The 72,089-nt window shown below is 41.3% G+C and overlaps 1 pseudogene; it reads left to right on the forward strand.

Annotated features, from left to right (window-relative positions):
• Window positions 1–2,286: 2,286 nt before the first annotated feature.
• Window positions 2,287–34,024, forward strand: LOC118650489 (annotated as a pseudogene).
• The last annotated feature ends 38,065 nt before the right edge of the window (window positions 34,025–72,089 follow it).

The following is a 72,089-nucleotide window of genomic DNA, read 5'->3' on the forward strand; positions in this document are numbered from 1 at the left end:
TTCAGTCTTGTACAACTGCAGTCCAAATACCACCTTGATTAGGTGGCTTCCATGAAAAACTTAAGAGAAATGCCAATTCAGAAAACTCATCTGGAGAGGAAAACAGTTACTCAAACAAAAATCTGGTTTGAGCAGCCGTGATGCTATCACTTTATACAGAGGTGATGAGAGAACTTAAAATTGTGTAACTTAAAGTATGTAAGTGATAAATATTTGGTTAGTTTGTCAGCAAAACATATATGTAAAAAAAGCCCCCAAACACCTTAAATAATTCTTTAGAATATAGATTTGATTATAATAATGAGTATTTTGATAGTATTCATTTAAAAATACATCAACACAATAAGAGAAAGAACCATACAAATAAATTGGCAAAAAGTCATTTTATTATTGTAAATATGTGTTATCATTATAAAACTCCTGATTCAGGAAGGTCTCCTAACCACTTTGTTTTCTTTCTAATAGTAGAGGAAAATAATGGCCTGTGTGTATATCTTTAGGAACCAAGGTGAGCTAAGCACAGAACTGGAAGAAAAAAAAAAAAAAAAAAAAAAGCAGTGCATTTCTGGGAAAGGGAAAGCACAATAAACCCATATCATTGAAAAGTGAAAGTACCTACCTTCAAAATTTTGCTTTTCCATGCCATCATCACTAGGCAATGATTCCTTGCCCATTCTCCATCTCACATTATCAGTTTGTACTCTTTTGACTGGTAGTGTTTATTTTCACTTTAGTACTTGAAAAATAAAGGAACATATGCCTGCCCTGTGGGTGAACTAAATAAGGGCAGCAAAATGCACTCACTGTAATTGGTTAAGCATTTGCCAGTTCTAGACCAGTGGCAGAGCCAAAGCTTATGTCCTCAACTGTGTGGTTACTCAAACAGCCATGTCACAGCTAATTGGGTTCACCAAAATTTTCAGTCAGTTGATTCAGCTGCAGTTGTTTAGACATGGTTTTTTCCCAGAGCAGGGACCAGCCTAGCTCTTTCTAAATGGCTGAAATGGTCAGTAGCAAAGCTACTCATTCAGACCACTCCTCTCATATAGAAAGAGCTGTGATTACAGGCTTAAAATTATGGGTTGAATTGATACAGTTTTTCTTTTTTCCAAAGTGGAAAAACTGAATAACCTATGTTTGTTTTGCTTTTTTAGGTACAAGAGAATGTATAATGCTAAGTTGATATCATAACTTTTTGAACATGTTTAGACAATAGAACAGTGAAATGGTGTGCCACAAGACTATTTAAAAGCAATACCTGACTACTTAATCAAGGGCACTGACCTCTGTTCCCTTAGATCAGTGGTCAGCACACTGAGGCTTGGCAAACTGCAGCTCGTGAGCCACATGAGGCTCTTTGGCCCCTTGAGTGTGGCTCTTCCACAAAATACCGACTTCTGCACATGGGCCACAAAGTTTCAATCGCACTGCACTGTATGTGCACGCCCACAAATGGTATTTTGTGGAAGAGCCACACTCAAGGGGCCAAAGAGCCGCATGTGGCTCGCGAGCTGTGGTTTCCCGACCACGGCCTTAGATTGTCAAATAAATAAAAAAATGACAATAGCCAACACAACTATAGCCATCCAGTATGAGTGAATCAAAATTATACCTTATTTTTTGGTCAGATAAGTAAAAATATATTTTTTGGTGTGCCACAGAATTTTAGTACTTAGTTTATGTGTGGTGCCATGAGATGAAAAAAGTTGAAAATCACTACAAAAGAAGCATTTACATGAAGAGTCTTTTTCTTACTAAAATATTTACTCTTAATATTGATGACTGATAGCTGGAACTTTCTCACATTTTTTCAGCTGAATGTCTCACCCTAACATCACCAGCATGTTACACATGGTTTTTCCAAACCTTCCTGCTGAAAAATCCCCAGGCCCAAGACTTGTTTCTGAGAGGCCTTACTCAGAACACTCTCTAGCTGAGCCATTTACAAGTCCACCTGACATCTTTAGGCTCTCAGGCCTCCAGGAGTTGTGCAGGAAACCACAGGCTAGTATAGTCTGACCTGAGATCTCTAGCTAAGCAAACTGACCCTCAGATGAAGGGGAACAATATTCACTTGGCTTCCTCCTTTAGCAGCTCATCTACCTTTTTCCCTCTCTGCAACCTCCAACAGACTCCTCTGCTTCTGCTGTGTGAACTAGTCAGACTGTGACAATATTTGACTGAACCCTTGCAATGTGCTCATCCATTCCAGACACACAGTTCTGGCTTAGCCTCTTTATATTCCCCACCAGTGCAATTCTACTATTTACTTTCTGGTCTATAATCATGAGTAAGTGTTATGAATGAAATATGCCTTGAGCCTTTGGAAAAAGCACCAAAAATTAATATCACCTTAGAATGTAAGTATATAATTAATCAAGAAAATAATGCCAAATGAAATTTAAAAAAATAGATATTATAATTGATGCTTCCTTATAGTGATTATGAACTTGCTGTCCCAGAAAGAGATTATCATCTCTTCAAAGAGCAATGTGGGCTGTTTCCTAGGATGAAATGTTCTATACATTTTTTGTGTTTATCTGATTATATTTTCCTGTATCTTTGATTAAAAAACAGTGAAAGAGATGTCACAGGTTATAACCTGAGTTACTGACAAACAAGCAGTGTATAGAATTGCTATGTCTTCAGAGAAAATAGAAAAGGAACAAATATATTTTAATCTTTACTGAGTACTAGGCTAAAAGAGTAGATAGAGGCTTAAATTGATTGGGAATTATCTATTTTTGGCTCCTCCCCATCCTTCACACCTTATATCCAATCCAACATTGTCAGTTCTCTCCATTTTCACTGCTACCCTCTCATCCATCACTTTTCTTTCAGACTACTTTTACGGTCACCTACTGGTCTCTCCACTTAATTTTCTGTCCTTCTCCCATCTGTTGTCCACAGGTAGCTTTCTAAAGTGTACATCAAATCACATCATATGCTGTTCTGTCTGCCAGATATTCTGTCCCTACTCTCTCTACCAAAGTACACATGACTTCTTTTCAATGTTCATGTCTTAGCTTAAATGTCACCACCCTCTCTAAGTAAGTTCTACCTATTATTCTTCTCATTGTTCAGTCTTTGTTTCTTATTTGGTTGTATTCCAGTTAATTGTTTGACTTCCTCAATAGGCTATAAGTTCCACAGGGCAGAGAGCATGCTTGTTTATTCATCAGTAGGTACCTAAACTCTAGCATGTCAATTGAATATTTATTAAATGAATGAGGAAGAGGAATTTGAATTGGGTGTTGATGGTAGAAAGAAGCAGGCATTTGGAAGTTATGGTATTATAAAGCACTAGAGGCCCAGTGCACAAAAATTTGTGCACTCGGGGCGGGAGGGGGGGGGGCAGTCACTCAGCCCGGCCTGTACCCTCTCGCAGTCTGGGACCACTTGGGGAATAACCACCTGCTGGCTTAGGCCCGCTCCCCGGGGAATTGGGCCTAAGCTGGCAGTCAGACATTCCCCTGGCAGCTTGGGAGCCCTTGGGAGATGTCCTCTTGCCAGCACAGAGCAGGCCTAAGCTACAGTCAGACATCCTTAGCACTGCTGAGGTGGGAGAGGCTCCCAACACTGCTGTACTGGCAGCCATCAGCTTGGATTGTGGCTGAGCAGAGGTCCCCCTGTGGAAGTGCACTGACTACCAGGAGGCAGCTCCTACATTGAGCATCTGCCCCCTGGTTGTCAGTATGTGTCATAGTGACCAGTCATTCCCAGTAGTTCTGCTGTTAGGGTCAATTTGCATATTACCCTTTAATTATATAGGATAGAGGCCTGGTGCATGGGTAGGGGCTGGCTGGTTTGCCCTGAAGGGTGTCCCGGATCAGGGTGGGGGTCCCGCTGGGATGCCTCGATAGTCGGGGTGAGGGGCTGAGGGCCGTCTTTAGACTGGCCACACTCCATTCAGGGTGGGGGTCCCCACTGAAGTGCCTGGCCAGCCTGGGTGAAGGGCTGATGGCAGTTTACAGGCTGGCCACAGCCCCTTCAGGGTGGAGGATCCCACTGGGGTGGCTGGCCAGCCTGAGTGAGGGGCTGAGGGCTGTTTTCAGGCTTGACACACCTGCTTCAGGGTGAGGGGTCCTGCTGGGGTACCTGGCCAGTCTGGGTTAGGGGCTGATGGCTGTTTGCAGGCTGCCCAAGCCCCCCAGCGGGGACCCTCACCCCATGAGGGTGTGGCCAGCCTGGGTGAGGGGCTGATGGCTGTTTGCAGGCTGGCCACAGCCCCTTTAGGGCGGAAGTCTCCACTGGGGTGCCTGGCCAGCCTGGGTGAGAGGCTGATGGCCTTTTTCAGGTTGACCACAGCCCCTTCAGGGTGGGGGTTCCCCCTGGGTTGCCTGGACAGCCTGGGTGAGGGGCTGATGGCTGTTTTCAGGCTGGCCACAGCCCCTTCAATGTGGGGGTCCGCACTGGGGTACCTGGCCAGCCTGGGTGAGGGGCTAAGGGCTGTTCTCAGGCTGGCCAAACCCCCTTCAGGGTGCGGGGTCCTGCTGGGGTGCCTGGCCAGTATGGGTGAGGGGCTGATGACTGTTTGCAAGGTGGCCAAGCCCCCCAGCGACCCAAGCTCCCAGTGGAGGCTGGCTGGAAGCTGGTATCTGGGATTTATTTATCTTCTATAATTGAAACTTTGTTGCCTTGAGCGGAGTTCCACAGCCCGCCAGGGCAGGTGGGAAGCTTGGCTTCCTCCATCACCAGGGCAACCAAGCCACCTGCTTGCTTCAGCTCCATGGCGGCCAGCTGCCATCTTGGTTGGGTTAATTTGCATATAGTCACTCTGATTGGCTGGTGGGCGTGGCTCGGGGCATAGCGAAGGTGCGGTCAATTAGCATCTTTGTATTTTATTAGTGTAGATGTTAGCAAATGGACAATTTTGAAGATGAAATAATATAAGAGAAGATAAGTGGGACAGTGCTATATGTGTGAGGTCATTGGGAGCAGACTGACACAAAAAATATTTGGTGAAGGACAGTATGGTGGTAGTCTGAGAGAAGTAGGCCAGGTGTAGTGGGCCTTGCTGTTGCCTAGTGTCCACCCTCTCTGGTCAGTTACTGTAAGCCCTACATAGGTTGCATCAACTTGGACCTCTTATAAACTAGATTGACAAGTCCCAGAGAGAATTCCATGATCAATTTTCAAAAGCATGTGCCCTCAAGTGCATACTATTACACATACTATTAAACATTTCACACCTAAAAGATGATATTCTATACATTCAAAAGAGGTATTTTTTATACCCTTGACAGGGCTATTCTATAATGGATATACAACTCTCTGAAAACAACAACAACAATGACACACATTTGGAAAGCTCTACAGAATGCAAGTACCTATAATCAGGAAATGACATGAAAAAAGTAGCTCCTGGCAACTGTGGTGATATATAAACCAGCCATTTACTAGAAAATGGAGTTAGATGTGGGGAACTAGCTAGGGACTTGAGGTGTCACTGAAAACCTATTTAATTCTCTGCCTCTGTTACTGACATGGAATTAAAACACCAGAGCAACAGAATAATTGGTCTGGTCTATTAAACATCCCCAGGGAGGAATAAATTGTGGTGTTTATGGTTTATCTGATCTTTGTCACAGAATCTCCCTTCTTATTTCAACACATTAATCCTATAGTATCCAGGTGGATGAGACACAATCCTTGTATTCATATGTGTTTCAGATCACAGCCAAGTTTTTACTGATTTAATTAAATGTTATCTCACATCCAAGGCACTTGGTACAGATGTTGGGTGAGATTGGGGTGATGGTGTTGGGTTGAGCTTCTTAGGCCAAGGGAAAGTCCCTGACCCAGGAAAAGAAAAGCTAACATTAAGACTATAGAAGGACAGTGTTGGCCTTTATCCTTTTGATATGAAAGGGCAGGTATGAGAGAGTTAGGTTGGCTTAGATCCCAAAAGGTTTACTAAACTCCTGAACACAATGGTATTGGAATTTTAAGTACAGTATTGTATGAATTGCTCACCTGTAGGAAATTGTAGGCATATCCAGCAATAACCTAAATTCTTTACACCTTTCAGCTGGCTGACTAATGGTTCGGCATTCCACTCTAGTGTGTTATGACATGGGCATGCCAATGTGTAGTGTACATAAAGTACATGCCCCAAAGATCTGAAAGGTCTGATCCACAGAATTAAATGAAGAAACACTAAAAATCTGCCAGTCATTAAAGATTAGATCTTAATATGTGAAATGCTGGATTCTTGTAGTCTTTCAGACCAGACCAGTGATTTGGTTTAAATAAGGGTAATAAGGAGGTATAGGAAAGGGTTTAGAATAGGATGGGGGTTGACAGTGAGAAGATCCTCACCAAATAAGTCATATCTCTTTCCATGAAGTGTGGATTTAATATCAAGGATTTAACCACAGAGACAATTGCTCTCTAAAATGCCCTTTATCCAAGCCCAGTATTCACTGGGAGAAAACTGTTTCCTCCCCACCCTGTGAGGACCAGAAAGCAGAACTGAGACACCTCCCCAGTTGTATATTAATGGGGCCTGCTGATGGGCTGTAGATTGCTCACTCCCATTCATGCAACTCCCATTCCATTTGAGTTACACAATAGACTTAGATTATCTTCCCAAAGTCATGCACTTCTGCTCCCCCCCCCAAATAGTCAATTTTTCTCAATAGCTCAATAAAATAGCAACAGCTCCCTTCTCAAGAACTTTGACTATAACATATTTAAAGAAAATCCTATATAACAAAAGAGAAACATGCAAATTAACAGTCCCTCCGCTATGCTGAAGCCACCCACAAGCCAATCAGGAGCGAGTATGCAAATTAATCCAACTAAGATGGCGGCGGCCACAGAGCTGGAACAAGCAGGAGACTTGATTGCCTCCGGCGATGGAGGAAGCCAAGCTTCCCACATGCCCTGATGAGCACTGAGCTCCGCTCAAGGCTACAAAGTTTCAATTATAGAAGATAAATCCTGGGGGGGGCGGGGGGGAGGAGAGGCTGGGAGCTTCGGTCACTGGGGGTGTGTGGCCAGCCTAAAAACAGACCTCAGCCTTGCACCCAGGCTGGCCACACCCCCATGGGGTGAGGGTCCACGCTGGGGGGCTTGACTAGTCTGAAAACAGCCATCAGCCGCTCACCCAGGCTCACTAGGCACCCCAGTGGGGACCCCCCCCCCCGATCCAAGACACCCTTCAGGGAAAACAAGCCAGCCCCCATCCATGCACCAGGCCTCTATCCTATATAATAAAAGGGTAATATGCAAATTGACCCTAACAGCAGAACAACTGGAATGGCTGGTCACTATGACACACACTGACCACCAGAGGGCAGATGCTCAATGCAGGAGCTGCCCCCAGTAGTCAGTGCACTCCCACAGGGGGAGCTCTGCTCAGCCACAAGCCAGGCTGATGGCTGCCAGCACAGCGGTGGTGGCGGGAGCCTCTCTTGCTTCCTCAGCAGTGCTAAGGATGTCCAATTGCAGCTTAGGCCTGCTCCCCATTGGCAAGTAGACATCCCCCGAGGGCTCCTGGGCTGCCAGAGGGATCTCTGACTGCCAGCTTAGACCCAATCCCCTGGGGAGCAGGCCTAATCCAGCAGTTGGTCATCCCCTGAGGGGTCCCAGACTGTAAGAAGGCACAGGCCAGGCTGAGTGCCTTCTTGCAATTTTTTGTGCACTGGGCCTCTAGTGTTATTAATAAAAAGAACATTAACAAATATTACATACCCTGAGGCTGGTACATTACAGTAGATTGTGGTCCAGAATCCATTAAATTCCGACAATGAATATTATCTACTGTCACTTAATTTCTTAATAGATATTGCTGGCAGAAGTCTTAATTTCTCTCCATAGATGGTCAGTGACTACAGCTATACTTGCAGAGACCATGGTTCTAGGGAAATGATGCCAGAGAAGGGTGTCCCTTTATTAAGTGATGGGCATCTGGTGGGAATAGGGGAGCATCTCTTGTAGCTCCACCTGGCTGCCTTTCCAATGGAGGGATATAGGCAGGAGCAGGGACTAATAAGACCTATTCCCTCTACCCTTAGGAACATTGGGCAAATGCGGCCTAAGGTGGGTAATACGATAGGTAATCCCACCACACCGGGTTTTCTGATGAAGTTTCAAATATCAGCTGGATCTTAGACCTCTCTAGTGTTAAGATAAATGAGCAGCAATCAGGAAAGTAACAATTAGCATGTATCTGGTTATTATCAATATTCAAACTTGTGTAGAAATATGGTACACTGTCCTTTCATCTAATTTTAATTGCCTATTTATCTTAATTTACCCCAATCAGGGTTTTTTTTTTTTATCATTAACTTTGTGGATAGGACACAGGTCCTGCTTTTTAGGGGAAGTTTCCAAATTAACTGAAATGAGTTAGTGTCAGCTCATAAATCATAGGGTTCTCACTTTATTCATACAACACCTATTTTATGTCAGCAGGCACAATAGACCCACATTATCTTTTAACGGACATTTCTATTGGCTCCCACCCAAGTACTCTAAAATTTTTCACTCATAAAATTTCAAGTTACCTTCGTCATTATATCAATTCTCCTCTCCAGCTCTTGTATCTGGCTATTTTGGTTTTCTCACCTATTTGGCATCTTAAAATGGAGGTTCTCATTATACCCTGACTCTCACAGCTATAAGTAGAGCCTTCAAATAATCATGCACAATAACATAAGTACATTGCACATTCAGAGCAGAACCCTGAGCATCTGGTTCTTTAATCAATGTGTCCCTTTAATATCCACACTTATTACCTCTGCCTTGCTAGGGTTCTCCTTCAAGCAACAGCTCCCCTCTACCACCTGCTAGGGAGAACCTCAAAACAGCCATCTTTCTAGTAGGTTAATTCAGACATGAATTGTCAACCTGATAATTTTGTATACCCAATATCTCATGTTTCTCCATTCTTACTCAGTTTTTCCCTAGTCTTATTCATAACTCCATCTGAAGACTATGTGGGGAGGGATTATCTATTCTTCTACTGTCATCTTGGTAAGTTGGACCTATGTGCTTCTTGAAATTTCATGTAAACTAAAAATACCACATGAAAACTGTTTTGAGAAAAGCAGCAAATCATATAATATAGTGATTTCTAAACCTCGTTGATAATAAATCACTTGGAAAGTTTTTAAAGGAGGGGATTCCTGGCCTTTATTCTATCAAATTCTAATCACTTGTGTTAGAGATGGAGGTCAGGGAACCTGTATTCTTACAATTTCCCCAAATAATTCTGATGACCAGATGGGTTTGGAATCCAACCAAAGGTATTATTATATTTTTACAATAGTAAGTATGACTTTCTGAGTTTTTTTGTTTTATTTTGTTTTTTAAACTTCCTATTTCCAGATGATCATAGATTAACTTGCAGTTGTAAGAAATAGAGATTACATTTACCTTTTACCTAGTTTCCCTTAATAAAAAATAACATCTCACTAACCATAGTTCAAGTATCAAAACCAGGATATTAACATTGATACAATTCACTTAACTTGTTCGAATTTGTCCAGTTTGACTTATGCTCACGTGTGTGTGTGTGTGTGTGTGTTTGTGCGTGTGTGTGTACACACCACCACAATCAAGATACAGAGCAGTTTCAACACCACATAGGGCCCTTATGTTGCCCTTTTATAGCTACACCTACCCATTCTCCCTCACCCTGGCAACCACTACTCTGTTCTCCAGTACTATAATGTTGAGATTTCAACGATATTATATAAATTGAATCAAGCAGCCTAGGTGACAGACTGAAAAATGGCCTCCCAAAGATGTTCACATCCTAATCCCTTGAACCTGTAAACACATTACCTTCCATAGTAGAAGATACTTTACAGATTTGATTATGCTAAGGATCTTGAGATAATCTCCCGATTATCTGGATGGGGCCAATCTATAATCCTATCTAATAATAGGCAAAGAGGTAATTGACCATAACTTCGCTATGCCTCCCATTGGCTAATCAGCATGATATGCAAATTAACCCAACCAAGATGGTGGCCGGCAGCCACGCAGCTGAAGCGAGCAGGAGGCTTGCTTGCTCCAGTGATGGAGGAAGCCAAGGTTCCCTGCCTGCCGTGGCCCAGCTCTAAGCTCCGAAAGCAACAGCTCCAAAAGTAACAAAGTTGCAATTATAGAAGCTAAACAAACCCCAGATACCTGCTTTCAGCAGGCCATGGCTTCAGAGCTGGAGCGAGTAGGAGCCAGCTCTCAGCTCCAGTGATGGCAACAAAGTTTCAATTATAGAAGGTAAATAAATCCCAGAATAAAAAAAAAAAGAAAAAAAGGCGAGGCTGGGAGCTTCAGTCACCGGCCAGCCTGAAAACTGCCCTCAGCCCCTCATCCAGGCTGACCAGGCACCCCAGTGGAAACCCCAACCCTGAAGGGGTGTGACCGGCTGCAAACAGCCATCATTCCCTCACCCAGGCTGGCCAGGCACCCAAGGGGGACACCCACCCTGATCCAGGACACCCTTCAGGGCAAACCAGCTGGCCCCCACCCGTGCACCAGGTCTCTATCCTATATAGTAAAATGGTAATATGCAAACTGACCCTAACAGCAGAAAGACTGGGAATGACTGGTCACTAGACACATACTGACCACCAGGGGGCAGACGCTCAATGCAGGAGCTGCCCTCTGGTGGTCAGTGCACTCCCACATGGGGGAGCTCTGCTCAGCCACAAACCAGGCTGATGGCTGCCAGTATAGCAGTGGTGGTGGGAGCCTCTCCTGCCTCCTCAGCAGCGCTAAGGATGTCCGATTGCAGCTTAGGTCTGCTCCCCGCTAGCAAGTGGACATCCCCTGAGGACTGCCTGGCTGCCAGAGGGATGTCTGATTGTCAGCTTAGGCCCAATCCCCCGGGGAGCAGGCCTAAGCCAGCAGATGGTCATCCCCTGAGGGGTCCCAGACTGCAAGAAGGCACAGGCCAGGCTGAGGGACACCCCTCCTAAGTGCACAAATTTTTGTGCACCGGGCCTCTAGTATAATCATAAAAGACATGATAAGACTGAGACAAGAGATCAGAGTTATGAAAGCAGGGATGCAGTGACAGAGACAGAGGTTGGAGGGATACCAGGAAGAGGTCACAAGGCAAAGAATGTCAACATTCTTAGAAGCTAAAAATATCAAGGAAATTGAGTTTCTCAGAGTCTCCAAGAGGGAAGCAACCCTGTACACATCATGAATTTTTAAGGCTTTAGAGACTGATTTTGGATTTCTGACATCCAGACTGTAAGATAATAAATTTGTGTTATTTAAGCCACTAGGTTTGTGGTAATTCATCACTGGAGTAACAGAAAATTAATACAGTATGTAACCCTTTCTGATATTGTTGTTTCTCCCTCAGTATAATTCACTTGATATTTATCCAAGCTATTGTGTGAATTAACAGTCTATTCCTTTTTATTGTCTAACTCAGTGATTCTCAACCTTGGTTGCACATTAGAATCACCTGGGAATCTTTTTAAAATCCTGATTTCTAGGCCTCATCCTCCAGAAATTCTGTTTCTTTGTTATGAAGTGAGGCCACAACATTAGTAACAAAGAAACAGAATTTCTGGAGGATGAGGCCCAGAAATCAGGATTTTTAAAAGATTCCCAGGTGATTCTAATGTGCAGCGAAGGTTGAGAACCACTAGTCTAACTAGAGGCCCAATGCACAAAATTAGTGCAAGAGTAGGCTTTTCTTACCCCGACACCAGCTTCCCTCTGGCACCTGGAATCTGGGCTTCCCTCTGGCCACCAGCAGGCACTCAAGACCTGGGCTTCCCTTGCAGCCCCGGCTTCATCTGGAAGGTCATCTGGAAGGATGTCCAGAAGGACATCTGGTCTAATTAGCATATTACGCTTTTATTATTATAGATAATATTCCATGGTATGGATATACCACAATTTGTTTAACCATTTACCTATTAAAGAACATTTGATTCTTCCCACTTTGGATCTATTACAAATAAAACTACTATAAACATTTATGTACTAGTATGCATTTTGGTATGAGTGTACATTTTCATTTCTCTGGGACAAATGCCAAAAAATTGAAATTGTTGGAACATGTGGTAATTGAATATTTCATTTTATAAGAAACTGTCCAATTATTTCCAGAGTGGCTGTATCATTTAAATTCTACCAGCAATGTATGAGTAACCCAGCTTTATCTACTACATTTGGTACTGTCACCATTCTTTTTCCTTTTTAATTTTAGCCATTCTGATAGGTGTGAGTGGAATTTCATTTGTTTTAACTTTCATTTCCCTAATAGCTATTGATGCTGAGCATCTTTTCATATATGTATTTGCCTATAAATCACCTATAATGCTTATTTTCTAATTAGATTATTTCTGGTATTTTTTACCATTGAGTTTTCAGATAACTTTATATAGTCCAGATACTAGTTCTTTGTCAATATGTGGTTTGCAAATATTCTTTCTTGGTCTGCAGCTTGTCTTTGCATCCTGTTAGCAGGGTCTTTTGCATAGTAAAACTTTTAAATTTTTATGAAGTCTATTTGATCCGTTTTTCCTTTTGTGGATCACACTTTTGAAATCAAGTCTAAGGCCTTTCTGCCTATCTTGACAATGATATATTGAATATATATATCTTGAATATTTTCTTCTAAGTTTTTTCTAAAAGTTTTATATTTTCACACTTTATTTTTAAGTTAGTGATCCATTTTTAATTAATTTGTGTATAATGCCTGATGTTTAGGTTGAGGATTACTTTTTTGATTGTTTGTTGTTGTTTTTACTTATAGATACTCCAATTGCTTCATTATCATTTGTTGAAAAAGCTATTCACTTAATTGCTTTTGCATTTTTCCCAAAAAAATCAAAGGAGCACATTTGTATGGGTCTACATCTGGGTTCTCTATTCTGTTTCATTGTTGTATATGCCTATCCCTCTGCCAATACCACCACCTGTCTTGATTACTAGAGCTCTACAGTGAGCCTCAAGAGCAGGCAGAGTGGTTCTTCTCTCTTTTTTTATTTTTATCAAGGTTAATTTAGCTATTATATATACACTAGGGGGCCAGTGCATGAAGATTCGTGCATGGGGAGTGGGTCCCTCAGCCTGACCTGCACCCTCTCCAATCTGGGAGCCCTCAGGGGAGCCCTCTCCAATCCAGAAGCTTCTGTCTGTCTTTGCAATCCTATGAGCGAATTGTCTGAGACTCCAACCCAGTTTGGTCTGGTGCTCACAGAATAGTAGAGGTCTTTTTTTATTTGCTCCATTGGTAGAGATTTCATAGAAGTTGCAGGATATCTTCCTTTTAATTTTTCCTTGACACTCTGACTTTACTTGTCTCTCACCTTTTCTTTCCCTCCATCCCCACCCGCAACAGTAACTTGCTCCAGGCTCACTTTGCTCTAGTGTCTAGGAGATCACACAATGCATCTGCCACCAGAACTATGATTCCCAGCATTCCTGGTGCTCCCTGCTCTCTTGGCTTTCGCTGCAGGTCCAGGGGCTGCAGAAACGCAAAGGACTGGGAACTTCAGCCCCCTGCCTCCGGCTGGGCTGACAGGATCTGACCCTCCAGTGGCATCCCTGGGACCCAGGCTGCTTGCCACCTATGTGGGTAGGCCAGGAGCGGCCAGGGCAGTGGGAGTGCCCCAGCCGCTCGGCACATGAGCACTGCCCACAGGCCCGCCATGGAAATGCGGAGGGTGTTCCTGCTCCGCCCCTGGCTGCTCAGCGCCTGTGCATGTAGGCCCAGAGTTCCCAGGGCTCGTTCCGGGACCCCAGCTGCTTGGGGCCTCTGCATGGGCCTACAGGCTCAGAGCCGCCTGGGTCCCAAGGACACCCATCCCCGGGACCTAGGCCACTTGGTGCCGGCATACATGTAAGCAGCCACCCTGCCCCTAGCCGCTTGGTGCCTGTGTATGCAAATTAACCCACCATCTTTGTTGGGTTAATTTGCATACTCACTCCTGATTGGCTGGTGGGTGTCACAAAGGTATGGTCAATATTCATCTTTCTCTTTTATTAGTGTCGATTTTAGAATAAGATTGTCAATGTATACCAAAAAGTTTTGCTAGTATCTATACTAATAAAAGAGAAACATGCAAATTGGTGTCACTCCGCTATGCCCACCAGCCAATCAGATGAGTATGCAAATTAACCCAACAAAGATGGCAGTTAATTTGCAGACACAGGCACAGAGCAAAGACTGAAGGCTCTGGTTGGATTGAAGATTGAATACTGAAGACTGAAGAGTGAAGAGGCTTGGGTGCAGTGGAGAAACCAAGCCTCACTGCAGCTGCAATGGAGAAGCCTAGCCTCGAGGCTTGGCTTCTCTGCTGCGGCCAGACCAAAGGCCTGGGTCCTGGGTGCTGGAGGAAAACTGGTGCCAGCAGCCAGGGGAAGGAAGGCCTATTGCGTGAATATTCGTTCAACGGGCTTCTAGTCTATACTAATAAAAGCCTAGGTGGTCCTCGCACCCTTGCACAATGACCTCACAACCTCACAAGATGGCCGCCAAAGATGGCTGCCACAAGATGGCCGGAAGGGGAGGGCAGTTCTGGGCAATCAGGCCAGCAGGGGAGGGCAGTTGGGAGCATCCAGGCCAGCAAAGGAGGGCAGATGGGGGAAACCAGGCCAGCAGGGGAGGGCAGATGGGAGAGACCAGGCCGGCAGGGGAGGGTCATTGGGGGCAATCAGGCCGGCAGTGGTGGGCAGTTTGGGTGATCAGGCTGGCAGGAAGGTGAGTGGTTAGGAGCCAAGAGTCCTGGATTGTGAGAGGGATGACCCAGATTGGAGAGGGTGCAGGCCAGGCTGAGGAGCAACCCCCCTGCCCCGTGCATGAATTTCATGCACCGGGCCTCTAGTTTTTATAAGAATAACCTTAAACCTATAAATCAATTTAGGGAGAATTGATATATTTACTATCTTACATTTTCCCACCAATGAGCACAGTATATCTCTCCATTTATGTAGATATTCTTTTATTTCTTTATCAGCATTTGAAAACTTTCAGTATACAGATCCTGCACATATTTTATTTTTGTTTAACAAGATACCTAAGTATTATTTTAGGGGATTTTCTTTTTTTTTAAATTGTTTTATTGCTTAAAGTATTATAAAGAGTATTACATATGTCTCCTTTTTTTCCCCCACCCTTGACAATCCCCTGGCCTCCCCTACCCCCCAGTGTCTTATGTCCATTGGTTATGCTTATATGCATGCATACAAGTCCTTCGGTTGATCTCTTACCCTCCCCTCATGCCCCACAACCCTCCCTGGCCTTCCCGCTGTAGTTTGACAGTCTGTTCGAGGCTGCTCTGCCTCTGTATCTATTTTTGTTCATAAGTTTATAATGGTCTTTATTATCCATGAATGAGTGAGATCATGTGGTATTTTTCCTGCATTGACTGGCTTATTTCACTTAGCATAATGCTCTCCAGTTCCATCCATGCTGTTGCAAATGGCAAGAATTCCTTCTTTTTCACAGCAGCATAGTATTCCATCGTGTAGATGTACCACAGTTTTCTAATCCATTCATCTACTGATGGGCACTTAGACTGTTTCCAGATCTTAGCTATGGTGAATTGTGCTGCTATGAACATAGGGGTGCATATATCCTTTCTGATTGGTTTTTCTGGTTTCTCAGAATATATTCCTAGAAGTGGGATCACAGGGTCAAATGGGAGTTCCATTTGTAGTTTTTTGAGGAAACTCCATACTGTCTTCCATAGTGGCTGCACCAGTCTCCATTCCCACCAGCAGTGCACAAGTGTTCCTTTTCCTCCACATCCTCTCCAGCACTTGTCGTTTGTTGATTTGTTGATGATAGCCATTCTGACAGGTGTGAGATGGTACCTCATTGTTGTTTTGATTTGCATCTCTCGGATGATTAGCGACTTTGAGCATGTTTTCATATGTCTCTTGGTTTTCTGAATGTCCTCTTTTGAAAGGTGTCTATTTAGGTCCTTTGCCCATTTCTTGAGTGAATTGTTTATCTTCCTTTTATTAAGTTGTATGAGTTCCCTATAAATGTTGGACATTAAACCCTTATTGGTGATAACATTGGCAAATATGTTCTCCCATGCAGTGGGCTTTCTTGTTGTTTTGTTGATGGTTTCTTTTGCTGTGCAGAAGCTTATTATTTTGATGTAGTCTCATTTGTTTATTTTCTCTTTAGTTTCCAATGCCCTAGGAGCTGTATCAGTGAAGAAATTGCTTAGGCATATGTCTGAGATTTTGTTGCCTTTGGATTCTTCTAGTATTTTTATGGTTTCCCATCGTATATTTAAGTCCTTTATCCATTTTGAGTTTATTTTTGTGTATGGTGTAAGTTGGTGGTCTAGTTTCATTTTTTTGCATGTATCTGTCCAATTTTCCCAACACCATTTATTAAGAGACTATCTTGACTCCATTGTATGTTCTTGCCTCCTTTGTCAAATATTAATTGAGCATATTGTTTCGGGTCCATTTCTGAGCTCTCTATTCTATTCCATTGATCTATATGCCTGTTCTTGTGCTAGTACCAGGCAGTTTTGAGAACAGTGGCTTTGTAATACAGCTTGATATCTGGTATTGAGATCCCTCCTACTACTTTGTTCTTTCTCGCGATTGCTGTAGCTATTCAGCGTCTTTTTTTATTCCAGATGAATTTTTGGAGAGTTCATTCTAGGTCTGTGAAATATGCCATTGGTATTTTAATGGGAAGTGCGTTGAATTTAAAGATTGCTTTGGGTAGTATGGACATTTTAATGATGTTGATTCTACCAATCCAAGAACATTTTATGTTTTTCATCTGTTTATGTCTTCCTCTATCTCTTTTTTCAACGTCCTGTAGTTTTTTGAGTAGAGATCTTTTACCTCTTTAGTTAAGTTTATTCCTAGGTACCTTAATTTTTTTGGTGCGATGGTAAATGGGATTGTTTTTTTTTTTAGTCTCTCTTTCTGTAAGTTCACTATTGGTGTATAGAAATGCCATAGATTTCTTGGCATTAATTTTTTATCCTGCTACATTGCTGAATTCTTTTATTAAGTCTACTCGTTTTTTGATGGAGTCTTTAGGGTTTTTTATGTATAATATCATGTCATCTGCAAATAAAGACAGTTTTACTTCCTCTTTTCCAATTTGGATGCCTTTTATTTCTTCTTCTTGTCTACTTGCAATGGCAAATACTTCCAGGACTATGTTGAACAGGAGTGGTGAGAGTGGGCATCCCTGTCTTGTTCCTGTCCTTAGGGGAAATGGTGTTAGTTTTTGTCCATTGAGTATGATGTTGGCTGTGGGCCTGTCATATATGGCTTTTATTATGTTGAGGTATGATCCTTCTATTCCCACCTTGCTGAGAGTTTTTTATCAAAAATGGGTGTTAGATTTTGTCAAATGCTTTTTCTGCATCAATTGATATGACCATGTGGTTTTTTCTTTCAATTTGTTTATGTAATGTATCATGTTTATTGATTTGCAGATATTGTTCCATCCTTGCATCCCTGGGATAAATCCTACTTGGTCATGGTGTATGATCTTTCTGATGTACTCCTGGATCCGATTTGCTAAGATTTTGTTGAGGATTTTGGCATCTATGTTCATGAGGGATATTGGCCTGTAATTCTCTTTCATTGTGTTGTCTTTACCTGGTTTTGGTATTAGGGTGCTGCTGGCTTCATAGAATGAGCTTGGAAGTGTTCCTTCCTCTTGAGTTTTTTGTAGTAGCCTGTGGAGGATAGGTTTTTGTTCTTCCTTGAATGTTTGGTAAAACTCCCCTATAAAGCCGTCCGGTCCTGGGCTTTTGTTTGCTGGAAGCTTTATGATGACTACTTCAATTTCTTCCATAGTAATTGGCCTATTGAGATTTTTAGATTCTTCCTAATTGAGTTTTGAAATGTTGTATTTTTCTAGGAATATATCCATTTCCTTCAGGTTGTCTAGTTTGTTGGAGTAGAGTTGTCCATAGTATTTTTTAACAATCATTTGTATTTCTGTGGGGTCTGTTGTTATTTCGCTTCTATCATTTCTTATTTTGTTTATTTGGGTCCTCTCTCTTTGTTTCTTGGTGAGCCTGGCTTGAGGTTCATCATTCTTGTTTATCCTTTCAAAGAACCAGCTCTTGGTTTCATTGATTTTATGTGTTTTTTTTTTTTTTTGGTCTCTATGTCATTTATTTCTGCTCTAATCTTTATTATCTCCTTCCTTCTGCTCACTCTGGGCGGGGATTTTCTTCATAGACAATTATGTCATCTGTAAGTGGGAACTTTTGATGACCTTTCTAAGCAAATCAGAAAATCATAATTGGAAATTTAAAGGATTTTCTACTAAAGAGTGCTGTCATGTCATGATTTTGAAAGACAAATAAATGTTCTATGAAAGCAGAGGGGTAGCGTTTAAAAAGAGCACTTGTCTCTTTTCACATATATACAAAAATCTGTCAGTCCCACAACACAATTTTTTTTTCTGTGTTGAACTGGTAACTATGTCACATGATAAAAAGTGGGTTGGCTTTGATTCCCATAATTGAAGCTGGACCCATCAAGCATGATTTATACTGTCCTCTGTTTTGTGAATAATGAAGCATGGGCCAACTGTGAAATTAGCCCTTCACTCTGCACAGGCTTTAAGACTTCTCCACTTGCAAGGGCATCTTCTACTATCCAAGAGGTCCCAGAGTATCAAAGTCTATCTATGTTGAGCTAAGTAAGAGACAAACTTATTCTAACTTTAGGGCTGACAGCAGAGAGCTAAGTATATGTCCCAAGAGTCACATAAAAAAACAGAAACAAAACTCCTGACATTTGGTCTGCAAATTTAACTACTAGACCACATTTCCTCCTTTTAATTTCCATTATCCTTCAAGTAATTACATAAATGCTTCACTGTGTTTATCCTAGACACATGGCATGGATTAAAGGGCTGAATGTGAAATATTCTGTCTGAGAAGGCACTTACTTTGAACAATTGTTTTAGTTGGATTGAAAGGTTATCTTATGCACTTTGAATCCAGGTAGGTTCATATATTAGTAAGGCTTCAGACCTGTATCCCGGAATCCAATGGCAGGAATTTCACAAGTCCCTAGGAAGGCACTAGAACTAGGATTTAGAAATCTTGTCTAGGATTTGAAAATCTTGTCAGGACTCCCTCTAATTCTCATCTCTTCTCTTCTCTTCTCTTCTCTTCTCTTCTCTTCTCTTCTCTTCTCTTCTCTTCTCTTCTCTTCTCTTCTCTTCTCTTCTCTCTCTCTCTCTCTCTCTCTCTCTCTCTCTCTCTCTCTCTCTCTCTCTCTCTCTCGTTCTTCTGCTCTGGAATACATGCGATGAGAACCAACGCTCCAGAAATATACCCATTACAGGCCCACTACTCTCTGGAAAGAGATTTTGAATGGTCTTGTTTTATTAGAGGTCTACCCTAAGACCAAAAAGTAAGGCCAGAGGAGTGGGAACTTATTCTACAAGAAGACTCTGAAGAACTATTAAAGGGCAAGCTGTGGAAAAATTCAATAAGTTTTGCACAGAATAAATGGTTGCATATTATTACTTCTTTCTATTATATGCTCAGAGTTTAAAATCCCCTATCTATCAAGTCAGTTTGTTTATGAGACATCAAGTTTGAATTTTACCATGCTGTCAGATCTTTCACACCTAGGTTCACAACCCAGAAGACTGGTCACAGTTTTATTTCTGTACTAAAATTGCAACACTTGAAAAATCAGAATATTAGGATTTTAAGCAACTTGGCTCAGGAAGTACAGACAAATTTAGCGACCTGATAAAACTTTGACACCCAAGAGGAGTGAAAGACTAATTGACAATTATCATAAACCAGGGTTTTTTAAGTCACTATATATATATATATATATATATATATATATATATATATATATATATGTATATATATGTTTTTATTGATTTTTTAGAGAGAGAGGAAGGGAGAGGGATAGAGAGATGGAAACATCAATGAGAGAGAAACATCAATAGGCACCCTGAATTCCCCTCACTGGGGATATAGCCCGCAACTCAAGCATGTGTACTGACCTGGAATTGAACCAGGGACCTCCTGGTTCATGGATTGATATTCAACCACTGAGCCACTCCAGACGGGCTAAGTCCTTTTTCAAGACTGTGTGGCCTAAAGTAAATCGTTTAACCTTTCTAGTTCTTCATTTCTTTATTTATGAAATGGAAAAATAAGATCTATCTAGTTTGTCTTCTAGTATTTTCATAAACATCTGATGAGTTAGTTCATGTGAAAAATGCTTTATAAACCATAGAGCACTACAGAAATATAAGATACTACAATCATGCTTGTCTTGGGATTAATGTTACTGAAAATAAAAATAATAACCATACAAAGTATTTTGTGTTTATTTTAATATAAGGAGAAAAATAATTTATATAAATGTCCATATTTTTTTTATAAGACCCTTTGCAGGTTATTTGTCATCACTTTATTGGAGGCAAAAATGAGGACTGAATAAAATTACTTGCCAAATTATACCTAAATAGTCATGGAACAAGACCTACTGCTAATATCTGATATTATAGAAACCAGTTTCAAAATCCTAGCCCAGGTTGTAATCCTATTTATATTACAGAAGAAAGGAGTTTTGAACTTTAAAAATTCCCAGGAAATGACCCATGAGTCAATGCTTCTGAAAGAAACAGGGAGTTGAGGAATAGCTCACTGAATTTCATTGTTCACCTTCTCTTGTTTTCTCCTAACAAATGGAAAATGCCACTAAACTTAGTTTGTGGCCTCCCTCTACTGATTCCGTGATCTGTACAGCTCTTCATGCTCCCAGGAACTGTGCAAAAGACTGCAGCTTCTAGGATGTAACTACATGCTCCAAAGTCAAAATGCCCTTTGGTGTATTATCTCTCTCCCAATTGGTGCAAAGATTCCTGAGTGGCATGAAACAACAATGTACTTACCTAATATCTAAATTTTCTGGAGTGAGGAATTTGATTTCTGAATATAAGAGAATGATTTTGCTCTGTTCTCTTTTAACAGACAACCAGAATCATACAACAGTTTGACAAATACACCCCCACCCCCTGAAATCTGCTATTCTCACACAACTAAAATGTGAGACTAGCTTCAGCTCCAAGCCAGGGATAGTATGACTGAAGATCAAGAAGGATTTTCCTGTGGATTGGCTCCATCATGCTTATCCTCAATCACGGTGAGCAGCCCTTGTTTACTTTTCTTCTGTTTAATAACTTAAATAGCTCTGAGAAGGTATTAAACTAGAAAACCAAAAGCCATTTCATGGCAATGGTGTCATTAAAAGCATTTGTTATTTGTTTATTAGGGTGCAGCCTACAATGAAAATGCCCAAAGAATCTGTCTATGTCCATTTATTATCAACATAGGTATTCCAAATTTATTCTACTATCTTGGTTTAATTGGAACTTTATTGAGAAATGCAGGTGTCCAATGAGACAGCATTGAAAATATAGTTAAATCACCCAAATAACATGGTTTTTTTCTAGGAAGATCATACATAACTTGTATGCTGTTTGTTTTCCAAGGGGAGGTTTTAGGTATTAAACTGAAATCTAAAGTAAGGTACATTGATTTACAGGAAATTGTTCCTTTACACACAAATTCATTATTTACAAATACTATTTCATGGGGCCAGATGGAAGGAAGGCTTATGTTTTTTAGACAACTATGTCATCAACCATGTTAGTGTCTGTTTATAAACATTTCTTCCCAATTTGAGGATCCAAAGTTCACAAAAATATTTGTTTTAAATTATTTCAAATAAGCAGCATAAAATTTAGCCTTAGGGCTCACTTCCAGGGAAAATTGTATTCATTTATATTTCATAGAAAAACAAAAGGGCGGGGTAGGGGTGGTTAGGGAATCAAGGGTGTACCAATTATGAGGTTAACACCATTTTCCTAGGAAATGATATTGGTTCTTTTTTTTTTCTCAAACTAAGAAAATATGATGTGTCCCCATCTCCTTTAATGTGAGAACTTTGAAAAATCCCCCAGAATTTTCCATTTGCTGCTCTGAGCTTATAGACAGCTCTTTTATTGAATAGTATATTAATTTGTAGACCATAAAATGGTTATATGTCATAGAAGATATTAGCCTTTGGTGAAAGGTACTAAGATATGTCCCAAAACTACTTTTTCAGGGCCCACTGCCTAACGTCTTGATTTAAGAGTGATCCATCCCTGAGGAGAATTGAACCACAAGTGCCGCCAGTTGCTGAGGCAGGGCTCCCTCCACTTACCCCACTTCCCGCCTCTCTTCTTCACTTTCATCTGAGATAAGACTGCAATCAAGCCAGGGCATTTTCTATGTCTAATTCATCTATCCCAAAGCCTTATTGCTAGGAAAATTTTCTTCTTTTTGGAAAAGCGTTCAAAGAAAGAAAATGTGTTGAGGACACAGAGATCTGGGAGAATTTTGCCCATCTTCACAGGACTGTCTACCTGCTGTGCCTACTTAGGAATGTGATGTTATCAGTGTAGAAAAGGCACAGGGGCAGGAAGTGTGTGGGACTGTTACTTTCTGCTGAACCTTTTCTCTTGAGTTTCAAAGAAAAACATTCAGTATCCAGTACATGTGTAGTTCAAACAAGCCTTATGCCTTCCTGGAAGCCACAAATTATTCAAGTGCGACTGAGAAACACCCCGGTTTTGAAATTCCGTGGAAGATGATCATGCTATGAAAGGCATTTTCTGATATCTAACCAGGATGCTAGTGACTTCGATTTCATGTGCCTTTGCCTTGGCTATCTAATAATATGCTGAAATGAAAAAAAAAAAATGGGTATGTCAACTGTCAGACTTGATCCTGAAAGCTTATTTTTCATTCATATTGCCTGAAAAATAAGATTGTATCTGGGTTGGTTTCCAAATCAGTACTTTATTAGGCTTTGCTCTTCTGTACATATCTCAGCATTGGGGATTTGGGCACTATCATTGGCAGAGGAAGGCAGCATCGGTCCCTTTGCTCTGTTTGGCACAGTCTACTTTTCACAGTCTGCTGCCAACTCTACTAGAGAACCATCCGCCCCTAACCTATCCTGCTTAATTTCCCACAATGCAATCATTTTCCCTCCATGTCTGTGGCTTCAGCCAGCGGGAATAAACATCTGCTTTGTTCTGCTTTTCGCTGCAGACAAATTAGATGGTTCTGATCCATGACTCATTTTGTTTTACTTGGTCCTCCTTAGAATCTCCAAGACCAAAAGCAACCAGATAACCAATTTGTCTATTTAATTCAAGCAATCTATTTTGTTGGGGAAGGAGGACTGAGGCTTTTTTGTTTCTTTTAGTTTAGTTGTTGTTGTTTTTTACTCTAAACAAACTAAGTTTGTGTGTGTGTGTGCGCGCACACGATTTTATGCTGAATTTGCATATATCCTATATATTCCACTTCCTTTATCTTTTTTGCTTCTTTTCTTCTTATCTGATTCTGTTGCCTTCTGTATACAGACTGACATAAATTTTTTCTTTTGTTTCTCTCAATTACCATTGCCACCTACAATCATAGCTGTTTCCTAATCTTGTAAATTTTATAATTTATAAACTTACTGCCACCCCTCGAGGTTCTCAGTGCATGCCTGGCATTGATCTACAGACTCCATTTGAAGCATATCATGCCCCTTGGGCTCTTCTTTCAGTTTTCCCTTTTCTTTCTTTTTTATATTTTCCTTGTTTCTTTAGAGACAGGACACTGTAGATCTGGGGTTTTGCATTCTTTCTTTCAAGCATCATGAACTTTAATTCTCCACTTAACTGATCTTAACTGTGGCCTCAGATTACTCCATTTATTCCTTCCAAGCCTGTTTTAGACATTATGCTACAAAAACACCCTAGGAGGTAAATTAGTATCTGTTTCTTTTATTTTACAGATGGGGAGTCGGAAAGTGGAGAGGGATTGGGTATAGAGCACCAAACTAGAGGTAAGTAGTGACTCAAACTCCTAGTCCTTGTTTAGTTGCTTCCAGGGAGTCAGCTCCCTTCCTTCAATGTTCCAAGTTTTCCATGGAGCCCCAATGACTAACAATACAGCGAGTGGCTCATAATGTCTGGTTGCATTCTTGACAGGAACCTTCCCTTTGTAGACCAGGTTTTTCTACCTCTCTCCCCAGAAGCTTCTGCATTCCAAAGCCCTGGCAGCCTCTCTTTCAATGCACACTATTGTGCTGGAGCCTCATTTGGGCTCAGATAAAATTTTAACTGGTTTTGGGTGGTTACTGTTTCATGATCCCTGACCTCCTTCCTTTTATCCCAGATCCCCAAGAGCCAAGAAAGGATACAGTCACTTATGAATGCTATTTCTTTAACCTTCCTGCCAATTAAACACATAAAGTTCATTTCAGGTCATGACAGAAAATTTTAATTGCAGTAAATAGCCACAGCTCATGAACAGTTACAAGAACCTGCTAGAATTTTCCTCAGAAATTAATGCGCTTAGCTGTGACGTGTTGATTAAGATAATAAGCTGTGTGGAACCTAAGAAATAAAATACTTACTAAGAATAGCTCCTGGTGGCTAACTGGTATCAATTAAAAAAGAAAATAGAGCATAGCCATCATTTCTACACAGGGACCTTTCACATAAACTGCATTTCAGGGAGACGTCTGCACTGAACAACCTGCCTTCTGCACTGAACTGCCTGTCTGTACTGTGTTCCTGCCCTCTGAGCCAGCCCTTATAAAGGGGTTCCTAGAATCCTATTTCAACCAATGGGACTAAGACTTTCTTTTTCCAATTAGAGCTGTGCAGCTATATTTCTGTCAGTTTCTTCACTAATCAAAGCAGTTCTACTGTGACCAATCAGGATAGTGCTTTTTGGACCAATCAAACTGTGAGCATTTGGAGACTTCATTTGCATGAAAATGGACTAGTCAGACACCAGGGCCAGGGACTTCTGTCTGTCTCTGTCTAAAACGGCTTCCCTCTGGCTGGGACATTGCACTTACTCTTCCACCAAAGACTGAAGACTGTGTTTCTCACTGCAGCTAAAACACCAAAGACATCTCCCTGGAGCCAACTGGCACAGGGCAGGAAGACCTGGAGCAGGTGGGGTAGAGCAGAGCAGAGCTGTCTGGCCTGAGAGGTACTTCACCCCAGGGCCTCCTCACAGCATGCAACATCACAACTGAGCTGTTTGCACTGAATAAAATGTTTCCTTCTTTACTGCACCCCAAATTGGGAGTTCCTGTTGGCATAACATTGGTGCCAATGACAATCAGGTGACAGCTACAAGATGAAAATTAAGGTATAATAGAATGGATGTCTTTTCTTCCTCTCCAAATATGAAGCAAAAGAAAAGCAAAATGAAAAAGAAAAGGGGGAGTTTGGCCATGTCCCTGGCCACGTCGCCCGCTCTCGCCATCTTTGCAGCTTCCTCCCAGGGGCCCCTGGTGCCACCGTGAGCATCTCCCTGCTGACCTGAACCTGTCCCACCTAGCCATCCTCATCCTGCTGCTGAAGAGCTGGAAGACACGCTCCCGCACCAGTATTTCTGGAAAAAGCCAGCTTCTCTTTGCACTGGTCTTCACAACTCCATACCTGGATCTTTTTACTTCATTTATTTCATTATACACTGAGTGGCCAGATCATTATGACCACCCCATCAGTACAATGAAGTGAACTAATTATGCAAATAATAATAAAACCTTGAGGGTATTTGCTTAGGAAGTTTTCAATGTTCATATTTTTGGAAGTGTCAGTGAAGTACTGATTGGGGTGGTCATAATAATCTGGCCACTCAGTGTATAGTACATCTAGGAAGCGTATCTACATTGCCTGCTCCTATGCAACAGTGTACCTGATCTACATGAAGTTTAAGGCAACTTATGATGGAAACCATGATATCTTCTGAGTGGAGTTTCTGATGGTCCCTGTGGGAGGACCGCTCATTTCTAGTCAATCGTGATTTCTCTCCTCTTCAGATTCTGTGGACCTTCTCCATCTACCAGGAATCGGTGGCCATCCTTCTGCAGCTCTTCATGATCAGCAAGACTGGGGAGGCAAAGACCATCACCACCCACTACCTGTTCTTCCTGGGCATCTACCAGGAGCTCTACCTCGTCAACTGTGCCTGGCACTTCTACTTTGAGGGCTTCTTTGACCTCATTGCTGGGGTGGTAGCATTGTCCAGACCATCCTCTACTGGGACTTCTTATACTTGTAATCACACAAGTACTCAAGGAAAAGAAGCTCAGTCTGCCAGGGTAAGTGCCAAAGACCATCACCAGCACCTGTCCTTCGGGGTGCTTGGACAGAATTCTTACCACAACAAAGGCACAAGATGCTCCAAGTGGAAAATCAGAAACTTAACTCTCGTTGCAGATAGTCATCAGTGGCTCTGTAGCTTACATTAAACATTTATGATGTTGATTGGTGGCTTACATTAAACTTTTATGATGTTTATACACCATACTACTCATCCAAAAAAGATATATTGCATGTGTATATGCATATATAAATCAACAGCCTGAAAAAATATATATGTAATCAACAGATCAAAATTAATTAAAATGAGGCATAAATTGATTAAACTTCACACAAAAATATTGCTTCCCAAATGTCATTTAAAATACATGTATATGTATTAAAATATATACATATGTGTATAATATATACACCATATATACCACATATGCACACATATATATTTACTATATATAATATACATATACTATATATAGTAAAATACATTAATGTTCATGTGCATGTTTATCCTTTTCTCATCTAGTTTTTGTCAATTCTTCTTTCTTTACAATTGACCTCTTACCCTGTTGAGACAGCAGCTGAGTTGTAGGGGGAAAGCTTTCAGTTCAGCACCAGTGGTCTACCCTATTACTCTACCCATAATGAGACACGGTGACCTTAGTACATCTCCTTAACCCTCCATGCCTCATTTCTATGAACAAAAGAGCTTCTCAACTTCATTTGGTAGGGTCTAATGGTAGGTAGCTCCATGTTGCAAGAGCTCTCTATTGAGATCCACACTTTCATCAATTCTAAGATCTTTAACAGTTTACTGTCTCTAAATTTACAGTTCATTTTCAATGGACGATGTTTCATATTTACTAACATCTTTTCTTTCTTAATAGTACATACTGGTAAAACAATGGTGTTTCTTAGAGCTGATGCTCTCTAAATTTAATAAAATGTGGTCTGGATCAAAAGTGTTTTGCAGGTTAATGTTATTATTCAGAAGTCACTTGTTTTCTTGTTACTGCAAGATAAGCCATGGACTGAATCACCCTGGACTGTTCTAAACAACTAAAGACATTCACTGAGTTACAAAGTACCCAGCTGAACCAGAAAGAGGGACTAGACAACTACAAGGAAAAAATATCTCTCTTGAAAATTGCCATTCTTAAAAGAGTCCCTAACTTAGTTTAATGATTGCCGTCACTCTCCTGAAATTCTTAATAAATTTTTAACTAGGGGTCCTGCATGTTCATTTTAGTCTGGCCTAGAAAAATTTTGTAGCCTGCCTTGATGGGAACTTTGTGATTACAATATTAAAAGATATTCAATCCTTCTTCCATTAACCTCTGGTCTCTGGCATAGAAGACCTTCAGTTTCTCAAAAGGAGTTATGAGCTACGTAAGTACTTGAATCAGAGTATTTTCAAGCACACAGTGTTCTGTTTTCAGAGACTGTATTGTATCAAGCTCACATTGGCGAGCAGTTACATAGTGACCTCAGGATTTTAAAGGTTAGAAAGGGATAAGAATTTCGAAACCTTTATCTTTTAAAATAAAGGTTGTTAAGGAAAGTACATGTTCTATGTTACAATTAGAGGGAGAAACCCCCTAAAACTTCAAGATACCTTTTTTCATGTATCCATGTAATATATGGCATATCATAAAGTTTTTTAAAAGTTTTATGCATATAGACTTACTATAAAAATCTATTCTGGTTATATTTTTATCTCTAGTCAACATCAATTAGGGACAAATAAGATCCAAGCCCTTGGACAACTTTCCCAGCTAAAACAAAAATATGTAAAAGAATTAAAGTCCCTCCGTTGAAATTTGTTATCTAGAGTCAAATTTGATCCAGTAATAAATTGTGGAAATTATTCTATAAAATACATACCCTAAACTCAGAATTTCTTGGTGATTTGAGTGAGGATGTTGATAGGATTAAATGAACATACTCACTTAAAATAACATGTTGGGCCTTGATTGGTTTGGCTCAGTGGATAGAGCGTCGGCCTGGGGACTGAAGGGTCCCGGGTTCGATTTCGATCAAGGGCATGTGCCTTGGTTGCAGGCATATCCCCAGTAGGGGGTGTGCAGAAGGCAGCTAATCAATGTTTCTCTCTCATTGATGTTTCTGACTCTCTGTCCCTCTCTGTAAAAAATCAATAAAATATATTTTAAGAAAATAACACGTTGGATTAAAAAACCTTCATAAGTATATAGAGATTTTGCCCCAATCGAAATTTTTTTTTCAATTTCAAGTGTGTTTCAAATTCTAATATTTCTAAAGGCTTCACAGGTGTGAAAACATATAAGGAAGCAAGAAGATACATAAAGACTTCTGAAAAGGTCTTTATTGTTATTTGTGCAATAAAGATTCAACTAATGAACAAGATGAAGGAAACTATGTTAAAAAGGAAAATAATGGGTGAAATTAAAAATATAGTGCAGAGGATACTAAGAATACCCAAATCCAGTCACTTCTTTTTCTCATTGCCCAAGGGAAATACAGACATGGAGGACTACAACCACAGAATACTCTTTATTACTACTAAGTTTGGAGCCCAAACCACAATATAAGACTGAAAAGTGTTAGGCTGGGTTGTTCCTTTTGAAGATTTCTAAAAACAGATTCAATCATGTCTATTGTATCTCAAAAATTGATGCATAGTCTGCATAATATTAAGAGTGGTTAAGGAATAAGGTATAAGATAAAGAAGAATTTAAAATCAGTGTTTGGAGGTTCTGTTTTTTGTTGTTGTTCTTTTTTTTTTTCTCAGTAATTTCACATTTTTTCTTTAGATGGTTCCTCTCTTATTCCTCAATGAGAGTCATCTCCTGAAAAATTGTAGAGGTGTACTGAGGCAGTCCAAGGTCTAGGGTACATATCCACGTTCTTGAATGCATTCTTCTCCAGAACAAATATAAAGAAGACATAGTCACTCTCTTCCGAAATGTCTAATATTACAAATCACCTACCTCCTCTTTCTTTTTAGTTACAATTTAGTCTAACATTATAACTCTTCACATTGCTTTCCATATTTTCTCTTATATTTAGCAATCTCCACAAAATGCAGTGTCATATCTTCAACCTTACAGAAGCAATAGCTGCCTCCTTTCCTTTGACTTTCTAGGAAGGTTCTGGAAGAATTGCGGTAAGGGAGAATAAGGGCAAAAGAAAAATAATGGGAATAAGAATCCTGTGGTAATCTATAGACTGATTCTTTTAAATAATTGGTTGTTTTAAGGTGGTCACTATGGTTATATAAACTATTTAGCAATAAAAATGTGTAATACATGTTACATATAATTGTAAACTTTTATCACTTCCCTTATGAAGGCAAGAAGAAAAAATTAGGAGCCAGTAATTTAGGAAAAATTTTCTTAATAGATAAGTACACCCAACAACGTTCTATATCAGTGGTTCTCTGCCAGAAGCAATTTTGCTCTGTGCACTCACCCCAGTGAACATTTGGCAAGGTCTGGAGACATTTTTTTTATCACAACTAGGGGGGCACTACTGACATCTGGTGGGTAGAGGCCAGGGTGCTGCTAAAACTTGTCTAATGCAGAGGATAGCGCCCTCCCCCGCCCCCCACCAACAAAGAATGATTTGGTCCCAAATGCCAATAGTGCCAAAGTTGAGAAATCCTGCTGTATTTTTTTCATAGACAAAGAGAGAGAGAGAGAGAGAGAGAGAGAGAGAGAGAGAGAGAGAGAGAGAGAGAGAGAGATGAGACTGACTCATTAGGAATTGCCCTCACAATCCCTCAAATGGGTTGCTTCAACTCCAGAGGAGTCACCTGCTCAGGAGCTGGTCTTATGGAGACAGACACCAAGAGTCCAGTCCCTGTCTTCTCTCCTTCACTCTTTGTCGTTTTAACTACAACAACTTCTAAAGGCTCAATCTCCCCTAGCAATTGAACCAGCTCTCTCCTATCTATGATCTAAACAGTTGTCAGTGTGCTTTGACACACAGAAATCAGACGTCTTAAAGCTTGCTGAAGCAAAAATCTGTGGAGCTGCTTAAAAATAACCTGCCTCAAAGGGTGTCAAGAGGTAGATATTTGAATAAACATAAGGGAGAATATACTAAAAATGGTCCAAGTAAAATCTGAAAATTTGATAAAAATTCCTTTGTTATTTTGATTTTCTGTGACTATCAGGGTAGGAGGCAGTCAAGTTTATACCACTGATTTGTAAGAACTCTCAACAAGAGCACTAACTTACCATCCTTATTTTAACTTTTAGCTGCCACCTCCACAGTGATTTGGTTCTTCTATGCCAACTTGCTATTATCATTCTTATGCGTCTATTTTTTCTTCAATATAATGTGGGAAACTGTCTTTTGTGGCCATTCCTACTATGAATATTTACATTTTTTAACATTCTCTAAATGGCACCATGTCTCTCAAACAATTGAAATCACAGAGCCTTGTAGGTAGCCATCAGAATAATTTCATACCAATGGAAATTATTATGCTGAGCAGGAAACCATAGAAATGACCCTATAAAGTATAAAAGAAATTAGCTATACAAGTGTAATAAAAAGCAAACATTTGTCTAAAACAGCAAAAAAAAAAAAAGATTACATTAGAGTTTTATCAGTCTTTTTCTATCCATTTATATTTTTCTTACATATAAATGTATGTTTGTGAATATGTGTGTGTGTGTGTGTGTGTGTGTGTGTGTGTAAACCTATACATATGCTTATTAAAACTTTTGGTTATTAATTGATATGTATAGTCTTATCATCAACATAACTGTAAAATGTGTAGTAGAGGACATTACAAAAATGAGTACCTAACAAGTGTTCTAAGGGTTGACAGAAGCTGAACAATGCACTCCAGACTTTGCTTACGACATACCTTAAAAGAAAAAAGTCTTTTTTTAGTTAACATTACATATTTTCATGCTAAAGTATTGATCTTTAAATAATATATTTTTCATTTTCCAAGAATTAAAAGAAGATAATATAAGTAATCAAGTCTCAAATTACTGACAAGTCTCCTCTAATCAGTATCAATAATAAATGAGGTAACTCTGCCCAAAAGAAAAAGAGAAAATACTTAAGGTGAAAAGAAATAGCTGTGAGAAAAGAATGACATATGGTGGGACATATTTGTTATTTTTTAGAGAGAGAGGAAAGCGAGAGAGAGAGAAAGAAAAACATCAATAGTATGCCTCCTGCACATCTCCTAAATAGAGATTAGGCCCACAACCCCAGCATGTGCTCTGACTGGGAATCAAAGTGGTGACCTTTTGGTGCATGGGACAACACCCAACCAACTGACCCACACTGGCCAGGGCCAGTGGGAGATATTAAAGAAAAGAAGGGGGGGCAGCCATATCTTGTAGTCTCAATCTTCTTACCTGTAATATGGGATGACTAAATATATGTGAAAGTGCCAAAAAGCAACACACAGATAATTTAATATTAATGTGCTAAAAGGAAATTCGTCTAGCAGTGACACCCTCACTTTTTTAAAAAATATATATATTTTATTGATTTTTTACAGAGAGGAAGGGGGAGGGATAGAGAGTTGGAAACATCGATCAGCTGCCTCCTGCACACTCCCTACTGGGGATGTGCCCACAAACAAGGTACATGCCCTTGACCAGAATTGAACCTGGGACCCTTCAGTCCACAGGCCGACGTTCTATCCACTGCGCCAAACTGGTTAGGGCGACACCCTCACTTTTAAAGGCATACTGTGATGATGAATGGCCACTTAGTATCATCGATAAAACTGGGGTTTCTACCAGAATTTGTGCCAGGGAACTGATCCCTCTCTGCTCCCTTCCCTTGTGATTCTGAATCACTCCAATCAATCAATCATAAGCTAAAAAGGTACCCAAACAGATGAGTTCCATCATGTCAGTAGCTGTTCCAATTTATATGCTTACTAGAGGCCTGTTGCACGAAGAGATTTGTGCAATAGGCCTTCCTTTCCCCTGGCTGCTGGCACTGTTTTTACTCTGGCACCTGGCACCCAGGCCTTCGCTCTGGCCTGGCTCCTGCTGGAGCCAGCCCCAGAGCCGTGAGGCTTTGCTGCTCAGGCTTCGCTCTACTGCTTGGAGCCATGTATGCAAATTAACTGCCATCTTTGTTAGATTAATTTGCATACTCTCCTGATTGGCTGGTTAGCATAGCAAAGGTATGGTCAATTTACATGTTTGTCTATTATTAGGTAAGAAAGTATGGTGCACCACACTATGAACTATGGAAAAGAGAGCTATTGCCATTATCTCTTCTGTGGCCAAATAAAGTGGTGATGATGGTAATTAGTGATAATTCTAACTTTAAAACAATAGCTAATATGTATTGGCTGTTTAACAAGTATCAGGAACCAAGCTAATTTCTTTGCATTGATTTTCTCACTTAATGTTCACATCAAATTTATAAGAAAGTTTTAATTATTATTCCCATTACATACATTCCCCCCCCATCTGTAGGGGATATGTTCCAAGACCCACAATGGATGCCCGAAATCATAGATATAAGAGAACTATGTATATATATACTGTTTGTTCCTATGCATACTTTCCTATGATAAAGCTTAATTTAAAAATTAGATGTAGTAAGAGACTAAACAACAAGAATAAAATAGAACAAGTATAACAATATACTGTAATAAACATTATGCAAAATATCAGGGCCATTATTAAGTAAAATATGGGTTCCTTAAACCTAAGTACTGATACTGTTATTGTAGATTGCCTGGATTGCCCTTCTCCTTTGCTACTGGGAGTGGGGTTCTGGGGTTGCTTCTGGAATAAGAATTTTTGTAGACCCCATGGGAGAATAAGATGTGGTTGAGTCTTATTTGCATGGAATTACAGCCTGGGTTTCAAAAGTCCCATTTTCCTTAATCTAGTCCTGAAAGAAGTACAGCTGGGGCTTCAGTAGAGCTAGAAGCAAAGCCAGTGGCCACAGTTTCGTTCCATGGTGGAGTTGTGTCTGACAGAATATCAGGCTAGTTCCAGTCCATCAGTCCATTGCGTGTGGGGTAAACATCGGTGAGGGCCGGGGGGCAAAGGCAGAGAGTGGGCTCCCTGCCACACAGAGCCAGGAGCCCAGAGAGCAAGAGAGGCAAGAGAGGAAACTCCTTTGTTCAGGAGCTTCTGTATCTTAGATTTTGTGCCCTTGCAGTAGCTATGCCTATTCTGGCCAATGACCTGCTCTCAGGTGTGACTGACAGGTAACCCAGACCTCACTGGGCATGCCTATATTATTTGGCCTTCCCTTTGTTCCTTTCCAGTTTATTAATAACTGGGTTAAATACAACAATATCAATACCATGACAGTCGATCTGATAACAGAGTTGTCTATTAAATGACTAATGGGCAGGAAGCATATACACTGTGGGTAAGCTGGACAAAATGATGAATCACATGCTGGGCAGGATGGAGAGGGACAGCGAGAGATTTTATCATGTTGCTCAGACTGTTGAGAAATTTAAACTTATGATTTATATAGTCCTGGAATTTTTCATTTAATATTTTTAGATCACAGTTGATCTCAGGTAACCTAAACCGTGGTGGGAGGAACCTGTGGACAAAGGAGGACTACTACACTGTATAAAAGAATGAGGTCACAACAAGATTAAGTAACGTGTTGAAGGTTATACAGAGAAAAGGTTTGGAGGCAAAATGAGAATTACCTAGATTATGTAGTGACAATACAGGGTTAGAGAGGTAAGAGATAGGAGACAAAAACAAAAAGGAGAAAATTTTGCAGAGACAACTATATTTAAGGTGTTAGTCTGAGATGGAAAGAGAAAGAAGAGGCAGCTTTTGAAACACTTTATTGTCTGTTCTCATTTTTCTCAGGTTTGGCCAGATTGTCAAATCTTCGACCTTGGGGAGCATGTCTGATACTTTTACCCCACTGTGATACCAGGCACTAAATACTTGTCTGCTGATAAGCATATTTTTAGTAAAATTAAAAGGTGTTCTGGCAATGAATGGAGTGTATTTACAGCTTGAGCCCCACTTACCTTGTGCCATAGGAGAGGAAGTTCAACCCCAAAACACTCAGGGTGTTTTTCAGTCCCTTGGGGAAACACAAGTAAATTTACCTTTTTCCAGGCAGGACTATGTCATTAACAGAGTCTGGGGAAAAGTTAGTGTGAACAAAAACAGAGGCCCTGAGGAGGGAGGGAATCACCCAGGATGCTGCAGTCCACAGCCAGCATTGCTAATCTCAGGATAGCCAGATTGAAACTGTGACAATTTGAAGACCCAAGGAGAGAGACTTGAGCTAAAACTTGATCTGAGAATCTTTTGAAAAAGTGCCATGTTCATAATTAACATTATATGAGCAAAGGGCTTTGGTGCACAAGGGACCAAGGGAGAGATGCCAACAACATATGGAGGTTCAAAAGACTCAGAGAGGTGGGGCTGGAACAGACAATTGTGGAGTGAGGCTGCCTGCTGAGGACCTGGGAGTGATGGAAAGCAGACAGCTATGTGATGGCATTTATGCAATTGCTCTATTATAATGGTTTTGGTGACTAGGATTAGTGTTTGCTAGTGCGAAGGCACTGGCACATCAATAAAGGTAAATATTACACATCTGAATTGGGGCTCAAACACTAATGCAGATGCTCAGCTTGGGATTAAACCCACAGAGGATCACTGTGACTGTTTCTACCACAAACTCTGATTCATAGGAATAGGAATAATTATCTCTTCCATTTAAATGGTGGTGGAGATCAATTACATCCACATTTCTTTCTGATAGTTGTAAACAGTGTTTTTTAACACCAGCAAGATACTATAAAAGGAGTCATGTTTATGTTAATAATCTTTATTTTTCTTGTTTATGTTAACACTCATGATTGTGTAACACACCCCCCCCACTTGTTCTTTAATTATAAATGGGGATCACCAGGACATTCCGCTGGTTCCTCCATGGGGTTCACAGCAGTTGTGTTTCCTCCATCACCAGAGTTCCTATTAGAACCATCTACAGTGGTACCCGCTGCTGAGTTGTTTCCACTGTGGCTCTGAGGGTCCCTGCAGTCTCTACCACCATCCATCACCGGAGCCTCTTCCAGTGCTACCCCACCTGCTATTCAATATTTGTCTGTGTCTCTCTCAAGTTCATATGTTGAAACCCTAATCCACAGTGTGATGGCACATGGAGTTGGGGTTTTGGATAATTAGGCTATGAGGGTAGAGGCCCTGTGATGGGATCAGTGTCCTTATAAGAAGAGACCAGAGAGCTCACTTCCTCTCTCCACCAGGAGCCGAATCCACCAGCACTCTGATCTTGGGCTTCTAGCCTCCAGAATTGTGAGGTTTAAGTTTCTCTTGTTTAAGCCACCCAGTCTGTGGTATTTTGTTACAACAGCCCCGGCTGACAAAGATGCCACTTTCCTGCTTCTGCCCGCTACAGCCGGCACATTGGAACCATGTTCTTTGGGATCCTCAAAAGATAAGTTCAAGAAACCAGGATGGCGGCATAGGGAAACACCGGAAATTGCTGCCTTGCACAACCACTTCAAAAATACAACTAAAAGACAAAATGGACATCATCCAGAACCACAAGAAGGCTGGCTGAGTGGAAATTCTACAACTAGAAGGAAAGAGAAAAGGACACTGAGACTCAGAGGAGGTGCGGAAATAAAGTGCAGAGGTACGGAGATGCACATGGAAAGGGCTGGCAACTGGGGATGCGGTTGTCTTTTTCCATCGGGCGGGAGTCTCAAACCCCTGACTGCTCTGAACTCCAGTTCCGGGCAAGTCTCTGGGGACCCAGATTCAAACGGGGAGAAACTGGTCTGTCTGGCATCAGGCAGAACTTGAGGGCGGCTTTCTCTCAGAGGTGCTTGCAGCGATTACTGGGACACTGAGACGCGGGGCCTCTTAGGGTAGGACTGAGGAGCAGCCATAGCTGCTTGATCCACCCTGTTGATCCCCTGAGACCCTGCCCCACCCAAGCTGTATGCAGAGACTTCTGCATGTGAAAGGCCTGGCCCTTTACAATCTGAAAATTACCTAACAAACTACAGCTGGGTCAGAGAGACCCAGAACTCCCAAAAGAAGGCCCAAGGTCCCACAGCAGCTTGCATTGCTTCAAAGCCAGGCCTCATCTGGGCACCTCCAAACCTCAAACAAAGAAGAGGAACCTGCAGATCTCTCCATAGCTCCTGCTGGGTAGCCTCAGGCAGAGGCTAAATTAGCACCTCTGTAGAGATTCAAGAGCCAATGTACCCAGTGGTCAGAGTGGGACCATCCAGATTACAACTCCTCAGATCCATAAGGGACACACTCAGGGGGCAGACTCAGTGAGCACCAACACCCCACTGAAGCAAGTCTTGCCCCAGAAGGGTGTCTCCAGCATAGAAGTTCTCCCACTGCAGACACAGCTGATTCTCACAGCCAATTGGCCTGGAGGTCAATTCCTCCCATTGATACCTATAACAATCAAGGCTTAAATACAACAAGACTGTGCACAAATCCCACAAAGGGGTGCACCACAGTGACCACCTCAGGTAATTGGGGAGGCTGAGCCACTGGGCCTACAGGACACTTAGCACAGAAAGCCACTCTAGCAACACAGGGAAGCATAAAAAATGCAGAGACAAAGAAACAGGTCACAAATGACAGAAATGGAGGAAAGCAAACTACTGGATATAGAGTTCAAAACCACACTTCTAAGGTTTTTCAAGAATTTTCTAGAAACTGCCGATAAATTTAGTGAGACCCTCAAGAAATCTAGTGAGACCCTTGAGGTTATGAAAAAGGACCAACTAGAAATTAAGCATACACTGACTGAAATAAAGAATATTATACAGAGTTCCAACAGCAGACTAGAGGATCGCAAGAATCAAGTCAAAGATTTGAAATACGAAGAAGCAAAAAACACCCAACTGGAAAAACAAAAAGAAAAAAGAATCCAAAAATACGAAGATAGTGTAAGGAGCCTCTGGGACAACTTCAAGCGTACCAACATCTGAATTATGGGGGTGCCAGAAGAAGAGAGAGAGTAAGATATTGAAAACCTATTTGAAGAGATAATGACAGAAAACTTCTCCTACCTGGTGAAAGAAATAGACTTACAAGTCCAGGAAGCAGAGAGAACCCCAAACAAAAAGAACCCAAAGAGGACCACACCAAGACACATCATAATTAAAAGGCCAAGAGCAAAATACAAAGAGAGACTCTTAAAAGCAGCAAGAGAAAAATAGTCAGTTACCTACAAGGGAGTACCCATACGACTGTCAGAAATGACTGTTCTGTCATTTCTCAACAGAAACTATGCAAGCCAGAAGGGAGTGGCAAGAAATATTCAAAGTGATGAATGCCAAGAACCTACAACCAAGATTACTTTACCCAGCAAAGCTTTCATTCAGAACTGAAGGTCAGATAAAGAGCTTCACAGATAAGAAAAAGCAAAAGGAGTTCATCACCACCAAACCAGGATTATATGAAATGCTGAAAGGTATCCTTTAAGAGGAGGAGGAAGAAGAAAAAGGTAAAGATACAAATTATGAACAACAAATACACATCTATCAACAAGTGAATCTAAAAATCAAGTGAATAAATAATCTGATGAACAGAATAAACTAGTGAATATAATAGAATCATGGGCATAGAAAGGGAGTGGACTGACTATTCTAGGGGGGAAAGTGGTGTGGGGGTTGAGGGAAGAAACTGGACAAAAATCGTACACCTATAGATGAGGACAGTGGGGGTGGGGTAAGGGAAAAGGGTGGGGTGGGAACCGGGTGGAGGGGAGCTATGGGGGGAAAAAAGAGGAACAACTTTAATAATCTGAACAATAAAGTTTTAATTGAAAAAAAAAGATAAGTTCACGTGGCAGTTGAATGCAAAAGTGGGAATTGTCTGTCTCCCCTGAGTGACATTTTGTTACATGAACACAAAAGTCGAGGTATTAGTGCCTCCCTGCCCCCCCCCCCCCCCCGCCAACTCCAATTGTTGTGACATAGTTCTTTTCACTTTTACTCATTGCCTCATTGCTCTTAAGCAAAGTGACAAATGACTCCTGTGGTGATAAGTGGGGGGGTTGGTTTTGTGCTGTAACTCACAACTGCATAATCATCTCTGTCATACAAACATAAACTAGGTTACATTCAACAAACAACTTGAGATTATTGGAAGAATAGGAATACATGCCTACCAGGGTCTTATAACCATCATTAAAATGTTCTTTGCCAGTCAACCTTCATTTCAAAGAATCAGCATTTGAATGGAAAAGACATATCCAATTCAGCTTTTGAGGACTCTTAACCTAATTACCTTAAAAGTCCCAAAGTCATTAGCCACTAGAGGTGGGAGAGTGCAAATTAGGGATGACATATGCTGAGGAATAGTGGAGGAAAATGCTATCCACTCTCTCCTGGCACAGGCCAAGACCAGCAAGGCCTGTGGGTGCTCTCAGGAGATTATCACCTGAAACTGAATCTTCTCAGGTAACAACAAGCACAGCATGTCCTTCTTGGTGGTGACTGCTGAGCAGCAGGGAGTGCTGTGTAAGAAGCCGAGGCAATAGAGGGCTCTGGTTGGAAGCGGGAAAGTCTGGGCTTTGTTAGGTACTGTCACTTGGGCCAGAGGGACATGGTATAGTATAAGGATTGTAGGCATTCAGGTCACCTGAAGAGAAATCTCTAACCTCACCAAGAGATAATAATGTCTGCCTCAGAGTTATTCAGAAGGATAAAATTTGACATGGACATACAGCCGCTGTATCATGCTTATCATGTGGGGACATCCCATGCTGATCATATGGTTCTTCACATGCATTTTCCCTTTATGCAATAAACCTGTCTTAAAAGGAGCTGTTTATTGGGAGTAGCATATACTAGGGCAGCTGATGCTTTGGGTCCTCTCTACACTAAGTTTTGAGGAGGGAGAAGAAGGAGGGTGCGAATTCCTGGGTTGAATTGAGTGGTGGAGGTACCTACACATGGGTGAAGGCAAACTGAGTCTGCAGGGGTTGCTGCAAGGAAAAGAGGAGGCTGAGCCCAGTGAGAAAGGGCCCAGCGAATTGCAGAGTATTCTCCTGGGACAAACCCAGAGCATGTTGAGTCACGCCTCTCTTTATTTACATGTTACCCAGTACTTTCTTTAACTTCTTAGGTCTTCCTTTCTTAACCATGTAGCCTTTCTCTACTTGTCAAAAGATAAGTTAGAAAAAAAAGCATGATGCAACTGCAACTAACCTACTTGTCTAATGGCTAACTGCTCTGTTGAAAAGTTTTCCTCAGTCAGGAAGATCAAATAGTGGCCTTTTTTTGAAGTTAGTTATAGATTTCCCTCATCAATGTTTTCTCTAACTCTCCCTTTACAAGAAAAATAATAAAGATCGGTTTTACTTCTTTCCAAACAAAGCATGGGTAATACAGCAGAAGTAGAATTTTAAATGACAATTTCACCAGGGAGGTCTCTCTAATGTTTAGCTCTTATGGAAAAAACCTACTGACGGCAAGGCACATGAGGGCTTAGATAGATACAAATTGCCAGCATCAAGAAAAAACCTAGAGGCTCATATTATCTGTGCTTATTTGTGGTATTGTATAATTTACTGTACTTTTCAGAAATGTGCCAGCTTTGTAGATTATCTTCATTTCACTGTAGAAGCTGCACTGAGTCATTTGCTCTCTTGTACAGGATTCTTTTTTCTGTTTTCATATTTATGAATTTGTCCTCCTGAAAAATATCAAGGTCAATTTCTGCCACTTTTTGCAAAATGCAAAGGTTTAACTGAAGGAGATGTTAATTATGCATGCATGCAAATATAGATCTGGGTAATAAATATTTATTTAAAAACTGAAAACACTTAGATGGGAATACATATGAAGGCACAAAGTGAACAAACAAAACAAAAAAGTTAAATGAAATATGTTTTATTAATTCTCAGTGTCAGGCTGTGAGAGACACAATTATGTAGTCTCTGCAAAGACTCAACTTTTGGTTAATAATAACAGTTTACAATGGAAATTTGAAGGTAATACATAAAATAGCTAACAAATTAAGTTTTCAAACAAATGGGAGTTTTTATTTACTTGATGTTTTGCTCTTCTGGGGATGTACATTTTATTTTCTAAGAACAAAAATAATGAATCCAATTCCAAAGCAATTTTGAAATGAAGCTAAAAAAAAAAAAAAAAACAGGGAAAACTAAAGATAATGGACAATTTCCTAAGCCCTTTTTATACAGTCGGATTATAGTTACGGAGTTCCAACAATTTCCTGGGAAGAGCAAAAAGCAAAGGATCAAACTAGTAGATAAAAAAGGGCAAGAGCATCAGTGGATGGTATTCAACAATGATATTATTAATTTTACGAATACAGATTTAATTTCATTCTGGAAGGCTGTTCCAGAAGTGATTTGTTTGAAAACTGAATCATTTATTCTTATTAGAAATCATGTAAACTGAATTAATCTGTTTCATACCCCCAAATGATTCTCTGTTTTAACTTTTCTTATATACAATGAATGTCTAATGTAGTGTTTAATCTACAAATAAACAATTATTTTCTTAAAGTTATCAAACCACCACCTACTGTCCTTAAAGGAATCACTTTCTCTTTTTTTTCTTCTTTTTTTAATATATTTTTTTTATTGCTTAAAGTATTACAAAGAGTATTGCATATGTCTCCTCCCCCCCCCCCTTGACAATCCCCTGGCCTCCCCTACCCCCCAGTGTCTTGTGTCCATTGGTTATGCTTATAAGCATGCATACAAGTCCTTCGGTTGATCTCTTACCCCGACAGCCCTCCCACCCTCCCCAGCCTTCCTGCTGTAGTTTGACAGTCTGTCGAGGCAGCTCTGCCTCTGTATCTATTTTTGTTCATAAGTTTATAATGGTCTTTATTATCCATGAATGAGTGAGATCATGTGGTATTTTTCCTTCATTGACTGGCTTATTTCACTTAGCATAATGCTCTCCAGTTCCATCCATCCTGTTGCAAATGGTAAGAGTTCCTTCTTTTTTACAGCAGCATAGTATTCCATCGTGTAGATGTACCACAGTTTTCTAATCCATTCATCTACTGATGGGCACTTAGGCTGTTTCCAGATCTTAGCTATGGTGAATTGTGCTGCTATGAACATAGGGGTGCATATATCCTTTCTGATTGGTGTTTCTGGTTTCTTGGGATATATTCCTAGAAGTGGGATCACAGGGTCAAATGGGAGTTCCATTTTCAGTTTTTTGAGGAAACTTCATACTCTCTTCCATAGTGGCTGCACCAGTCTGCATTCCCACCAGCAGTGCACAAGTGTTCCTTTTTCTCCACATCCTCTCCAGCACTTGTCGTTTGTTGATTTGTTGATGATAGCCATTCTGACAGGTGTGAGATGGTACCTCATTGTTGTTTTGATTTGCATCTCTCGGATGATTAGCGACTTTGAGCATGTTTTCATATGTCTCTTGGCTTTCTGAATGTCCTCTTTTGAAAGGTGTCTATTTAGGTCCTTTGCCCATTTTTTGATGGGATTTTTTATCTTCCTTTTGTTGAGTTGTATGAGTTCCCTATAAATTTTGGAGGTTAAACCCTTATCAGTGATAGCATTGGCAAATATGTTATCCCATGTAGTGGGCTTTCTTGTTGTTTTGTTGATGGTTTCTTTTGCTGTGCAGAAACTTTTTATTTTGATGTAGTCCCATTTGTTTATTTTCTCTTTAGTTTCCAATGCCCTAGGAGCTGTATCAGTGAAGAAATTGCTTCGGCATATGTCTGAGATTTTGTTGCCTTTGTATTCTTCTAGTATTTTTATGGTTTCCTGTCGTATATTTAAGTCCTTTATCCATTTTGAGTTTATTTTTGTGTATGGTGTAAGTTGGTGGTCTAGTTTCATTTTCTTGCATGTATCCATCCAATTTTCCCAACACCATTTATTGAGGAGACTATCTTGACTCCATTGTATGTTCTTGCCTTAAAGGAATCACTTTCAGCGCTCATTCCAGGGGTACCTTTCCGGTCAGCATACAGCATCTTTGCTTATTCATAAATCAATGCCTCTGAAATGCTGCCACTGGTTGTTTTTCATTTATCCAAATCAACAAGTTTTTCTACCTCTTCAACTGCCTATGATCATTGTTTCTTTTACACCCTTAGCAACATTAGCACTCTTGATGGCCCCGTTATGTTTCAAAATTATGCTAATCATTGATTTCTCCAGCAACAAAAGTATTCTCTCCTTTGTTTGTTGCCTGAGAGATGCTTTTTGTCATGCTGCGGTATCAGTATGACTGGATTGTTCCAGATAGGAGATGTTCGAGAAATGAGGACTGTATATGCATATGGAGACAATCTTCAAGTTAGAAATCAATAAAACCTGAGAGACAGAGATCATATATAGAGGCTGAGATGTGATGAATTAACTAGAAAGCATTGACTTGGATGGATGTCAGAAGCAAATGGAGAAATGCCTTAAATATTCTGAGGAAAACTAAAGTGCAATTCAGCAAAGGGCAAAATAAAGACATTTTGGAACATGCAAGGACTAATAAGATTTAATATTCATGTATCCTTTCATAAATAATATTACCCACCAAAACAAGGGAGTAACTCAATAAATACATTAAGAAAGGAGTGGCTCTAACATTAGCGCTGGAAAGGGAAATTCTTGGATGACACTGGGTCTCTGGAGATCAGGACAGCCACATTAGAGAAGAGGAAGGGAGACCCAGGAGCAAGATTTCATGAAAAAAGAGGACATTGGTGGGTCACATAACTTAAACCATTCTTTAAAGATTTGACTCATTATTGACACTATTATTTTTGTGGTAAAATATATATAGCATAAATGTAGCATTTTAATTATTTTTAAGTGCACAGTTCTGTGGCATTAAGAACCTCAGTGTTGTGCAGCCACCAATTACCATAAGTCTCCAAAACTTTTTCATCTTCTCCAACTGAAACTTTCTACCCCCTTAAACACTAATTCCCCATTCCTTTCCTCTCAGTCCAAGGTAACTACAATTCTACTTTCTGTCTCTAGGATTTTGAATATTCCAGAACAACATATAAGTATAATCATAGAATATTTGTCCATTTGGGTCCAGCTTATTTTACTTAGCATAACAGCTTTCAGATTCATCCAAGTTGTAGCATGTGTCAGAATTTTCTTCCTTTTAAAAAATATATATGGTTTTATTTATTTTTAGAGAGAGGGAAAAGAAGAGGGATAGAGAGATAGAAACAATGATAATAGAGAAACATCAGCTATAGGCTGCCTGCTGGACAGCCCCTACTGGGGATTTAGCCCTTAACCAGAGCATGTGCCCTGACAGGGAATCAAACCAGTGACTTCTTGGCTCCTGGGTTGATGCTCAACCACTGAGAAAAAAACGCCAGGCAGAATTTCCTTCCTTTGAACTCTTTGTACACTATAAGCAGCTATAGATGCAAGCAGAGGACCTCCCCCACACACCATGTGCGTCTATAGCCACAAACCTCGCATATTAACTCTAGTCGCCCAATTTTAAAATCAGACTTGTTAGTGACATCTCTGGGTTTGTAAAGAAAGTTAGGGTAACTTAAATTTGTAAATATTCTCGCACATATGGAAGAAATGGGATGGTTTTCATTTTGGACACGTGGCAGTTAACTGGTTAAAGCTGAATAACATTCCATTTTAAGTATATATCACATTTAGTTAATCCATTCATCCACTGACATTTAGCATGCTTTAAACTTTTGAATATGTGAATAATGCTGCTAAACACACATAAACAGGCCAATAGCAATCAATATTCAAATATAACAGGAGGGTTCACATAACCCACACAAGGGACATTCCTAGAGAATTCAGCTCAGGATCTCAAGGAAACAGTGTCATTGGGTTCCACACTACACATACTACATAAGGCCACCCTACCAATATTGGGAGACAGATCTACCTAATACATACAAATAAAGAAGACGCAGCAGCCCAAAAGGAAAACAAATAAACAGGCCCCAAATGAAAGAAGAGGAGGAATATCCAGAAAAAGAGCTAAATGAAATGGAGACAAGCAATTTACCAGATATAGATTTTAAAAAAATGATTATCAGGATGCTCAAGAAACTTAGTGAGAACTACAACAGCATGAAAAATACATAGAACCCATGAAAAAGAACCAGTCGGAAATGAAGAATACTATATCTAAAATGAAGAATACACTCGGAGGAATAAAAGTAGGTTGGATGAAGTAGAAGATTGAATCAGTGATATGGAAGACAACTCAGCAGAAAACACCCAATTAGAGTAGCAAAAAATAAAATTAAATTAAAAATGAGGTTAGCTTAAGAGAACTTTGGGACAACATGAAGCACAATGACTATATTATAGGTGTACCAGAAGGAGAAGAGAGAGAGCAAGGGATCAAGAACCCATTTGAAGAAATAATAAACTTCCCTCACCTGGTGAAGGAAAAAGACACACAAGTCCAAGAAGAACAGAGTCCCAAATAAGATGAGCCCACATCAAGACATATAATGATTAAAATGGCAAAGATCTAAGACAAAGAAAGAATCAAAAAAGAGAAAGACAGTTACCTATAAGGGAGTTCCCATAAGACTGAGGGCTGATTTCTCAAGAGAAACATTTAAGGACAGAAGTGATTGGCATGAAATATTCAAAGTGATGAAAAAAAATGTCATACAACAAAGACTACTTCATCCAGCAAGGCTATTATTTAAAATTGAAGGAGAAATAAAAAGCTTTCTAGACAAAAAGGAAGATAAAGGAGTTTGCTACCACAAAACCACTATTACAAGTAATGTTAAAGGGTCTTCTTTAAGAAAAATAAAAAGAAAAAACATCCAGATGGAAATAGTTAAAAGAATAAAATGGTAATAAATATGTACTATCAATAATCACTTTAAATGTAAATGGCTTAAATTCTCCAATCAAAAGACATAGGGTGGCTGAATGTATAAGAAAACAAGGCACACATATATGCTGTCTAAAAGAGACCCACAGATAACAAAATATACACACAGGTTAAAATCAAAGGTATAGAAAGAGATATTTCATGCAAATAAAATGACAAAAAGAAGCTGGGGTAGCAATACTTATATCTGACAAAATAGACTTTAAAACAAAGACTATATAGTAAAAGACAAGAAGGACACTACATAATGATAAAGGGAGAAAACCAACAAGAGGATATACCCTTTGTAAACATTTATGTATCCAACATAGGAGCAATGTAAAGCAAATCTTGATGGACATAGAGGGAGAGATTGAAAATAATACAGTCATAGTATATTTTAACACCTCATTGATAGCAGGGGATAGATCTTCCAGGCAAAAATTCAACAAGGAAACAGAGGTCTAAAAATGACACACTGGGGGAGACAGAAGATGGTGGCGATATAAGCAGACGCGTCCCAGGTTGTGTCCCGGAGCAAATGGAGTGAGCAGCTGAAACTAATAACACCCACCCTGAATTGGCGAAATTACTCAGCTGGTGAGACGGTTTGCAGCCGGGAAGGGCAGAACTCCCCTGGAAAGGTAAAAAAAAAAAAAAACCCAGGGATTTGGGCAGGAAAGTTTGCCAGACCTCTGAGCCCAGAGGGTCGGAGGGAGACTGCGTGGCAGACAGCCGCGTCCCTTGGGACAGGCACAGCCCCTGACTGGGGAAAGGAGATCCGGAATTCCTGGAGCCAGGGGATTTGAGATCTGGGTTCTGTGATCCCGGAGGACTGAGCCTAAAGGGGGCAGCCTGAAGAGCTGACCAGACCATGCAGTGCCAGTAAGAGAAGAGCTTACAGAAACAGCCTTCCCTATTTTTGCGGCCGGAGTTTGTTTGTTTGTTTTCACTGAATCCTGTTCATAAGACATTTCGGATACAGACACTCACCTGTGCTGAAGAGAGGGAGAAGGTGCGGACGAGTGGAATCTGGGGAGAGACTGAGGAGAGAGGGGGGGCTGGGAGAGGTGGCAGCGAATTGAGTGCTGAGACACCCCTGGGCCCAGGATCTGGGCAGCCATTCTCTCCGGAGGGTGGGACTCCTCCCCCCAGCCCCCAGGCAAGGAGCACAGCCACACCCAGATTCCACCCTGAACAAGATCAAGGATTAAAATAATCTGATCAGTCCCTGGGAGTTAACAGGGTCTGGCCTATAGAGGGATTTTCAAGCCCAGCAACAACACAGAGAGGGTAACTATTAAGGAACCAGCTCTGGGCAGTGGACTTCCCCACACCAGTTTTAAGTGCAATAGTGATGATAAACCCAAGCTACTGGACAGAGAGGCCGTATAGCCTCAGAGGCCAACCCAAAAACACTGCCACCCAGAGGCTGAGCCACAAACTGACTCTTAGCTAAATACAAATTAAGGCAGTCTGGGAAACAAATACGGCCTGCTTTAAAATCAGGACTGTGGTTTACAACACGGAGGAACAGTGTATCGCAGGGAAATTCTACACTCTCCTGAATACCTGACAGGACTAAGGCGAGCCAGACTGACGAGTAGAAGAACCGAAGGACCTTCACTACGGCAATTTTTTTTTCTTCTTTTTTCTTTTTTCACCTTTTAACTAAGAAACCATTTTTTTTCTTCTTTTTCCATCACCTGATTTTACCCTTTTAATTACTACATTTTTATTTTTAACCAGTATTATTACTGCTACCATTTTACCATTTTTTAAAGTGCCATTTTATTTTCTCTTTATTTTATTTTGGGATTAGTGTTCTCTATTCTATTTTCATCATTCCTTTAGCATCAATTTTCCCTACCTCAATTTTACCTCTATGCTAAAACCCTCTCCCTCACTTTTCCCCTTTTGTTGTCCTGTTTCTCTTACCCTATTCCTGCTTTAGATTTTCCCTATTCCTTCTGTTTACCTCCTGTCAAAATTTCACCCTACTTATATATCCTATTTCCAATCCACTGCTCTAAATCCTTATACACATATCCCTTATCTTTCTTCGATATCCAAATTTTTTTTCTTCTTTTATCTATCTATTGTTTTGTTGCTGTTTGCTTGATTGTTCAGTATATTGGTTTTTTAGTTGTTGTTGTCATTTGTTTTTTTTGTGTCTGTGTGTGTGTGTGTTTTTTAGGACTGGTTGTGAGGCTGTTTTTCTTTTTCTTTTTCTTTTTTTCTGCTGGTTTTTCCCCTCCCTCCACAAGCGCCCTCCCCCCCCACCACCACCACCACCCCCCCCCCGGCCCCGGTTATTTTTGTGCTTCTGTTTTCCCTTGCCTCTCTTGATATTATTAGTTGTTTCTAGTTTGCATTCATCTCCAGGGAGCTGTTGCTGGAATTTGTTGGTATTGGTGGCGGTTCTATAGGAGTTTTCTCCTCATATACATAGCCTCTTCCCCTCTTCTACTTCATTCTCTCTTTCTGCTCTTTTTTTTTTTCTCTTTTCTTTCCCCCTCCTTTTCCCCAATTTCATTTTTGCACTCCTTTTTTTTCTTCCCTACATTTCTTTTCTTTTCTTTTTTCTCTTTTCTCTTTTTCTCTTCTTTCTTCCTTATCCCCTAATTCTCTTAGTTCAGGTGGTCACCTTTATTTGGGGTTATTAATATCGTGAATATATTTGTGTTTACTGCCTGGTACGTGGTGCCTTGTTGTGTTGTAGTTTGTGCCTTTAAATCAACGCAACAGCAGCCTCCTGAACACCACACCCTCTGTCTGAGGAACAGCAGCTGTACGTGAAGCCTCCCCCCACCAGCCAGAAGACCCACCACAGCTGTGAACAGCACCCACCAGACGAGCTGCTGCCAACTGAGGAGCAGCTGCTACCGCAACCGCCCGAGGAGCAACCACAGCCCAAGGAGCCACTGCCACCCAGGGAGCAGCCACTGAATGACTCAACGTCTAGATATGTCAGTGAGATCAAACATGGGTAGACAAAGAAACCCCCAAAGGAAAGAGAAGGAGGACTCTCCAGAAAAGCAGCTAAGTAATACAGAGGCATGCAACATAACAGGAAAAGAATTCAGAATAAGGGTCCTAGAGTGCATAAACCAGATGGAGGAAAAAATCAACAACTTCTGCAAGAAGCTAGAAGAAACAGATGAAAAAGTCAACTACCTATGCAAGAAGCGAGAAGAAACAGATGAAAAAACCAATAACATATGGAAGAAGCTAGAAGAAAGAGATGAAAAAATCAACAACTTAAGTAAGACCCAAGAAGAAATGAAGAATGATATAGCTGCAATAAAAAACACCATTGAAAGTATCAACAGTAGACTAGGAGAAGCAGAGGACCGAATTAGTGAATTAGAAGACAAGAAAGCAAAACACACCCAAAATGTACTGCAATTGGAGAAAAAAATTAAAAGACAAGAGGAGAGCCTAAGGGAGCTTTAGGACAACATGAAACGAAACAACATAAGAATAATAGGGGTGCCAGAACAACAGAAAGATGAACAAGTATTAGAAAACCAATTTGAAGAAATAATATCAGAAAACTTCACTGAGGTGGGGAAGAAAAAAGTCACACAAGCCCAGAGAGTCCCAAACAAGGTGAACCCAAAAAGACCCACACCAAGACACATCATAATTACCATGGCAAATGTTCAGGACAAAGAGAGAATCTTACAGGCTGCAAGAGAGAGACGGAAAGTTACATACAAGGGATGTCCCATTAGATTATCAAATGATTTCTCAACAGAAACACATCAGGCCAGAAAAGAATGGACAGAAATTTCAAAGTGATGCAAAGCAAAGGACTGAATCCAAGAATACTCTATCCAGCAAGGCTATCATTCAAACTTGAAGGGGAAATAAGAAGCTTCACAGACAAAAAAAAAGCTAAGGGAGTTTATCACCACCAAGCCACCAATGCAAGGAATGCTAAAGGGAATGCTGTAAAAAGAAGAAATAAAAAGCTCAGAAAGAAAACAGCCACACAAAAGAAGAAATGGCTACAAACAAGTACCTTTCAATAATAACTTTAAACATAAATGGACTAAATGCTCCAACCTAAAGACATCGAGTGGCTGAATGGATAAAAAAACATGACCCATAAATCTGCTCTCTACAAGAGACCCACCTCAGAAGAAGGGACTCACACAGACTGAAAGTGAAAGGATGGAAAAATATCTTTCAGGCAAATGGAAAGGAAAAGAAAACTGGAGTAGCAATACTTATATCGGACAAAATAGACCTCAAAGTGAAGGCCATAACAAGAGATAAGGAAGGCCTCTTCATAATACTAGAGGGATCAATACAACAAGAAGATATAACCCTGGTAAACATATATGCACCCAATGCAGGAGCACCCAAATTCATAAAAAAACTCCTGGAAGATATCAAAGGAGAGATCGACAACAATACAATCATAGTAGGGGACTTTAATACACCACTGACAGCACTGGATAAGTCCTCTAGACAAACAATCAACAAAGAAACAGCAATCCTAAATGACTCACTAGATCAGATGGACTCAATAGACATCTTCATAACACTTCACCCCAAAGCCACGGAATATACATTCTAATCAAGTGCTCATATGACATATTCAAAAATAGACCATATATTGGGTCACAAGCAAAATCTCCCCAAATTCGAGAAGATTGAAATCATAAAAAGCATCTTCTCAGACAACGATGGCATAATATTAGAAATAAACTACAATAAAAACAACCCAAAATACTCAAACACCTGGAAGCTGAATAGCATGCTATTAAATATTGATTGGGTTACCAATGAGATCAAAGAAGAAATTAAAAACATCCTGGAAACTAATGACAATGAAAGCAAAACAATCCAAAACCTATGGGACACAATGAAAGCAGTCCTGAGAGGGAAGTTTATAGCTCTACAGGCATATCTCAAAAAACAAGAAAAAATGGTAGTAAATCATCTAACTCTACAACTCAAATAATTAGAAAGAGAGCAACAAGAAAAGCCCAGAGTGAGCAGAAGGAAGGAGATAATAAAGATTAGAGCAGAAATAAATGACATAGAGACCAAAAACAATACAGAAAATCAATGAAACCCAGAGCTGGTTCTTTGAAAAGATAAACAAGATTGACAAACCTCTAGCCAGGCTCACCAAGAAGCACAGAGAGAGAGCCAAATAAAGAAGATCAGAAATGATAGAGGCGAAATAACAACAGACCCCACAGAAATACAAATGATTGTTAAAAAATACTATGGACAGCTCTACTCCAACTAACTAAGCAACCTGGAGGAAATGGACAAATTCCTAGAAAAATACAACATTCCAAAACTCAATCAGGAAGAATCTAAAAATCTCAAAGGCCAATAACTATGGAAGAAATTGAAGCAGTCATCAAAAGCTTCCATCAAACAAAAGCCCAGGACCAGACGGCTTAACAGAGGAGTTTTACCAAACATTCAAGGAAGAACTAAAACCTATCCTCCACAGACTACTACAAAAAATTCAAGAGGAAGGAACACTTCCAAGCTCATTCTATGAAGCCAGCAGCACCCTAATATCAAAACCAGGTAAAGACAACACAATGAAAGAGAATTACAGGCCAATATCCCTCATGAACATAGATGCCAAAATCCTCAACAAAATCTTAGCAAATCGGATCCAGCAGTACATCAGAAAGATCATACACCATGACCAAGTAAGATTTATCCCAGGGATGCAAGGATGGTACAATATCCGCAAATCAATAAACATGATACATCACATAAACAAATTGAAAGAAAAAACCACATGGTCATATCAATTGATGCAGAAAAAGCATTTGACAAAATTCAACACCCATTTTTGATAAAACCTCTCAGTAAGGCGGGAGTAGAAGGATCATACCTCAACATAATAAAAGCCATATATGACAGGCCCACAGCCAACATCATACTCAATGGACAAAAACTAACACCATTTCCCCTAAGAACAGGAACAAGACAGGTATGCCCCCTCTCACCACTCCTGTTCAACATAGTACTGGAATTGTTAGCCATTGCAATTAGGCAAGAAGAAGAAATAAAAGGCATCCAAATTGGAAAAGAAGAAGTAAAACTGTCCTTATTCGCAGACGACATATTATACATATAAAACCCTACAGACTCCATCAAAAAGCTACTAGATTAATACATTAATTTGGCAATGTAGCAGGATACAAAATTAACCCCAAGAAATATGAAGCATTTCTATACACCAATAGTGAACTTTCAGAAAGAGAGATTATAAAAACAATCCCATTTACCATTGCACCAAAAAAATTAAGCTACCTGGGAATGAACTTAACTAAAGAGGTAAAAGACCTCTACTCAGAAAACTACAGGACGTTGAAAAAAGATATAGAGGAAGACATAAACGGAAGAACATACCGTGTTCATGGATTGGTAGAATCAACATCATTAAAATGTCCATCCTACCCAAAGCTATCTATAAATTCAACGCACTTCCCATTAAAATACCAACGGCATACTTCACAGATCTAGAACGAACTCTCCAAAAATTCATCTGGAATAAAAAAAGACCCAGAATAGCTGAAGCAATCCTGAAAAAGAACAAAGTAGGTGGGATCTCAATACCAGATATCAACATGTATTACAAAGCCACTGTTCTCAAAACTGCCTGGTACTGGCACAAGAACAGGCATATAGATCAATGGAATAGAATAGAGAGCCCAGAAATCGGCCCTAACCAATATGCTCAATTAATATTTGACAATGGAGGCAAGAACATACAATGGAGCCAAGATAGTCTCTTCAATAAATGGTGTTGGGAAAATTGGACAGATATATGCAAAAAAATGAAACTAGACCACCAACTTACACCATACACAAAAATAAACTCAAAATGGATAAAGGACTTAAATATACGACAGGAAACCATAAAAATACTAGAAGAATACAAAGGCAACAAAATCTCAGACATATGCCGAAGCAATTTCTTCACGGATACAGCTCCTAGGGCACTTGAAACTAAAGAGAAAATGAATAAATGGGACTACATCAAAATAAAAAGCTTCTGCATAGCAAAAGAAGCCATCAACAAAACAACAAGAAAACCCACTGTGTGGGAAAACATATTTGCCAATGTCATATCTGATAAGGGCCTAATCTCCAAAATTTATAGGGAACTCATACAACTTAACAAAAGGAAGATAAACAATCCAATCAAAAAATGGGCAAAGGACCTAAATAGACACCTTTCAAAAGAGGACATTCAGAAAGCCAAGAGACATATGAAAACATGCTCAAAGTCGCTAATCATCCGAGAGATGCAAATCAAAACAACAATGAGGTACCATCTCACACCTGTCAGAATGGCTATCATCAACAAATCAACAAACGACAAGTGCTGGAGAGGATGTGGAGAAAAAGGAACACTTGTGCACTGCTGGTGGGAATGCAGACTGGTGCAGCCACTATGGTAGAGAGTATGAAATTTCCTCAAAAAACTGAAAATGGAACTCCCATTTGACCCTGTGATCCCACTTCTAGGAATATATCCCAAGAAACCAGAAACACCAATCAGAAAGGATATATGCACCCCTATGTTCATAGCAGCACAATTCACCATAGCTAAGATCTGGAAACAGCCTAAGTGCCCATCTGTAGATGAATGGATTAGAAAACTGTGGTACATCTACACGATGGAATACTATGCTGCTGTAAAAAAGAAGGAACTCTTACCATTTGCAACGGCATGGATTGAACTGGAGAGCATTATGCTAAGTGAAATAAGCCAGTCCATGAAGGAAAAATACCACATGATCTCACTCATTCATGGATAATAGAGACCATTATAAACTTTTGAACAGTAATAGATACAGAGGCAGAGCTGCCTCATACAGATTGTCAAACTGCAGCGGGAAGGCTGGGGAGGGTTGGGGGGCAGGAGGGAGGGGGGTAAGATATCAACCAAAGGACTTGTATGCATGCATATAAGCATAACCAATGGACATAAGACACTGGGGGATAGGGGAGGCTAGGGGACTGTCAAGGGCGGGGGGGAAAAAGACACATATGTAATACCCTTTGTAATACTTTAAGCAATAAAAGAAAAATGACACACTAAATCAGATGAATTTAATTGATGTCTTCGGAGCTTTTCATCCACAAGTAGCAAAATACACATCTTTTTCAAATGCATATGGAACATTTTCTAGGATAGACCACATATTAGGACACAAGCAAGTTTCAATAAGTGTCAAAAAATTTAAATCATATTAAGCATTTTCTCTGACCATAATGGTATGAAACTAGAAATCAATAACAAGAAGAAAAAAAAAACAGAAAAATACACAAAGACTAAATAACATGAATGTGTTAAAATTGAGATCAAGTAAGAAATCAAAAAATACCTTGAAACAAATAACAATGAGAATACAACAACTGAAAACCTATGGGACACAGTGAAAGCAGTCCTCAGAAGGAAATTCATAGATTACAGGCCTACTTCACACACACACACACACACACACACACACACACACACACACACACACGAAAGAAAGATCTCAAATACACAATCTAACGTTACACATAAGGGTACTAGAAAAAGAACAACAAACAAAGTCAAATGAGGGTATAAAAAATGAAATGAAGATAAGGGCAGAAATAAATAAAATAGAGTCTAAAAAACAATACAAATGAACAATAAAACTTATAGGTGGTTCTTTTAAAAGATAAACAAGTTTGACAAATCTTTAACCAGACTCATCAAGGAAAAAAGAGAATGCAAATAAATGAAATCAAAAATAAAAAAAGGAGATGTAACAACTAACACCACAGAAATACAAAGAATTTTGAGAAGGTATTATGAACAACCATATGCCAACAAATTAGACAATTTGGACAAAATGGATAAATTTTTAGAAACATACAGTTTTTCAAAACTCGATCAGGAAGAATCAGAAAACATGAATAGGCCCATTACAACTGATGAAATTAAAGCAGTAATCAAAAAATTCCCAACAAACAAAAATCCTGGACTGTCGGGCTTTGCAGGTAAATATTACCAAATATTCAAAGAAGAACTAACACCTATCCTTCTCAAACTATTCCAAAAAATTCAAGAGGAAGGAAGACTCCCAAGTTCATTTATGAGGCCAGCATTATCTTAATTTCAAAACAAGATAAGGACATTACAAAAAAAAATTATAGACTATTATCCCTGATGAACTTATATGCTAAAATGCTTAACAAAAATATCATCAAGCCAGATCCAGAAATACATTAAAAAGATTAATGAGGATGCAAAGTTAATACAATATTCACAAATCAATAAACATGATACACCACTTAAACAAAATGAAGAATAAAGAAATCACATAATCATATCAATAGATGCAAAAAATTTTTTGATAAAATCCAGCACCCATTTATTATAAATACTCGTAGCAAAGTGGGAATAGAGGGAACATACCTCAACATAGCAAAAGCCATATATGAAAATCCCACAGCCAACATCAGACTCAATGGGCAAGAACTAAGAGTTTCTCTTAAGGTCAAGAAAAAAAAAAAACAGGGATGTCTGCTTTGACCACTTTTATCCAAAATAATACTAGAAGTCCTACCCACAGTAATCAGACAAGAAGAAGAAATAAAAGGCATCAAATTGGAAAGAAAGAAGTAAAACTGACATTATTTGCAGATGACATGATATGGTATATAGGTAACCCTCAAGATTCCACCAAAAAATTAGAACTGATAAATGAATTGAGTAAAGTAGCAGGATAAAAAATAAATATCCAGAAATCAGTTGCATTTAAGGTTATTAATGATAGGTACTTATTTATTTCTATTTTTATTTCTTATGCCTATATTTCTCTCTCCATTTCTTCTTCTCATTACAATAGTCACTTTAGCATTTCTGGCAATGCTGGTTTTGTGGTGATAAAACATTTTTAACCTTTTTTGTTTGGGAATCTCTTTATCTCACCAGCTATTTTGAATGATAGCCTTGCTGTATATAGTAATCTTGGTTTCAGATCCTGGCTTTCCATTACCTTAAGTACTTCATGCCATTTCCTTCTGGCCTGTAGAGTTTCTGATGAGAAATCAGCTGACAATTTTATGGAAGCTCCTTTTTAGGTAACAAATTGCTTTTCTCTTGCTGCCTTTAAGATTCTCTCTTTGTCTTTAATTTTTGAAATTTTAATTATAATGTGTCTAGGTGTGGACCTACTTGGGTTCTTCTTGCTTGGGGCTCTCTGTGCCTCCTGAACTTGTATGACTTTTTCCTTCACCAGGTTAGGCACATTTTCTGCTAGTATTTTTTCAAATAGGTTCTCTATACCTAACACACTGTCTTCACTTCTGGTACTTCTATGATGTGGATATTGTTATGTTTCATGTTGTCCCACAGCTCCCTTAAGCTGCCCTCCGGTTTTTTAATTGTTCTTTTTTTCTTTTTTTAAATATATTTTATTGATTTTTTACAGAAAAGAAGGGAGAGGGATAGAGAGTTAGAAACATTGATGAGAGAGAAACATCAATCAGCTGCCTCCTGCACACTCCCTACTGTGTATGTGCCCACAACCAAGGTACATGCCTTTGACCGGAATCAAACCTGGGACCCTTGAGTCTGCAGGCCAATGCTCTATCCACTGAGCCAAACCGGTTAGGGCTTTTTTTTCTTCTTTGTTCTCAGATAGAGCGATATTTTTCCTACTCTGTCTTCTAATTGTTGACAGTTGTCTGAATTCAAATGGGGTCTGTGGATTGAACCTTAATACCATTTGAATGGAGCTTTCCTCACGTGTTTGGGTGGTGAATTGTTATGTAGGAGTGTCTGCTTTGGGGAAATACACAGGGGAGTATCCAGGCATCCTGTCATGTATAGAGTATGCTCTCAAACAGCTCAGAAAAAGACTGGTGGAATGGACATATGTGTATAAATGCACACACTCACACACAGTCTAACCTTGCTATTTTCGACTCCACCTTTGTGCACCTGTAAGATCTGTAACTCCAGAATCAAGGCTTGTAGAGCTTCTTTGGCCATGGGGCCACTGCCAGGGTGCAGGGACCCTGCAGACAGACCCACGGGCACAGTCCCAGCTGAGGTCCAACAGGTGCCACTGTTTTCTTGTTTCTGCTCCAGTATGTGAACTGGGGTCTGTTTTCCAGTGGGTTCCATTGGGGTTTTGGCATTTCTGTGCTTCCTGGTGGTGTCTGGCTATGTGGGATGGCCAAGCTGGCACTCCAGTGGCTGCCGGTTCCCTGAGCCTGAGAAGATCTCATTGTAAGCAAGTTCAGGCTGCCCCATTTCAACCTTAAGGAACCAACAGCACCCATCACATACAGTGTCCTTTCAATGGAAACACAGAGAGCCCTGCCCTGAGCACGCATGGTGCCGACTCACCGGGGCCCACAGACCAGCAGCAATGGTCACTTGCGGGTGATGTTGTGAAGTCGTGAAGAGGCGATGCTGGGGGTGAGTCCAGCTGCCAAGGCCACGTCCTGGCCCACATCTGGGCCTACGCCCCCACAGTGAAGCCTGCAGTCGAGCACCATTAAACCACCCACGTTCTTCCAGAAAGAAAGGCTTTTTCTCCCTCTCTTGATGGTCACACTCCCCCAGCAGCACCCAAGGACCTGGGGCCTACCTGGCACCTTAGCCTTGCTGACCCCCCGGGCCACTGCCCTAATAGCTCCGTACCTCTGTGGCCCTCCACACAGCCCACCAGCGCTGTCCAGCGCAGTCTGTCCAGCGTGATCCATCCATCTGCACAATCCCCGAGGCCGCCCAGCCACACGCGCAGTGTGCCTGCGTGGAGCTGAGCCTTGGTGACTGCACTTCAAGAAGCTGCTCTTTATTTTTATTTTACTTTATTTTTTTAAATATATTTTATTGATTTTTTTACAGAGAGGAAGGGAGAGGGATAGAGAGTTAGAAACATCTACAAGAGAGAAACATCGATCAGCTGCCTCCTGCACACCCACCACTGGGGATGTGCCTGCAACCAAGGTACGTGCCCCTGACCAGAATCGAACCTGGGACCCTTGAGTCCACAGGCTAACGCTCTATCCACTGAGCCAAACAGGTCAGGGCTCTTTATTTTTAAAACACCACACATGCCCAGCTCCCAGCGCCACCCCAGCCTGGGCGAGGGGCCGCCAGTGGTTTGCAGCGCTCCCGATTGTGGCAGGGATCCCCTCTGGGGCACTGGGCTGGCCTGAGCTAGAGGCCACCGGTGGTTTGAAGGCCGGCCACGCCCCTGATCCAGGTGGGATTCCTTTATGGTGACCAATTGTCTGCCTGGTCGTGATGGCCCTAGTCTATTACTAGTATAGATGGTCTTTTTTCATAGTTACTATATCTTTACTCATGCTGTTGAAGATTAGATTTCTCATCTAATCTTTGCCATCATTATTCTGGACTCTATGTCAGATAAATCTCTATTCTCCATTTTGTTTGTCTCTTCTTCTGGAGAATTCTCTTGTTCTTTCATTTGGGGTTGTTTTTCGTCTTCCCATTTTAGCTGCCTGTTTGGGTTTGTGTCTATGTATTAGGTAGATTGGCTATGTCTCCCAGGCTCCAGTGCAGGACAATGTCAGACACTGTTTGTGACAAGCCCTAAATACCCTCTTTGGGGCTATCAGCAATCCACAGCTTGTGGCTTCCTATGCTGGGGCTGGGTGCTTTTGAAAATGACCAAGATGTGCACCAAGGTCTGCTTTTCCTAGTCCTGGGCCCAGAAGATCAGGCAAGACTCAAAGCCTCCAGAGATCCTCTTCTGCCTGCAGTCAGATTATTATTCAGTCTTGATTAGATTCCCCAAGATTGGGGGATAGGTTTTTCAAGAGGGTGGGATAATTGCTTCCCTCCCCCACCCCAGGCAAAAGCTGCTTGGATGGTGAAGGTCTGCAGTAGAAAGATGTCCTCTGCAGTATGAGCGAATGACTCAGCACATTAAACCAAGGTGGTTGCCTTCCAAGCTCTCACCCCACCTCCCCCAACCCTGGATTTTCTTCACACAGCTCTAGTCCACTGTGCCCTCCTTCTGCTGGAGCCCTAGCTAAGTGGCTGCACACGAAATTTTGTGCATTGGCCATTTAGGGGGTACCTGCCTTTCCAGCCTTTCTCCCTGGCAGGCAGCAACCCTGCTGATTTTCACAGCCAGATGTTATGCGGGCACCTTTCTCAGTTCTGGTGCTCTGGTTTGGAGATCCCAGCTTGGGGTTTAGACCCCAGCATTCTCAGTTGGAACTCCCCTCACCTGAGATATCCCTCTGAAACTTCAGCTGCTGTCTTTGCAATATGCTAATTAGACCAGATAGACCAGATGTCTTCTGGATGACATTCTGGATGTCCTTCCTGACAAAGCTGGGGCCCAGGCAAAGCTGCCCATAGGTCCCAGATCTGTGGCCCTTTCTGCAGAGGTGGAGGGAGAGGGGGCTGCAGGGCCCCGCCCCTTCTGCAGAAGCGGCAGGAGAGGGGGCAGCGTGGTCCTGGAGGTCCCAGTGCTGGGGACCCTTCTGCAGAGGAGGCGGGAGAGAGGGCTGCGGGGTCCTGCCCCTTCTGCAGAGGCAGCTACAGAGGCAGTGGCACAGGCCGGCGGTCCAGGTGCCATGCCTCCGCAGAGGCAGGGAGAGGACAGGGGGCAGTGCAGTCTAGGAGCCTCCGCAGAGGCAGGGAGAGGACAGGGGCAGTGCAGTCTAGGAGCCTCCGCAGAGGCTGGGGTGTGACCACAGTGCCTATGAATCAGGAGGTCATGGTTCAATTTACTTTTCTAAGTAAAAGTAAAGTTATTTGGGATATTCAGTTGTTCACTAATACTTTGACAAACTACGGAATTTGGAACTTTGGAGATCAGAATCAGGAAGGAGACAAATTTTGAAAGGTTAAAATTAGGTGAACCTCAACAGTCTATTTGTGCTCAAACCAAAGTGGTAGAGCTTAGTTTTGCAGCACCTATTTTTCCAGAAAGTTGCATAGTTTTTCAATTACAATTTAGTTAGTGTTTCTTGACTTTTTTACTCCATTTTCTTGAAATCTTTTTATCCATTTGACCTCATTTATTTAATATATACTTGTTACAGGTTGTTGTATCCCCCCAAATTCACATGCTGAAGTCCTAAACCCCAATATAATGGTATTTAAAGCTGAAACCTTGGGAGATAATTAGGTTTAAATGAGGTCATGAGGGTAGTGACCTAATGATGGGATTAGGGCCCTTATAAGAAGAAACGACAGAGAACATTTTTCCTCTCTGCCATGTAAGGTCACAATGAAAAGGAGGCCATCTACAAGCCAGGAAGGAAATCCTCATCAGAAACCAACCATACTGGCATCTTGATCTTAGATTTACAGCCTTTAGAACTGTGAGAAAATGAATTTATGTTGTTTACGCCAACCAGTTTATAGCATTTAACTATAAATTGTTAAATTTATAGTATTTATTAAGCACTTTCTATGTGTATAATACTGGGATAAGGAGTACGGGTGAAAGAAAAATAAGACATAGTCTTTGATCTTAAGAATCAGAGTCCAACCTGGCCAGTGTGGAGCCGTGGTTGAGCATTGACCCATGAATCAAGAAGTCACTGGTTGGATTTCCAGTCAAGGCACATGCCCAAGTTTCAGGCTGGATCTCCAGTAGGGGACATGTAGGAAGCAGCCAAAAGATGATGTTTCTCTCTCACTGATGTTTTTATCTCTCGATCCCTCTCTCTTCCTCTCTCTAAAAATCAATAAAATATATTTTTAAAAAAGAATCAGAATCCAGCTTGTGCAATAGACACATAAACCAAAATTTTAATATAAAATGATCAATATTTCAGTAGACTAAAACATAGAGCACCATGGGAGTACAGAGAAGGAAGCCTTTAAATATGTTTATCATTGAATGATGGATCTACTTAATGTTTGGAGATGTTCTTAATGGAATACTACTTAAGTCCTTTACAATTACAAAATCCTGAGATCCTGTTTAAATGTATTTCCACATTGTGAGGCTGAGCCTATTCTACTCCTGTCCTTTAATGAGAGGTGTACTAGTATCAGTGCATGAGTCAGCTGCTCTGCATTTTCTTTCCAATTTGACATTTGACTTAACTTTGAGACACAGTCAGACCTCTCCAACTTTTTGTTTCTCAGTTTTTCCATCTGTAATTTGAGATGCTATACCTGTTATGAACTTCTTTACAAGGGTAAATGAAACAATGGTATAATGCTCAAAGTGAAAGGGGAAAAAACAAGTTTGTGTTCTGTTACATAACATCAAAATGATGTAGGGCAAATACAAACATAATAAAAAAGGCTAATTATCTAAGACAGTGCTTCTCAGATTATAATGTCCATATAAATAATGTGGGGATCTTTTTAAAATATTTAAATTCAGACAGTCTGCGCTGACCCCAAGTTTCTGTATTTCTCACAGGTTTCTAGTTACGCTGATACTCCTGCCACATGAACTATATTTTGAGTAGTAAGAATCTTAGTAATTTCAAGCCCCACTGTGAGTACAGTTATAATTTTCACAATTTTTCAATGGGTATTTACTTATCAAAGCACTAAAGCATCATTTAAGGTGGCAGTTCTCAAACGTTTTGGTCTTAGAATCCCTTTTATCATCTTAAAAATTATTGTGGAACAAAAAAGTGTTCATCTCTATTTGTATTTGCCATATTTAAAAATAAATCTGAGAAAATTTTAAAATAGAAGAATACATCAGCATATATCCTATTATTTGTCATAATAGAACATCATTCCACATCTTGAAGCCTCAGGAAAACTCCACTATGTGCTCATCAGAAAATGGGAATGAAAAATCAAATAATGTTTTATTATTATTATAAAACTAAAGACTGGGTGCATGAATTCATGCACAGGTGGGGTCCTTCAGCCTGGCCGGTGATCGGGGCTGATCGAGGGGGTCGGCCTGCCAGGGGGCAGGACCGTGGGAGGGTGGCTGGACAGGGGAAGGGACCACGGGAGGTTGGCCCCAGCAGCAAGCTAAACAACAGCCAATTCCATGAGGAATCAGGCTTTCTCCTCCCTCCTGTCTGGGTCCGGGGTGCAGGTGAACCAGATTCAGGGCCGTCAGGGCCACAGCAGCAAGGTATGGGTCAGTGCACATCATAGCTACCAGCCAGTTGTCTGGTCGTTCTGGTCATTTCAGTCATTCAGTCATAACGGTTGCTTAGGCTTTTATATATATACTAGAGGCCCAGTACACAAAACTTTGTGCATTCGGGGGGCGGGGGGTGTCCCTCAGCCCGGCCTGTGCCCTCTCGCAGTCTGGGACCCCTCAGGGGATGACCACCTGCTGGCTTAGGCCCTGCTCCCTGGGGGATTGGGCCTAAGATGGCAAACAGACATCCCTCTGGCAGCCTGGCAGCCTGGCAGCCTGGCAGCCCTCGGGAGATGTCCACTTGCCAGCGGGGAGCAGACCTAAACTGCAGTTGGACATCCTTAGCGCTGCTGAGGAGTCAGGAGAGGCTCCCACCACCACTGCTGTACTGGCAACCATCAGCCTGTCTTGTGGCTGAGCAGAGCTCCTCCCATGTGAGACCACCCTGACCACCAGAGGGCAGCTCCTGCATTGAGCATCTGCCCCCTGGTGGTCAGTGTGTGTCACAGTGACCAGTCATTCCCAGTCCTTCTGCTATTAGGGTCAGTTTGCATATTTCCCTTTTACTATATAAGATAGAGGCCTGGTGCAAGGGTGGAGACACACTGGTTTGCCCTGAAGGGTGTCCCGGATGAGGGTGGGGGTCCCGCTTGGGTTCCTGGCCAGCCTGGCTGTTTGAAGCTGGTCACACCCTCTTCAAGGTGGGGGTCCTCACTGGGGTGCCTGGCCAGTTTGGGTGAGGGGATGATGGCTGTTTGCAGCTGGTCACACCCCCTTCAGGGTGGGGTCCCCACTGGGGTGCCTGGCCAGTCTGGGTGAGGGGCTAAGGGCTGTTTTCAGGCTGACAGGTGACTGAAGCTCCCTACCTCTCCTTTTTATCTTTTTTTTCTTTTATTCTGGGATTTATTTACCTTCTATGGCTGTCACTGGAACTGAGAGCTGGCTTTAGCTCTGAGGCTCAGCTCCAGCTCTGAGACCTCGGCTGCTGAAAGCAGGTATCTGCTTTTGTTTGGCTTCTATAATTGAAACACTGTTTCAGCTCCAGCTCTGAGGCCGGCTGGCTGAAAGCAGGTTTCTGGGGTTTGTTTATCTTCTGTATTTGCAACATTGTTTCTTAGAGTGCAGCTCAGAGGCCAGCAGCGGCAGGCGGGGAACCTTGGCTTCCTCCATCACTGGAGCAAGCAAGCCTCCTGTTCCCTTCAGCTGCCTGGCTGCCGGCCGCCATCTTGGTTGGCAGTTAATTTGCATATCGCCCTGATTAGCCAATGGGAAGGGTAGTGAAGTTACAGTTAATTACCATGTTTCTCTATTATTAGATAGGACTAGTAGCCCGGTGCACAAAAATTTGTGCACTTGGGGGTGAGGGTGAGGGGTGGGGCCAGACCCCTCAGCCCGACCTGCATCTTCTGTCATGTTCCGGGACCCCAGCCACTCCTGGCCTAGGCACAGGCCTACAGGCTTGGGGCGGCCTGGCTCCCGAGGCCCCATTTTATCAAGAGAACAAAGTCAGCATTAGTTACAGCCCTCACTGAACCCAGTACACTGCATCTGTGCATACAACTGCCTCATTCATGTGCCTGCTTCACCCTACTGAATTACTAACATCTTGAGGACATAGCTCTGTCTTATTCTGCTTCAACTTCAGTGCCTGGCCTGGTGCCAGGGACCTGAGTGAGTGAATAATGAGTGAGTGAATGAATGAGTGAGTGAATGAGTGAATGAATGAGCAAGTAAGTGAATGAGCAAGCAGCTACCGGTTGGGATAGTTCGCACTCCACTCTGGGCTGCCTGATGCAAACGCCGGGAAGTTCCCACCCTGCTCCCAGGGGACCCACTCCCCTATCCCAGCTGCATAGTTTGCGCAGGGCAATGGCGCCTGGGTGTGCGTGTTGGCAGATCCATGCATTAGCACCCGCCAACCCAGGATCCCCGCAGGAAGGCCGTTTGTGGGTGCAGCTGGTGGCTGATCAGTGCATTAGCACTCGCCAACCCGGGATCCCTGCGGGAGGGCCGTTTGTGGGTGCAGCCAGTGGCTGATTGGTGCATTAGCACCCGCCAACCCGGGATCCCTGCAGGAGGGCTGATTGGTGCATTAGCACCCGCCAACCCAGGATCCCCACAGGCGGGCCATTTGTGGGCGTAGCCAGTGGCTGATTGGTGCATTAGCACCCGCCAACCTGGGATCCCTGGGGGAGGGCTGTTTGTGAGCATAGCTGGTGGCTGATCTGTGCATTAACACCTGCCAGCCACGGATCCCCGTGGGAGGGCCATTTGTGGGAGTGGTCAGTGGCAGATCGGTGCATTAGCACCTGCCAGCCAGGGATCCTTGCTGGAGGGCCTTTTGTGGGCATGTCCGGTGGCGGATCGCTGTGGTCCCGCTGGGCAGCCCTGGGTCAGGTCCCATAGGGGCTGCCTGCCACCCAGGTCACAGATAGCAGGCCCAGATGGCAGAGAGGTAGGCGGGATGGTGCTCTCCCACCCTGCCTGTAGTATGCAAATTAGCCGCCATCTTTGTAGGCAGTTAACCGCCATCTTGGTTGGCAGTTAATTTGCATATTACCCTGATTATCCAATGGGAGGCGTGTCGGAGGTACGGTTAATTACCATGTTTGTCTATTATTAGATAGGATAAATAAACTGCTGATTTTAAGACACTTTTCAGTATACACAGCTATACTACAAATTCTGCTAAATAACTCAGATAACAATCTACATATAATCTTCTAACTTACTTAAAGATGCACTTTCAGAGGGCCTGACCATACATAAACCACCATGTTAGATATTCAGGCCCTCTCATTAAAAATGTAAGGTTTAGAAGCTTTTTAGTTTTATATAGTCCCATTCATTTATTTTTGCCTTTACTCCCCTTGCCTTTGGGGTCAAATTCATAAAATGTTCTCTATGACCAAGGTCCATAAGTTTGGTACCTATATTTGGTAAACACACAATGCAATGTACATATCACATATCAGAAAGTGATTATAGAGGACTGGATAGAGAAGATATGGTATATATACACAATGCGATACTATTCAGCCATAAGAAAGGATGAAATAGCACCATTTGCAACAACATGGATGGACCTTGAGAACATTATTCCAAGTAAAATAAGTCAGAAAAAGCTAAGAACTATATGATTTCACTTGTATGTAGGATATAAAACTGAAACTCATGAATAGAAACATCAGTGGGGTGATTGTCAGAGGGAAGAGGGTCAGGGGAGAAAGGGGTCCTAATATATGGTGACAGGAGATTTGACTTTGGGTGATGGGCACATGGTGTAATATACAGATCTTATAACCCACACCTGAAACCTATATGTTCATGTTGATGAATGTCACCCTAATAAATTTAATAAATAAATTTTAAATTTTAAATATGTTATGGTTCATTTGTTACTTTCAGTTTTATATTCCACAGGAGTGAAATCAAATAGTTCTTGTCTTTTTTCTGCCTGGCTTATTTTGCTTAGCATGATATCCTCAAGATCCAAAAACCTCATAGACACAGACAACAGTATGGTGGTCCCCAAAGGAAAGGGGGTAGAGGGTAGTAAAGGGTAAAGGGGGTCAAATATATGGTGAAGGAAGGAAATCTGATTTTGGGTGGTAAACACACAATGCAATATACAGATCATATATCATAATTGTACACATTAAACCTACGTACTTTTATCAACCATTGTCACCCCAATAACCTTAATTTAAGAATTATATAGTTTATACCATGGTTCTTAATCCTGGGAACTGTTTAAAATACCAATATAAGCCCCATCCAAATCAATTAAATTAGTATCTCTGAAAATTAATATTGTTTTAAAAGTTCAACAGGTGATTTGAATGTGTAGCCAGGATGGAAACCCATTGGATTAAGAAGGCAGGCTGGAAATAACAGGAGCCCAAAGTAGAAGTGTGCACATACGGCAACATTGCTTAGTGGTCCCAGATGGCCCAGGTTAAACTCTTGGTATTAATGCTAACTAGCTGTACCATATTATAAAATGTGCTTATCTTCTCTCACCTTCAATTTCCTTACATTGAAAATTTACAGTCCATAAATTCGGTTAGTAATGATTCCATTTCAACAGAGTTGTTCTGAGAACTAAATAAAGTAAGGCATGGAAAGTATAGCTCCTGGAATATGATAAATGTTCATTAAATCTTAGCATTATGATTGCCCTGAAGAATCTTACCAGTAAGATGTGAATTAAGCAAGTCTTGCAGGATTGGATGTTGTGTGGAAATATTTCATATGAACATTGGAGGAAGACAAAATTAATTAGAAGGCAATTACAACTCTCACTATTTCCCCAACATAAATTCGCTTAATACAGTTCAGGGGTATGATTCAATAGGGAGTTTTTGGTTTTGTTTCTTTAATCCTTGATGGAGAAAAGGAACTACACCAGTAGATTTGGCTGGAACAAAGGGGTTTTTGGCCACTGTTGATGGATTCTGAAAGGGTTTATTGATTTCAAACACTAGAGCTTTTATGTCCTGATAAAGGGCTCCCCTGAAACCATGACAAGCCAGGCTTGCTATACTGCATACACAGTCCAGTTTAGTGTTAGTATATAAACATTGCTTTGGCATTAATATAGCAAATATGAATAAGAGGGTCCTATTCATAAATAAAATACTTGGTTAAGGGGCAAAGCCACCACAGAGTTAATTTGTCAGTAAAGTCAAAAGAAACAAGAGGAATAAATAGAAAAACTGGTGTCAGCATCCAGTAATACTTTGGATATATGGCAATTACTTGGTTAATTTAGTCAGTGAGGAAAAATTCAACTCTTTTAAATTGTCTATCCACAATAACTAAAGTATTTAAACAATTAACATATCTCTACATTGTGTTGGGTAGATGGGTAATGTTCAAAATATGCTTTAAAATGGTATCCTATATAATAAAAGCCTAAAATGCAAATCGACCTAACGGTGGAAGCACCAGTCACTATGACACTCATTGACCACCAGGGGGCAGACGTTCAATGCAGGAGCTGCTGCTGGGGGCAGCTCCTGCGTTGAGCATCTGCCCTTCAAGAGGAAGACGACCTGCAGCAGTGATGGGGGAGTGGGCGAGGCTCCCCAATCTGATGTTAGGATGGGGGAATATCCATAGGAAAGTATGCCCTTAAATTAGCAGAACCATAAAATTTAATCCTAATATTACCATTAGCTGGACAGATTAGAATATTGAGGCTACAAATCTGTGGTTTATTCATCTTGGCCACACTGGCCTTTCTATTTTTATATTCCAGTTCAACCACAGCATTTGTAAGATGAGGGCAGCGGGGAGCAAGTGCCTTTCCTGCTGGATAGAGGACTTGAGTGCCAGCCTCATGTGCGTCCTCAGGTTTTCCAGCAGACGCTGCCATGACCAGGGGCCACAATCCAGGGATGGGCAAGCTGAGGAGTGGACTCTTCTTCCCCGTGCCACCACCAGAGCCACGGGCCCTCCCCACTTCCCTCTGTCTTGGGGCCCATTTCCCTGACTGCAAAGCCAGCAGTGCCAGCGAGTGAGCCACCAACCCAAATGGCGAGTCACAAAGATGGAAGTGCACCCCCACAGCCTTCCGCTCATAACTCCTCCTGAGCCCCATCCACCCCAACCTGAGCTCACCAGCAGCCAGTCAGCTCCCCAATCTCCCACAGTTCCTCCCCCCTGCCAGCCCAGCCCCCAATTGGGCCCCCCCACTGTGGACCCTGACACCCCCCAGGGGGTCCTGGATTGTGAGGCTCTATGCCGTGGCTTATAAACTGCTACATCCCACACACAGTTAAACAAGGAAGGTGGCTTACGCAATATTTGAAAAAGAGATCTGTGGCTGCTTAATCCTAATTCATCAGAAGAATCTCCAAACTGTCCACATCCTCTTTATTCTACATGGGGATGGACATGCATTCCTATATATTGGGAACAGTCTCTCAGATTTAAAAATTAAAACCTGGCAAGGCTACTCTAACACTGAAAAAACAGGATGATGCAGCGATGATATGCATGGACTCTGGTTTGCATATTTTGTCAGCCCTGATGCTGACACTTATAATTGTGTGACAAAGCCAATTACTTAACTTCTCTCTGCTTCAGTTTTTCCACCCATAAGATGGGGAAAATGGTACAACTGCCTCAGAAGGATCATGTTATGTACTACTTTTTTTTTTAAATACATATTTTTTTTTATTTTTTTTCTTAATTAAATCTTTATTGTTCAGATTATTACATTTGTTCCTCTTTTTTCCCCCCATAACTCCCCTCCTCCCAGTTCCCGCCCCACCCTCCGCCCTCATTCCCCACCCACTGTCCTCATCCATAGGTGCACGATTTTTGTCCAGTCTCTTCCCACATCTCCCACACCCCTTTCCCCCCCAAGAATAGTTAGTCCATTCCCTTTCTATGTCTCTGATACTATTATGATCACCAGATTATTTATTCACTTGATTCTTAGATTCACTTGTTGATAGATGCATGTTTGTTGTTCATAATTTGTATCTTTACCTTTTTCTTCTTCTTCCTCTTCTTAAAGGATACCTTTCAGCATTTCATATAATACTGGTTTGGTGGTGATGAACTCCTTTAGCTTTTCCTTATCTGTGAAGCTCTTTATCTGACCTTCAGTTCTGAATGATAGCTTTGCTGGATAAAGTAATCTTGGTTGTAGGTTCTTGGTATTCATCACTTTGAATATTTCTTGCGATTCCCTTCTGGCCTGCAAAGTTTCTGTTGAGAAATCAGCTGACAGTCGTATGGGTACTCCCTTATAGGTAATTGACTGTCTTTCTCTTGCTGCTTTTAAGATTCTCTCTTTGTCTTTTGCTCTTGGCATTTTAATTATGATGTGTCTTGGTGTGGTCCTCTTTGGATTCCTTTTGTTTGGGGTTCTCCGTGCTTCCTGGACTTGTAAGTCTATTTCTTTCACCAGGTAGGGGAAGTTTTCTGTCATTATTTCTTCAAATAGATTTTCAATATCTTGCTCTCTCTCATCTTCTGGCACCCCTATAATTCTGATGTTGGTACGTTTGAAGCTGTCCCAGAGGCTCCTTACTCTATCTTTATATTTTCGGATTCTTTTTTCATTTTGCTTTTCCGGTTGGGTGTTTTTAGCTTCTTCGCATTTCAAATCTTTGCCTTGATTCTTGCGGTCCTCTGGTCTGCTGTTAGGAGTCTGTATAATATTCGTTATTTCAGTCGTGTATGTTTAATTTCTAGTTGGTTCTTTATCATAACATCGAGGGTCTCATTAGATTTGTTGAGGATCTCATTAAGTTTGTCAGCGACTTCTAGACAGTTCTTGAGAGACCTTAAAAGTGTGGTTCTGAACTGAATATCCTCCATTGACAGGTTTGTCCTGTTTCTTTGTCTCCGCATTTTTTTATGCTTTCTTGGTGCACCCCCTAGTGGTCTTTGTGTGCAGTCCTCCTATAGTTAAGCCTTGATTGTTGTAGTTAATACTAGGGGGATTTGACCTCCAGGCCAGCTGGCTGTGAGAATCAGCTGTGTCTGCAGTGGGAAAACTTCTGTCCTCTAGGGAGGTGCTAATCTAGCGTTTGCCTGAGGCTATCTGGCAAATGGCTCTGCGCAGGGCTTGGGCGGGGCGGGTGGGTCGCTCGGGCTCAGGATCTACAGGGCGGGCCGGAGAGAGCAGTTATGGCAGCTCTCAGTTCCATCCCTAGGGGCTCTGCCTCACAGAGTCCCAGCAACCGCTGCAAACCTCGGAGAGAAAGCTGCCTTCGAGTTCCGACTGAAGCCAGACAGTCCTGCTTCTCCCGTTTGAGTCTGGGTCCCTAGAGACTCGCCTGGATCTGGAGCTCAGAATCTGAGACTCCCTCCCTATTGAAAGCACCAACCGCGCCCTCCGCCGCCAGCCCGCTCTGCGCGCACTCCGTACCTGAGTATTTCACTTCAGCACTGCGCCTCCTCTGAGTCTGGGTATGATATTCTCTTTCCTCCTAGTTGTAGAATTTCCACTCAGCCAGCCTTCCTGTGGTCCTGGATGATGTCCGTTCCGTCTTTTAGGTGTGTTTTGATTTGGTTGTTCAAGGCAGCAATCTCCGGGGTTAACCTTTGCCGCCATCTTGGTTCTCCTAAATACATATTTTTATTGATTTTTTTACAGAGAGGAAGGGAGAGGGATAGAGAGTTAGAAACATCGATGAGAGAGAAACATTGGTCTACGGCCATACCACCCTGAACACACCCGATCTCAGAAGCTAAGCAGGGTCAGGCCTGATTAGTACTTGGATGGAAGAAACATCGATCAGCTGCCTCCTGCACACCCCAAACTGGGGATGTGCCCACAACCAAGGTACATGCCCTTGACTGGAATCGAACCTGGGACCTTTCAGTCCACAGGCCGATGCTCTATCCACTGAGCCAAACTGGTTAGGGCTATGTACTACTTTTTATAATCAGGGCAAAAAAAATGTAGCTGCCCATACAACAGCAAGGTGCCTTTCACCTGTATGAAAAGTATGGCCTCTGGTGCATGCAGCATCCCAGATTGTGAGAGGGATGTCTGACTGCTGGTTTAGGCCTGACATCCCCCGAGGGGACTCAGATTGCAAGAGGGTGCAGGCCAGGCTGAGGGACCCCCCCCCACACACACACACACACGAATTTCATGCACTGGGCCTCTAATATATATATATATAATATATATATATCCCTAATATGCAAATAAACTGAACGGTGGAACAACCGAACAACTGATCGCTATGACATGCGCTGACCACCAGGGGGCACGCAAAGAACATGACAGGCGTTGGCAGCAGGCGGCAGAGCACGGAACATGGCAGGCATTGCCATGGAAGGATGGTGGAGCAGGTGAGCAGGGGCACCAGACCAAGGTGGGGCGCTGTCGCTGTCATTGGGGCAAGCCTCTGGTGGTTACTGAAAATTCTTTGCTCCTGTGTGCCATGGTCTCACTGGGCACTCACACCTGCTGCCAGCGCCAGCCTCCTTGCACCTGCTGCTGGTGCCAGAGCCACCAATTGCATCCACTGCTGGCACCCGGCGCCAATTGCTCGACATCATCAGCGGGTGTGAGTGGCAACTGCCAGCCCCAATCGCCCTCAGGGCTTCTTCACCTCCCCCTGCTCCTGAGGGGCAATCAGGGCTGGCAGCCACCTCTCTCACCTGCTGCTGGTGCTGGAGCCACCACTCACACCCACTGCCAGTGCCAGTCCCACTTGCATCCACAGCTGGTGCCTGGTCCTGATTGCTCTGTGCCATCAGCGGGTGCGAGCAGGGCCAGTGCTGTCAGCACATGGGAGCGGCAGCAGTGGGAGCAGGGCTGCCAGCAGACAGGGAGCCAGGGGCCATGGTGGGAGGGGCCAGGCGGGGGCGCAGCCTCATGGCCCACAGTTCCTTTCAAGGTGCACGAATTCATCCACTGCTGTGCCCACTGCAGCCTCATGGCCCACAGTTCCTTTCAAGGTGCACGAATTCATGCACTGGGCCCCCTAGTAGCATAATAAGTATGGTAGAGTACAGACTGACAATCAGAACAGCTCTAGTCCAATTAGATCCAGTGTTATCTGTAAATAAATACCTAAGTGTACCCACTCACTATCAGCTCTGGGATAGGTACCACCCCTTGTTTATTTTTCCCTACCACTCCTACATGAAAATTGATTCTTTAATATGTTTTATCTAAATTTTCTGCACTCATCATTTAGCCACTTAACAACAAAAATTTTTACATTTTTTGTTGAGGAGATATCTGAGAGAAGAAAATATTTTTAAAATTATTAATGTTAATTCACTAGGGTCTTTCAAAATCGATCATCTAGGATACCATTGGAATTGTAGAAAAATGGCAGAGTAAAACAACAAGGAGAAGAAATAGAAATGAAACTCCATCTATGGCAAACCAGGAGATATATGTAATCATGATACACAGTGTATAATATCTGACAAAAGCAGTAACAATCAAGATAGTAAGAGAGAATTATCACAGATACAGATCCAGAGAATTAACAGGGCACAGTTTTATAAGTTCTGTCCCTTAGGAGGATAAAACCAACTCTCTCTTGTTTAAAAAAGGAAGTATAGGTACTCTTAGTAGCTTTAGGAAGCATGGCAGGTAAGATTCAATGAGTAATCACAGAGACAAGCCATTCTGCAGGAAACAGTCTACCAATTAAACTAGGAGGTGATATACTGAACTCAGATAGAAAGATATAAAGGTTTAGTGACTCACTCACACATACAACCCTGAATATTAAGAAGAGTTTCCACTAGCCTGAAACATGGCACTGATTAGTTTTCTAAACCTTTACAAATAGCTACTCTACAAAGAATTTATCTCCTTCAAAGATACCACAAAAGGGAGAAAAGGAATTAAGTAAAAATTTAAGCTATATAGAAAGCCCTTATACTGGAAAAAAAAGGTTGCATTTAACAAATAAGAATCATAACTAAACATATCACTGCAAAATTGTTAAGTCTTTAGGAAGCAACCACTTCTCTAAATCAAGAGCATAGATCAGAAATGTAAGAGCTCAGAGAAGTTGAAATAGGACAATAGAAGGAGATAAAACATGAGCTCATATAACTCCAAAAAAAAGCAAAATTAAAAACTAAAATTCTCCCATAAACAAAAGCTAAACTCAAAGCAAACAAATGAGAAATACAATGATTATAGAAAAGATAATTGAGAAAATCAAGTAAAATGAAATTAAAATGGATTTTATAAAGATTAAAAAATATATATATATATAAAATATATAAATATAATTTTTTTAAACTTTCAAGACTTAAGTGAAGATTTCTTTCTATAAATTAAAATTCCCTAGGAAGAATTGACATACAAGGACAAATGCTGAGACAGCCTAGTAAAGTTACTGATTTCAAAGATAAAATATAAAATCACCAAAAAGTGGAGGAAAAAAACTCATGCTATTCTCAAATTAATGCTATTAGCTGTAAAAGAAAAGTAAGCAAGGACTACAAAGTCTTCAATGAAAGAAAGTAACCAACCTATCCTGGCTTTTTCAAGGTAAGTTCCAGTTTTTTTGTG

Source organism: Myotis myotis, unplaced genomic scaffold (genome assembly GCF_014108235.1).
Source record: "Myotis myotis isolate mMyoMyo1 unplaced genomic scaffold, mMyoMyo1.p scaffold_m19_p_3, whole genome shotgun sequence".
NCBI lineage: Eukaryota > Metazoa > Chordata > Mammalia > Chiroptera > Vespertilionidae > Myotis > Myotis myotis.